Raw genomic sequence first — 72,089 nt, 5'->3', positions numbered from 1 at the left:
TAGTTGTAATGGTTTATTCTTTTGGTTTGTAATAAATACGACTTGCATGTCATTTTTTATTTGTATTTATTTTATCTCAAATGTAACTCGAGTTCTTTTGTAAGTTCATTAGTATAATTCTTAATGTAACATCCAAGAAGGACAAGGGAAAGAGGAGGAATCCAATGGAAGCCAAGGAGACAATGGAAGCAATAGAGAAGACATATGTAATAGTTATTTTTACACCATAGATTGACCTTGATCTTTTCATTAGCCTGAAAAGATCACATATGATTGGGCCATAACTATTGCACGTTTACTTTACGCACTTTTCATATGATGTATAAATAGTATGTGTAGAGTAGAAAATGCATGTTTTAATTAGATTAATGATGCATGTATGTATTAGATACATCACCCATGCCATGCCTTTAAACAAGATAAAATCTGCAACGACTCAAGATTTAAAATTAACAAACGATCATGAGATTCTCGTGTTTATGAAACACGGAATAAAATATGAATTTTCTTTATTTCTGACATGGGGCGATTTTGTCAACAACGGGTTCATAGAACTTGTAAGGCTGTGGGTTTTAAGCGAGATCGATGTGACTCCTCCACTACCTGGAAATCAAACCATTGACGAGTATTGATTTAAAGTATTTTATTCAAGGAAAAATTGGGAATCTCTTTATGATGGGATCATGATCGTTCTAAATTAAAAATCCCTAAGTAAAAATATTAAGTTTTAATCAGATGCTTTCCAATGAATGAACACTCATTAAATCCTAGATCGATAAGGGGAAGGGCTGTCAGTGGCAGGGGACTCCTATCTATCGTGGTGAAATGCGACGAATAAAAACGGTTATATTCGGACGTTGTATCATTGGGTCTAACTTAACTAAGTTATCATAATAAGGTGAATATAAACGGTTATATTCAACTATTATGAACTTAGAAGCATAGAGTTTGGTTAAAAATCTATTAGATAGATAAGATCAATTGTTGTTCACCAAATTATCCAAGAATTATATATGATATAATTGACAACTGTTGTCTACCTAAATAATCATGTTTTAAGGATACCAGTGGTTGACTTAGAACATGACGAAATATGGATCTTGGCTCACTAGAAAGATTTATGGGATATACTTTCCGAATTAATAGTTAGGGCTATTAATTTGATAAAAAAAATAGTGGGAGATATATTATGAATATATCATAATCATATGAACATAAAATTTTAACTCAGACAATCTAATGTTTATTTTGCGCTTTTATTATTGTAGATACTGAGTAATGGAAAATAACACAAACACACTATCCGTACGTTCAGTCCTTGAGAAGGACAAGCTGACAGGAGGAAACAACTTCCTAGACTGGCAGAGGAATTTGAGGATTGTCCTCAGGCAGGAGCGCAAGCTTCATGTCATTGATATTCCTCCTCCAGGCCCCCTTCCTGAGGGTGCTACTGCTGATGAACGAGCAGCACGCACAAGGGATAAGAATGATGCAAATGATGTTGCATGTCTTATGTTGGCAACTATGAGTGCTGAGTTTCAAAGACAACATGTGCATATGGATGCATATACTATCAATGAGCACTTGCAAAGCATGTTTGCAAGCCAAACTCGTCAAGAAAGGTTCAATACGAGTAAGTCACTTTTTAATTGCAAACAAGGGGCGAGTGAACCGGTTGGCCCACATGTTCTGAAGATGATTGGTTACATTGAGTACCTTGAAACTTTGGGTTTCCCGATTGGTCCGGAAACTAGTATTGACCTAATCATGAATTCTTTGAACAACAAATTCACTCAGTTTGTTGTTAACTATAATATGAATGAATTTGACAAAACACCTACTGAATTGTTGCATATGTTGAGAACATATGAGACCAACATGAAGACAGCTGAACCTGCTCCCATACTGATGGTGGGAAATAAAGGTAAGGCCAAAGGGAAGGGCAAATGGAAGGGTAAGAAGAAGATTGGATCTGATTCTACACCCAAGCCAAAGTCAGGTCCCAAACAGGCTTTAAAGCCTAAAGGTGGTGTGGCAAAGGGTGAATGTTACTACTGTAAGAAAGATGGTCACTGGAAGAGAAACTGTCCAATTTACTTGGAGGATCTGAAGAAAAAGAAAGCAGTTCAGATTTCTGGATCAGGTATTTATGTTATAGAAGTCAATTTGTCTATTTCTACATCTTGGGTATTTGATACTGGATGTGCTTCTCACATTTGTATAAATGTGCAGGGCCTGCAGAGAAGTAGAACTTTGGCTAAGGGAGAAGTGGACCTAAGAGTAGGCAATGGAGCAAAAGTTGCTGCTTTAGCTGTAGGGACTTATTATTTATCTATGCCCTCTGGGCTTGTTTTAGAACTAGAAGACTGTTTTTACGTGCCTGCGATTCGCAGAAACATTATTTCTGTTTCTTGTTTGGACAAGAAAGGTTTTTCGTTTACAATAAAGAACAACAGTTGCTCTTTTGCTTTGAATGATTTAACCTATGGTGTTGCGCGTTTATTTAATGGTTTATATGTTCTTGATTTAGATAACCCTGTCTGTAATATAGAAAATAAACGACTTAAAATGAATGACTCAAATCAAACATACCTCTGGCATTGTCGTCTAGGCCACATAAATGAGAAACGCATATCCAAATTATATAAGGATGGATACTTGGATAAGTTTGATTTTGAATCATACCAAGAATGCGAATCTTGTTTGCTTGGTAAGATGACTAAAGCCCCTTTCACTGGTAAGGGTCAAAGGGCCACTAAACGTCTGGAGCTAATACATAGTGATGTATGTGGCCCAATGCGTGTAATGGCTAGAGGAGGCTACTACTACTTCATAACATTTACTGATGATTTCAGTAGATATGGATATGTATATCTTATGAAGAACAAATCCGATTCTTTTGAAAAATTTAAAGAATACAAGGTTGAAGTAGAGAAGCAAATTGGCGGAGATGCAAGTATTAAGATCTTATGATCCGATCGTGGGGGTGAATAGTTAAGCACCAAATTTAGAGAGTATTTGAAAGAGTGTGGTATTGTATCACAACTCACTCCGCCAGGAACATCTCAATGGAATGGAGTTTCAGAGAGGAGAAATCGTACCTTTTTGGACATGGTGCGATCGTTGATGAGTCATGCAGATCTTCCAATTAGTTTCTGGGGTTACGCTCTAGAAACAGTGGTTTTCACACTTAACCGTGTTCCTACTAAGAAGGTTCAAAAGACTTCATATGAGATATGGAAGGAGAAACGGTCAGGCATGAACTTTATGAAAGTTTGGGGATGTAAGGCGTTTGTGAAACGTCAAGAATCTGACAAGCTTGGACCTAAATCCAAAGAGTGCATTTTTGTAGGATACCCTAATGAAACAAAGGCGTATTATTTTTATAGTCCTTCTGAGCAGAAAGTGTTTATTGCTCGAGATGATGTCTTCATGGAAAGAGATTTTGTTTCCAAAAGAAACAGTGTGAGAACTATAGATCTCGATGAAGATCGAGAACCGCAAAATAGCATTGAACCTGAAGTGGAACAAGAGCAGAATAATGATAATGCTCAAAAAACACAGGTTGTTCGTAGATCTGGTAGATTTCGCCATGAGCCAGAGAGATATGGATTTCTCATGACTCAGTGTGGTGATTTGATGCTCATAGATGAAGATGAGCCTCTCACATACCAAGATGCTATGAACAGTTCAGACTCTAAGAGATGGCTTGAAGCCATGAAATCTGAGATAGATTCCATGTACGAAAACCAAGTATGGACTTTGGTTGATCCACCTGAAAGGGTAAAACCCATAGGGTGCAAATGGGTTTTTAAGAAGAAAAAGGGCATGGATGGAAATGTTCAGACCTATAAAGCTAGGCTGGTTGCAAAAGGTTTCAAACAAATTCATGGTATTGACTATGATGAAACTTTCTCACCAGTGGCTATGGTCAAGTCTATAAGGATTTTACTTGCCATTGCAGCATTCCATGATTATGAAATATGGCAAATGGATATCAAAACAGCCTTCCTTAATGGAAGCCTTGAAGAGGATGTGTACATGACACAACCTGAGGGTTTTGTTGATCCAAGGAATGCTGGCAAGGTATGTAAATTGTGTCGATCCATTTATGGATTGAAGCAATCCTCTAGGAGATGGAATATCCGTTTTGATGAAATAGTCACAGAGTATGGTTTTGTTCAAAACGAAGATGAACCGTGTGTTTACAAGAAGGTTAGTGGGAGCTATGTGGCATTCATAGTACTATATGTTGATGATATACTACTAATGGGGAATGACATACCTTCTCTAAAGGCTGTTAAGACTTGGTTAGGGAGCAATTTCTCCATTAAAGACTTAGGAGAGGCATCCTACATTCTAGGAATGAGGATCTATAGAGAAAGATCTAGAAGAATGATCGGTCTAAGTCAGAGCACATACATTGATAAGGTTTTGCATCGTTTTGGAATGCAAAATGCAAAAAGGGGATATGTCCCCATGTCTCAAGGGATAACGATCTCTAAGGACCAATGTCCGAAATCATTGGATGAGAAGGACCACATGAATAAAGTTCCATATGCTTCAGCAGTTGGATCTATCATGTATGCAATGGTATGTACTCGCCCAGATGTCTCGTATGCTTTGAGCATGACGAGCAGATACCAGTCTAATCCGGGCGAAGGTCACTGGACGGCGGTTAAGAATATTCTTAAGTACCTGAAAAGAACTAAAGATTCATTCTTGGTGTATGGAGGAGAAGAGAAACTCGTTGTAAAAGGTTACACCGATGCAAGTTTCCAAACAGACAGAGATGATATTGTATCACAGTCTGGTTTTGTGTTTTGTCTAAACGGAGGTGTTGTAAGCTGGAAGAGTTCAAAGCAAGAAACAGTAGCTGATTCTACAATGAAGGCTGAGTACATTGCAGCTTGTGAAGCAGCTAAGGAGGCCGTTTGGATTCGAAAGTTCATTTCTGATTTGGGAGTGGTTCCATCGATCGCAGATCCCATTGATCTATACTGCGATAATAATGGAGCCATTGCACAGGCTAAAGAACCTAGATCACACTCCCGGGCTAAACATATACTCAGGAGATTTCACCTTATTCGAGAGATTAATGAAAGGGGTGATATACACATATGTAAAGTGCACACAAATGATAACATTGCAGATCCACTGACCAAAGGCTTGTCGCAGCAGAAGCACGATGGTCACACTAGTTCCATGGGTATTAGATATATGGGTGATTGGCTCTAGTGCAAGTAGGAGATTGTTAGTGTAGGTGCCCTAGAGGCAATACATTATTCTTTTAAATCTTTATGTCAGTTGATCATTCAATAAATGTATTTATTATGACCTTAATTACTGCGATATTTTGTTAGCATAATAAATGTCCTTAGAATCATGATACAAATTGTATAGTTTAAGTACATGACTTGAACTTGAGATTATATAATATATCATATTCTTAAAGGTCCCTAGTCGAGTATTATTATATAGGACAATAATAATACATAAATAGACTAGTATGTTGTTTGACAAGATAACCACATCTCATTGGTTATAAGTATGGGGATACTAAAGTCAATACATAGGTACATGTGAGAGTACATGGTACTGGACAGAACTACAGTGAGATTCTTCATGTTTAATAAAGTCATAAGAAAGACTCACAGTGATAATGGTGTAACGATCCTTTGACTTGAAATCATTATATTTCTATACGAGGATTAATATACTTTGACTACATTAAAAGTTACTTTTAATCGGGTGATGATAAAAGTGGACATCGGGTATATCATGAGTCGTATGAGAAATATGAATGATAGATAAAGGATTTAACCCTCCTATAATTAGGAGAGATATTATTGGCCTCTTGATTGAGTGAGATTATAAAAGTATGGCCATGCTCAAATAATGATTTGTCTTGATAATCTACTCATGGATCAAGTAAACCCGGATTAAATATTGAAGAGGATGACTAAATACATGCCTCGAGTTTAATCTATAATATGTATGGTTAAAGGGATTATATTACACGAAAAACATTAATCACGAATGGTTTTATCTAATCACGATTTAATTATTGTTTAATTGGGTAACAATGATGTATTACTAGATACCGCTTATTGTTTATAATTTTATTAGAGAATAAAATTATTGCCAATTAAATAATAGCCTATAGGGTCGCACAAACAGAGCACTTAATGGAATAGTTAATTTAAATTATGGATTTAAATTAATTGATGATTATTTGAATTTTATTATAATTAAGTAAGACTTAATTGAGATAATATAAATTCAAATTAAAAGGAATGTTTTTGCCCATAATAATTAAGTATGACTTAGTTATTAATTAAATAATAGAAATTCGTTTTTATTATTTAATCCAATACCTACTAGGGTTGGGCTTTGTTGTTATGGGCCTTTTTAATCAGCCATTATAAATACATAATGATAGGTTAAAGAGGCTTGTACGTTTTTGAGAAAACCCTAGCAGCAAAGAGAGGCAAAGGCAATTCAGATCGTCAAGAAGGAGGCTAGTACATCCATTCCGTAGTCAAGTTCGTGAGACATTCTTGAAGGTGCTCGTGTGGATACCATAGAGGTGTTTCTCCGAGAGGTAGACACAAAGCGTGATAGCTAGGATCTCCGTTGAGTTCGTGAAAGTTAAGCTCTTGAAAGGTATGATTCGTTATCTCCATAATTTGCCCATAATTATACATGGATCCTGTTTTTGGTTTCGAATTTTTTGTTTTATTTACGTTTATCCGCTGCGTTTTATACCTTCGGAACCCAACATTTCCCTCCATGCAAGTTTGTTCTATTTGAAAACTGACTGCCCATATCTTTCTCCTCTGATTTCGTGCTGTAACAGTAATCTCTCCATTATCCCCCGGATTTTTTGCACCAACCTTACCATCCTCCTTGATTCTCGCATCATTCTCTTCCCTGTCACTCCCAGCTACTGGAATTTTTGAGCTTCCACCGTACTCCTCCCATTTACCACCACCATTTGCATTTCTTAACCATCTCGAGCCAGTGTTAATCTTTGTACTTTTACTTGGTGCCCTTAACCACGTATTATATGTCCTCTCAATCTCTTTATCCGGATTGGTATATATTATATTACAGTCCCTTTCTGAATGTCCTAGTTTTCCACACACAAAACAGAAGGTACTAAGCCGCTCATTTTTAAAATTTATCCAACTCTAATCTCCACCCTCCCGTTTAATCTTCATTCTCCTTTTAAGTGGCTTACTAACATCCATCTACACTCTGATACGATAATAAGTTTTCCAGACTCCATTCAGATTTGTTGGATCAGACTGTATAAAGTTTCCCACGAAATTTTCAATACTCTGCAGTATGGTATCTGATACAAAACCTTTAGGAAGGTCATAAACTTGCACCCATATGACTACCTTATTCATCTCTATCTTCTTTGGATCTTCAATACTTGTTATTTGTTTATAAACAAGCATTCCTTGTTCAAAAGACCACGGACCACCATCAACAACTTTCTACACGTCCATTGGATGATAGAACACAAACGAATACCGCATATCCCCTATATCATGGATTTCCACCCCTCCTTTGGTCGCCATATTGATGATAAGACATTCTGCATAGCACTAAAGTTCATATTTTTCTCCGTAAGAAAACGCCCAATCAAAATGAAAGATTCTTTGCACTGTTGAACTTCAGAATTCCCTACAATCACACCTCCGTCCTCCTCATCTTTGAGTGTTAATTTTGCATATAACTCATTTAGATCTGATTTTTGATAATCCATATCTTAATATTTTGATAGGATACTAGACCGAATATCAAGAAAAGGCTAAAGCAAGTGGTTTAAAGATGGAGAAAACTTGTTACATAAACAAGAAAATAGCTCTCATTTTAGAGAGAAAAAGAGTCTACATGAAGATCCCTAATAAAGTTAATTGGCGGGAGTATGACCCTGTATGTTTGTTTTTTCTATAGAGAGTTTTGTGTTAAGCGAGTATCAAAATTTGATACATTGGTACTTCCACTTTTAGTATCCATAAATTATGGTTTTTCTTATTAATAAAGAGTATCTATAAATTTGTTAATATTAAAAAAGGTTTTTTAACTTAAAATTAAATACACGCTCTGATATCAGTATGATCATTTGCACTAAAGCATCGAGCAGTCTTTGCCCGTAAATATTTCATATTGCTCCTCTACATCTTCTCCAATGTCCACTCTCTCTTAGATAATACTCCATACGTCCCTACCGATTAATATTATATGTATAAAGTGGGTATAGTGGAGAGAAGTAGTGGATATAGTTATTTTAAAAATTATAAAAACTTTATTACTATTGAATTTTTTTTAAATATAAATAATTGGAAGCGCAAAAAGAAAGGCATAAACAAATGGAGAGACAGAAGGAGTAGCTTTCTTGTAAGGCCCAACTGTTTTAATTTAAATGATATACACTTTGCAAAATAGGCTAAGAAGCAACTCAAGAATATATAATCAGAAGTGTTGTTTCCTGACATATTAATACTGGATTCAGTTATATAAAAATGGAGCTGCAGTAGCCTCTTTCGTCAAAAATATGGTCAGTTTTCAACAGTATCATAAAACCAATTTGGTGGTTTCCGTAAAACAGTCCCTGGATTGTCCCATTGTTAACTTAAAGCATATCGATGTGCTTCGTAGACAATATTGGGGTTCAGTTTACTGTTGTTCTTTACAATTATAGAATTAACCTTCACCGGAGTTTAGTCAAGAGAGTACGATAAACCAGAGACAAGAATTAGCACATTAGGCATAGATCCTGGTAAATTCAGTTTACTATCTCCTCTCAACTCATGTTGCAGGCTCATTGCAACTACATGCCAATCGATTATTGTATTACTTTCGAGTCTGAATCACAAACAGATTTATTCACTGAGTTATGTACTAATAGCGTACCATAGGTTTGTATTTGTAGCGATGTGCAAACAATATGCAAGAATCTATCCAATCATCAGGATTGACTATCAAGATACATGTCACCCCAAAAACCATTGCCATGATCATCAGCACAACGCCAGATAGGAAAACTAACTTGATCATTGCCAACAGTCATAATGCCATTTAAACCAAGCTCATTTACGACAGCTAGCTTTCTGAGCTTGAGGAAGAGTCAGTCCCTTCACCATCAATTGCATCGAAAAGACTCAAATTACGTAGATAATGGAGCACAGTTACATCAGAAGAACGGGTGTACATCTAGATGTAGGTAGCATACGTGAGATGCACATAGTTGAAGCTCATTAGAGCAACGTGTTTTTAACTACATTATTCGAAAAATTATGCATATTTGAATACATATCAAGTATGTGATTGTTTCATTCATCCTAACTACGTCGCTGTGATTTTTATGTTTACATAGTGATCAATGACAAACTTCATTCCGTTAATATTTATAAATGATGAACAAACTGTGATCTTCCATATACATTTTGGAGGAAATAAATTATTTAGATATGGGAGGATACTAAAGACTAGGTAAATAAGTAAAACAATGTAAATAAGTAAAACAATGTACATCCCAAATCATGCACCTCCATTCCCTCTTTTGATCTCCATAATAAGGCCATAATATTCTGCATTACATTGAAATTAATATTATTTTCGGTAAGGAACCGCCCGACTAATGTGTAACTAGAGATGCACAAAAGGCCACCGGACCGGGATTTTCGGGCTTTGACTTTGACAGGCCGGGCCGGGCTTTCCGAAAATATCAAAGCCCATTTGGGCACTCGAGGCGGGCCTTACTGGATTTTTTTTCGGGCCAGGACGGGCTTTTTTTAATTTAAATCGGATTGAGTTTTATTAGAGATTCTGAAGACTATATATGTTAGCAACTAGATCATCGTAAAAATATATTAGTTTGCACGAAATATTTTATGAAAATATTATTTCATTAAAAATATTTGAGTTCGGCGAAATAGCATTTATACATTTTTCTATTATTTTGTTAGTTTGATTAAAGTAATTATTTTATAATGTTTTTCTAATACTAACATTTACATTATAAGAGAGAACTTAATAATATAATAACCAATAAGTTACTCCCTTTGTCCCGGCCAATTGTTATCGTTTCTGAGAGAGTGTCTGACACGCATTTTAAGATGAATATAAAGTATAGTTTTATAACTTTTTAAAAAAAAAAAAATCTTTTTATGAATAAAAATAGAATGTTTAAATTTTTATTCAAAAAAAGAAAACTTTAAAAAAAAATTATAGAACTATACTTTTTATTCATCTTAAAATGCGTGTCAGTCACTTTTTTTAAAAACGATAACAATTGGGAGGGACGAGGGAGTATATGTTAGATGATTAAAGAAGAGACTCTTGACTAAAACATTTTTTTTGTCCGGATTTCTGACTAGAATTGAGTTGTGAGTTATTCCATCGAAAATTCTTCAAAAAGTTTGTATATAATTAATAAGGAGTAAAATGCACACTGTGTACCTGTTGTTTCCACATTGTGCACTATGTGTACCTGTAGTTCAATATTTAGCAATGTGTGTATCTGTGGTTACTAGATTCTAGCAGTTAGTGTACTTCCGTTAGTTTGAGTTTAACAGAGTTAAAGTACAGCTGGAATGGAGGGGCATCTCTGTCTTTTGGTACCCCTAACGACTATATTGCTGTTTGGTGGTCTATAAACATAACAAAGGGGTGTTTTTGTTAAAGAGGTGGCTGCAAACTAAGATAAGTGTGAGCTGTGTTTATAGTAGAAGGGGTTGCAAAGGGGCTGGAATGGGGGAATATTGCAATTGTCAAATGGTGGTGGTTGAACGGACTGCTTGGACGGAGAGGAATGCTGGGAGAAGGTTTGTGAGCTGTGTTTATACTAGAAGGGGTTGCAAATATTTCCGATGGGTTGATGGTCCGATTTGCGATCGTGGGCGTGAAGTGATACGTGGCTTGCTCAGAAGAATAGAGAACGAAGAAGAAGAGAAAGAGAAGGTGAAGATAGTCCAGCATAATGGTGCCTCAATTGAAGCATATGTGCCCAGACAAATTAGTGTGTTTATGAAATTTGTTTTTGTCTTTGTTGTTATGTTAATAGTCTACAATTTATCCGGAAAGAATTATGTTTGTAATGTTTAATTCACAATGTAGCTCGTATGAGCATTGTTAAGTTAATGAATTGCATTGTGTTTGTTGCACTTTTGATTTTTAAGAAGAAAACAGTAGTAGATAGATCATTCAATAATCCAGCATTACAATAAGAAATGGTGCATAGAAATGATACATAGAATTGAAAGCAGCACCATTAGAGACATGCAAATGACACAGGGAAATGAAAATTAAACATAGCATAAGTAGCTAAATTAAGCAATATCAGCAGCAAGAACAGAGGCCATGAAACCAGGGGCATTGGCAAGCTCCTCCACTCCACCTTCACCATCAAGATGGCAGTTAGCAAGTACAGTAGCAGCCTCATTTGCAGCTTTGTACACATGCTCAATACGGCATGAGTCCCATGCCTCATTCTCCAGATTTTTGATGAACACAACCAAGTTAGCAAGCCAGAAATCTGGATCAGGATTCATAACTGCATTCACTGCCTCCGCAGAGTCACATTCCACCACAACATGTTTAGTGTCACCCTTCTCCCAAGCCAACTTTAGCCCATAGAAAATGGACCAAAGCTCTGCAGCAAGTGGCACCACCAAGCCTATCATACCAGCAGCCCCCCTGATCCACTTACCTCTCCTGTTTCTCATCACACAACCAACAGATGCCCTCATTCTAGACCTATCAAACACTCCCTTACAATTAACTTTGGCTACATGATAAGAAGGTTTACTCCACCCAGCCATGACTACAAATAAAGTGTGTGTGATATGTGTTATTTGGTGTGCAAAATTGTGGTAGCATATTGTGTTTTTATAGTACATAATGCATTAAAACATTGCTCAACCCCCTACTGCATTTAGTCAAAGCTGTAAGTTACAAAGCATTCAAACTTCATAACCCCAATACAGGTACACATATTTAGCCAATAAGAAAATAGCAAAAGTAAAACCTTCATTAAACCATGCAAAAGAAACTGACTACATCAATGTTTGAATAAAATTTGTACAACAAATTTTATCAAAAATATAGTTAGCATTACACTAGCTACAACAAAATGCATGATAAAGAATCAGTTTCTAGTGCATCATTCTCCAACTATTTTTACTACTTCCAAGGAGGTCTTTTACCCAATCTTGCTTTTCTTGCATTAGCCTCAACTTCAATTTGCTTCAAAGTAGTGACATGACTCCCCCTTACCATGAATCTTTGAGGTTGTATGCCTAATGGTGTATCATCCATCCTAGCAGGTTGAGTGTAAGAACCAAAAATTCCACCTTGACAACCACTTGACAATTCAGGGACTGATATTGTAGGTACTTGGTTGGATGCATCTGTTGTGCCCTGATTTGTGTTAAATTTTGATCCCACTGCACTCTTTTGTTTCTTTTTTTTAAATTAGTTTTGACAACACCATTTGCTTGATCAACTTTTTACAAAGCATAAATAATAGAGAATAAGAAATAATGATAACAAAAAAAATAGTGATAACAACAAAATTAATGAAACAATGTACCTTAGCAGGACAAGTTCTGGCATTGTGTCTTTTTTCTTTGCAATAGCTGCAGAACACATTTGTGTTTTGCCTTCTCAATTTGGTGGCATCAATTGGGACATCATTTTTTTTGTTTCTTTTTTTTTGGCCTTCCAGGTTGCACCTTGATCATTGGTGGTAAAGGGCCAGGTAGACCAGTTTTCTCCCAATATTCTGAGCTATTAATTGGTTCAATAGTGTGGTTGTAAGTTGCTAAATACACGTCCTTCCCATATGTAGGATGAATATAGTCTACCAACTTTAAATTTTTCCATTGTATACAAGCACATGCATGGTAGCAAGGGAGTCCAGTTAGGTCAAATTTTCTACAGGCACAAGTCCTAGCATCAAGATCAACTACTATTTCATGTCCCCCATCTGTCATTGTCACCAAATATTTGCTTTTTCCAGACCATTGCACTATGCAGCCAGTACTATAACCCATAGCCCTATAAATGCATGAACATTTTAAATTTTTTTTTTTTACAAGTAATAAGCCACAAAAATAGAAAAAAAATCACAGTAACTTACTTGTTAATTTTTCTCATGGCATTAGGACATATGGGATTTTCAGCATAACTTTTAGCCATTTTATCTCTTCTATTTTGAATCCTCCTCATTGCACTCTTTTGTAAGCCCATTAGCAGTCCAATAACAGGAAGATCCCTGTACTCTCTAATGCTGTTGTTGTACACCTCACAGTGGTTATTGACAAACATATCCGAGGAACATGTAGTCCTAAATGCTGCTCTTGACCACTGTGACATTGGTTTTTCTATCAACCAGTCATAACATTTTTTGGACAGCTAACAAAGGTAAAGATAAAATATACATGAAATAAGTATGAATGAAGCAACTGTCAGCTTAGCAATGTTAAAAAAATGAAACAATTCAAGTACCTTTTTCAGCTCTGACATGTGTTTGTTAAACATAAACTCTGTTGTGGATCTTGCAGCAAGCCACAATAAAGTTCTACTCCCAACTCCTTTGTGATCTTTGTACATGTTCCTGTACAAATGCATAACACAAAACCTATGTTCTGCATTAGGTACAACAGTAGTAAGAGCATTGATGAGTCCCTGCATTTTCAGTAGATTCATTTTAGTCCTAGTAGTGCACTCTTTTTTAATTTATAATTACAACAAATAATGTATAAGTACCTTTTGCCTATCTGATATAAAGGTCCAACCACCAGAATTGATGATGTTAACATCATAAGCCAACAAATTGAGAAACCAATTCCATATTTCTGAATTTTCTGCTTCAACTACAGCCCAAGCAATTGGGTACATTCCATCATTAGAATCACATCCAACTGCTGTTAAAAGTTGCCCACCAAATGGCCCTTTCAAATGACAACCATCTAAACCTATTATGGGCCTACAACCTTGAGTAAAACCTCTCCTTAAAGGACCTAAACATACATAAATTCTTTTAAATCTCCTTCCAACAGAATCAACTTCAGGTTCATCTAATACAAGTTCTATTGTGCTATCTGGCATGGCTTTTTTGACTGCATTTACATAATCCCATAATTGGCTATATTGTTTCACATGATGGCCCTTTATGACTTCTAAAGCTTTCCTCTTAGCCCTACCAACTGCAAAAATGCTTACTTCACAACCCCAATCATTTACAATCTTCTTATGGAATGCACCAAGTGGCCAAGTAGGGTTCATCCTTATCTCATTTTCATAGTGCTCTGCTATCCACTTTGAAGTCATATACTTCTGCTTAAATGTTGTTTGACATGTGTGAGTTTTTAAATATGTCTTCACTTGATAAGTTTTTGTATCCTGTAGTATAGAGGCAAATATACTCCACTTACAGCCTTCACCCTTGCATTTATATTTGATCCTTCTTCCAAAATTCCTGCATTGGAAAACTGGTTTTCTATTCATTATGGCAAATTTTTGCACTGCAACCCTAAATGATTGTGCACTGGAGAACAACATGCCTAGCTCAAACTTTGGATCTTTCATATCTGTTCTTTCATTGAACACAGGATAAGTGACACATTCTTCATCAGTGCTATTTGCAGCCATCCTTTCATCCTCACTATTATAATCATTGTCACTAATATCTGATACAATTTCATCAGTCAAAGATTGATATCCTCTGTTAGCATCATCTTTTGTGCCTTCTTTAACATTCTTTCTTCTCTCTCTAGCTTGACAGACCTCATCATCTTCACTATCTACATTAGAACTGTCATCATATTAACTACCTTCTTCACCATCACTAATCAGTTGTGGTTCAACAACTAAGTTATCATTCTCACTAAGCACATTTTCATCAACTTCATTCATTTCATTTTCCAAACCCTCTAACAACAACAATTGTTCTATTTCCTCCCTTTCAAGTGGATTCGTATTATCAAAATACTCATAATTCACATCTACTTGTGAGGGACAATATGTTTGGGTCGGTTCTAGGTCAATGGTGACACCATACACATACACCAATCTGCTCAAATCAACCTTACTACACATTTTCAGCACATCCTCATCACTATCAACCCTAGTAAATACATCTTCCGTATGAGGCACTTTATAAAATTTGTCAATATAACCTATTATGCCAAAAGCCTCTTCCAGCATACTATCAAGTTCTAACAGTGACATCTCGTCAATATCGCAATCATCCACATACCTGAAATTCCCACCAATGTAGGCACCAGAAACTCCATCAAAATGACCTCCACCATGTATTTTTATTGTGAACAAATCAGTGCCATCTACATAAGTTACAAAATTGATTAAAAACTAAGCAACATATTCACAAATTAAACACTAGTTCATCTGCAAAGGATATATATGAGTTGAAAACACACAAAACAGAGTCGTACAGAGTAAACCTAGTTTGTTTACCTTTGTAATTTTGGCCATCATCATCTTCTTTACCAACTTCTCTCAATTTCCAAGTCATTAGGACAAAGATTGTGTGTATTTAAGAGACTACCATTAATGAACATACAATTTATTAGAGTTATTTATGAGCTGTTTGTTTCTCTTGTTCTTCTTGTTTTTTGCCGCCTAAACCGAGGATTGATCTGAGAGTAGAAAATACTACTTTACCCCCTCCCATCCAGGCTGTTTTAACGGTGTTAGTGCATTACTAACGGAAGTACACAGTTTGCAAGAATCTTCTAACTACAGGTACACATACTGCTAAATAGCTAAACAGAGGTACACACTTGCACATTGTTGAAACTAGAGGTACACATAATGCATTTAACTCAATTAATAAGTGGATTATTTTATGAAAGTTGCTAAACCGTATATATATTTAGAGTAATATAATTAGAAAATTTCATTATTCAAAATAGTTCATTAGACTATTTTTATAATTTATTTGTCATCTTTAATTATATTTTATCTAAAAATATTTATTTTAAACATATTAAAGAAACATGTATATACAATAGAATTGTGAGACGTTGTTTTTCTATACATATATCTAAATTAGCTCGTAACAGAAAACATAAAATTGACCGTATATTATTTTGACATTTGAAACACATAATCTCAGTTTTCGATTGGTTTCTTAGAAATGAAAATTCAGAAAATTAAAAAAATAGAAAAGTGAAATAATTTTCTACAGGTAAACGGCCCAAGCTTTTCTAATCCCAGATATTAAAAAAGAGTCCGTAAAGTATTATAATTTCTTTCAACTATTTTTCCTTTGGCAAATGACTGGTGTACCAGATAATTAGTTGCCATTGGCTGCCATTCTTTTATCGAAGTTGAATCATATGCAACTAAAGATGGAAATATTTGCTTTGATATGTTATCTGACACTGCTGCTAGTGATCACTGCGGAGACACGTTCCTCGCCTGGATTGCTTATAGATACTGATGGGGATGGCGATAAGGGGACTACGATAATTCATTGTGAAGTTTTTTTTGATAATTCTGGTAGCATCCGATTAGGTCATTGTTCCCACAAACTTGATTCAGAAGGTATGTCACATATTGTCATGTTATGACAAGAATACCGAATCTTGATACATTTATTTAACATCGATAAATGAATAATCCCGCGATGAATGTATGTCACTAATTTATAACTTTTTACGGGCAACACTCTTTGTTGTTGCTCTAATGTTGTGTTACTATTATTACATTGTTTACTGACATGTGTTATGTATTCTTGTTCTGAATATTGGTTCAGTTAGAAGGCCAAATGATACGAAGGATACAGTTGTTTCTGGCAACGCATCATCTGTCAATTTTACAGGGGGATTTGGAACATTAGAAGTTCAGTACAACCTAGTGCAGCTAAATCTAAACCCCGAGTCCAATAAGTCTGTCATAACTGTAATGAATGTACAGATGTTGAAGTTCAATGGCAAGGCCGGGATCGACTACTGATCACACCCGTGCATGGAGGGATAGCAGGTGGTGAAGAATATGAGGTTAGGGTTCACACCGTGGAGGGACTAGAAGATAGAGTAATCATCTCACTTGCAGCCAATGGCCATACAGTAGAAGTTGATGTATAGTATGATCCTGAGAAAACGCATAGTTTTAATCCCCTGTATCCATATCTTTTACTGTTTACGGTGATTCCAATATATATTGCTGGACTAGCATATGAGCGAGCTCGATTCCTTCGCGAGGAAAAAAAGAAATTAAACAACCAAGATCAATCGAAATGCCTAGCGTCCCAACTGTGACACCACAATCACAGGCGAACAGGAATAAATTACTCGAGCTCGTTGAGTATCGAATCTTATTTGTTTTTTTTATTATTATGGATTTGATTCATTGTCAAGATTCCTCTGCTACTGGTTTTTTGCTCTGTTCCTATCACAACTCAATCCTGTTAAACCTATCCTCAAACTCCAACAAGCCTGTCATAACTGTAACTGATAATACAGACGTCGAAGTTCAATTGCGAGGTGGGATTGATAATCGATTACCGATCAAACCCATTTCATAAAAGCTACGGATAGAAGGTTATGCAGAATATGAGGTCAGGGTCGCAGTGTTGAGGGACTCCTCAATTTGTGTAAATGCAGCCACAAGTGTCTGTCATGAGTTCTGAAGTGACTCTGTAAATACATCTACAACTTTCCCTTTGAAAGCAACTTGAACGAGAATAGGAAGGAATTACGGCATGAAAATCATCTAGAAATGTTCATGCTCAAATTACTAAAGTTTAAGGTATAGAATCCTTCTCTGATGAAGCCTGAATAAAAAACAAGGAGAAACTATATTCTAATTTGGTAGGACTTTCAACAGATATGAATTCGACAGATGACAAATGTTATCAGTCGAATGATCAGAAGAATTATTCGTCGAAAGACCAGGAACCACATCCGTTGAGTGAAAGAAAGACAGTTAGCAAAGTCAAACTAGCTAAGCTAAATAAGAAATCTGGATCAGTTTCTAAGAACTTTGTTCTAGAAAAACAAGTCAAGTTTCCCTCTGAAACAAGAGGGGGAATCGGATTGGGAGAGATTAGTGAAACGTCCTAAATTTCGCTCAGGCTTGTAATCAGGTTGGGCGGAGCAAAAGAAAAAATCCCGGAAGTTGTCAATCCATAGTGTAAAGCCATAATGCAATCAAGATGACGGAGAGGAATTAAGTTAGTATTATCTTCCATTTTGTATATGAGAAGAGAGACATTAACTGAAAGCTAATCACAGCTTTGTAATAGCATGCCAATGGCGCTATAAAAAAACCAGGTATTGCGATAAGAGCAGACACAAAATGACAAAATGCTGTCACATTCGCCTTGTTTTACCTCGAATGATGTATCTATAAAAAGTAAGACAAAATAACGTCACATTCGCCTTGTTTTACTTCGAATGAAAATAAATAAAACAGATCTATATACAAGTTCTTAACCTACAACATCTATCCCTCCTCAACATCTCCACTATTCTAAAACTGGCAACTAAACCATTAAGCGACATTTTTGCACACTATTTTTTCCTCCGGAAGATTACCTGTACCTTTAGGTTTTTCATAATCATGCTGCACAATGCATATATACCCCCGTTTGTGTTATACAGTCTCAAGCAGTTACTATAACACTTTTAAGCTTTCAACGTGCTTCTTGAATATCTCCATAAACTAAGAGCTAAAATTGTCAGGCCAGCGATACCCGCTAAAACCTGCAAGAATAGAAACAGATTATTCAAGTATTATTAAATCTTGCAAACAACATGAATGTTGCCTAAAGGTAACATACTGGAATACACAGACAGTTCAATGTGATCGGATCCGGAAGCCAGATATTAGATGCAACACAGACATAAGCCAAGTTATACTGCCCTTTCATTTAACAAAAAAATAAAATACTGACCTGTGCGTTTCTAGCATACTCGAATTCTATAGAGGGGACAAGTGACTTCAGTATTTTGAAGCGAGAAGCTTGGGGCATTAAAATCACAACAGTGTACTGTTTTTTGCAAGGAAAAGGTAGCATTCTTTGTAATGCCAACTGCGCTGTTGATGGGGTCAATTTCTCCCGAACTGTAGAACGACATTTATATAGAACCTGTACCAGAAAATGAATGCACTTTCTCTTTAATTAGTAGACTAACTGAATGGTCAATTTTAATACTCCAAATTTAAAACTGTTGCCTGTTCTACCTAAGCTACCTGAAAGTGTTGACTTTTGAAGAATATTATACAGTATTTTAATCTTGCATTAGGCCACTTATGGTGTAGTGATTTATTTTAAGATGAAGCAATAAATATTTAATGTATATTACAGTGACTGTGAAAAATATTACAATCTGCTTTCACATTATCATTTACCAAGCATATACACCATCGCTAGTTCATATCAAATTCAAACACTAGGCACTAAATTACATATTGAATAATATGTACTATTTGATCAGTGAATAATTAGTTGCACAATCCAAGTCATAATTACAAGAAGGTATTAGACATTAATTTAAATATAATTTTGGTAACGAATAAAACAGCAGCAGTGAAGCATGTTGCAATCAAAGTCTAGTAAGGCTACGGACCTCATAAGAAGATCCAACATCACCGGAATATATTCTTGACTGGTAGCTGCTCAATATTTTATCTAGCCAATGGTAATTTTCCTGAAAGTGAATAACAAACCAGAACAGTATAAGGAAATTGATTTGGATGTGTTCAGTGAATACACAAAAGTAGCTCCTGTTTTGTATTCTCCGAAAGAACATACGGGGGCGGCCTTATGTCTGAGGAATTTGTGCAAGCCGATATGTACTCATGTCTAAGATTAACAGGCTTAAAGAAACAACTTGTAAAGTGTAAGGCTTATTTTAAAAAATTTTAAAAAAAAATCCGTACTAAAGTTTGACATTTTTTACCTGTTGTCCATTTTCATGTGTCCTTTGCTCAATTTCGAGGATAGCTAATATATCTTCATCTGAGGGTCCTTCTTCCTGAAGACGTAATATCTCATCTAAAGCAAGATCGACCTATAAGAGAAATTTATGAAATGTAAGCTAGTTCAAATCATAAACTGCGTGATAATAAGAAAGCCACACGAATAAATTACCAGGGTGGAAGAAATCTCAGGCTTGCAGGAAAAGTTTACGCTAATATCACCACGTACATTACCATGAATAGAAGGTTTATTTCCACCAAGGAATACGGAAACGCCAGTCGAGTATATCTTGGCACATAAATATGATCCCAGAAATACATTAGGCCAGAAACAAATTAGCGCAAGTAAAGCAACACAGCTAAACTTTTACACACCTGCCCATGTTTGAAGCGAAGGGTCTGCAATAGTTTTGTTTCAAGAAGCTTGCTCAAAAACCCAACAAAATGAGTTTCTTCCACCACCTACAGTTTTGGAAAAGGAAAACAGGCTTTCAATAAGATCATGGAAGTGTCAGTTCATTCATAAAATTCATCTTAGAGCTAGTTAAAGGATATACATGCCATGTTTTCAGTTTTCAACTCAACAGGAAAGCACAGTTGAACTAAACAATGGGCTTCCACCATGGGGCTCCTAACAATTTCTCTACAAAAGAACATAAAGAGTCATGTGTACAATATAATTGCTTGAAAAATATAATGATCCTCAGACTAGTCAATGTGGAAAAATGGTTGCATTATAAAATGAAATGAATGGCTGTCATTTAGATCCGTGTAACAAGGCTAGTGTGCCTCTGCACTCACTTCATTTCAGTTCAATTAACTCCAAACTTAACTGTTTGGTGAAAAGGAGAACATAAAATTTTAAAAGAAAAAATTCTAACTTGTTAAGATATTTATACAAAGCTACCTAATTACTGATGTTGGAAAAGTGAAAGGAAGGGCTTTCAAATCATCGCGATTAAAGTGCAAAATTGGTTCAAGAGGTCGAGGTATTCCACCCTGCAAGCAAATTGTGCACCATATTTCATGACATATTAATTGTTTTAACGTTTAAAGAACAATTTGACACAATGTATGCGACTTACCAAGTATTGCAAAATTAATGGCTGGGCAACTGCAGGATCAATATTCCCAACAATCACAAGAGTAAATGTCGAAGGGTCCTTAAAACAACTGTTATAATATTCACAGGCTTTGAATGGATTAACTTTATTAAGGTCCTTCATTCCAATTGGCTGCAGCCCAAAATTTATGAATTTAAATTCATGGGAACAATCCATTTTGTAAATACATAAACAAAAGATATTTTACTACACTTACCCTAAAGTAACAGGCATCTCCATAATTGAGCTCTCTCACACGGTTTGCAAATGCAGTGTAAGGATCTCTCTCTTGAGCATGCACTACTTCTTCTGCCATTTGCATCACCACTTTCACATCTTCCTCCCCTGGTTCTACATTTGTTGTAAACAGCTGATAGACCAGCTGACAAATACAAAAAATAATTATAAGTTTAGCTATATTTTTTAAATCAAAGCACTCCATTAATAGTCTTACAGTTCTGAATTATAGCATATACAATCAGGATTTATTTAATTGATCGACTCAATCTTGAATTAAAAGATAACAGTGGAGCACTAAATCGATGAGTTCAGTTTATGCTTATGTGTTAGGGCCCAAGAAATTCCTAACTGGAATTGGGGGATTGATCTAGAGCTGTGAAGCACGGGTGCGGGTGCGTGGGTGTGCAGTGCGGGGATACGAGAATTCGGAAAATTCTAAAAAATGGGGACTTGGGTGTGGGGGATATGGAAAATTTTAAAATATTAAAAATATATATTATATAATTAATTATAATTTAGCAAAATCAAGAAGAAATATTCTTCACATATAAATGTAGTAATATTTCAATAAAAAAATTAAAAAATCAGAAACACAAACATAAAAATTAAAAAGAAACAGTAAGCAGGTGATGTAGAAAAACATATGGGTGCTTTTAGTCAACAAGTACAAGTCAACAACATCTATACACGTACAATCACCACTATAACCATAAATTTCAGATGGCTCAGCAACGAGTAAACGAAGGAAAGAGACGATTACAATCACAAAAACTCAGAAAGAGATGCTAATTGCTGGATTTTGAACAACATTGCCAGCGTCTGAGATGAGTAGAAGAGTTGCTGCAAGATCGCCTCTTTTAAACTTGGTGTAAAATTACAATTTATACCCCTCCCGCACCCCCCCTTCCCGCACCCCGTGCATCGGATCGATGAAATGCGCGGATACGCCAGGTGGCTAACCCCTTACGCACCGCGGCGCACCCCCGCACGCGTCGCGTATTGAGTGCGCGACTCACCACCAAAGTGGAGTATCCCTGCTTTCCAGATCTAGAGGCTTGATAAGAGTACTCAGAGGATGTAAAAATAATTTACGCACTTGAAGGGGCCACATTCGAGATATCATAGCATTAAATACGATAATTTGATCACAAACTCACCACTTCTGTTAAGTTCCTTGGTTTCTTTTCTCTAAGATTGAATATAGGTAATCAAACGTGGATAAGAACCCATGCAAATAACCATGGCTCCCATAAAAAGTGCTTTACTTGATAGGACCCGGTCTGAAGAGGTTTATTAAGTGGAATGACTTCTCCCGTGATGCTTAAAAATCTAAACTTGAGGATTGGGAGATGGTCCTATTTTTAAAAATCTTAGAATTATGAGTCGTCCAAATGATGACGCCAGTTGGAGTAAAGAAAGAGAAGTTGTTAATCAGAATCAAGGGTAGACATCGATTACTTACATATTTGTATAGTTTTTACACATGTTATATTTTAAGAAATCACTCTTCATGTTGCATGCGTTTTTATGATACAAAAAACCTGAACTAACCAAGGATCAACATTAATTCAAGGAAACAGATGTTACAGGTATATAGAAACAAACATAACACAAGGAACGGTATAACACATCTACATTTTATACCAAGAAATTCAATGTCTTGTTATATAAAACAAAGAATTTGTTGTATTTTTATATGACATGAAGGGTTGGAGGTCTGTATTGATTAATGGATACGTAGTACCATCAAAGATAATATAAAGCCCCAAACTCATGTTAATCCATAGTGTTACATTCCCTCTCATAACTAGGGAGTGCTGCTTATAATAATTCATTAATCCCCGTCATCTTAATAAAAGCACTCATTACTTCAATCCCAGGATAAAAAATTCTTGCCAACTTATCCAAGACAAACAAGGGATTGGATTATTTATAGAAATGTTAGTTCTATGCTAAAGATGATCCTTACAAACACGGCCTAATAATATCCTACATCATACGTGCAAAACACAAATCAAGCTCAAGTGACTGACTGCATGAACTTGTGAAGAACGATTTAAGAACAGTGGTTCACTATGTTACTCGGACTCTTCATTTTACCTTCGAGTACCCGTGTCAGACATTCGACACTCGGACATGGACACTCGGACTTGAAAACCTATTTTAGGCCAAAAACATGCATATTTTTCAAAATGTCGCCGCGTCCATGTCGGACACTTCTAGCCGAGTCCGAGTAACATAGGGTTCGGTGTCCTAATTTGACGGTCAAACTGATGGTGACTACAGAAACTACAAGAATCTGTAGGGCTAGAATTGGGGGAGAGGAGTGGAAGAGAATAACGTTGAGTTCGATTATTGTAGATATACTGCTCTTAAATGTAACATACTGTCAAAATGAAGCATGTGGAACTACCACTTAGTGCTAACTACCCTTAGAAACTACTCCATCCACTCTTTTGTCTTAAATTACAGTTTTGATACAAATTTGAGGAGATTAAAAGAGTATACAACAGTCCGATAATATACAACATTTATTGCGGAATTTTATGTCACAGCCGAAATTCAGAATATAACAGATTTCCTGGATTCCTAAACCCAACCTTCTGATCAGACCGAACGTGTCATATACTAGTAAAACCAAACATCATCTGCATACATAGTAACATGCTGAAATTAATGTTTTCGGGTTTGTATAAGGTCATAGACATACATGAATATTGTGCGCATATTAAACATATGAAGGCAGAATAGCATATTAATTAATTACTCAAGAAAACCTGGAAGGCGGTCTCTAAATCTGCAGGCGAACAATCACCGGAGAAGGTTCTCAAATATGGTCCAAGTTTTGTACCAACTTCAGCTCTCTTACCAGCAAGCATGTCCATTATCACTGATGGTCTATAACCAAACACACCAATCTCTCCAGCAATTGTTGAACCCATGGAGCATGAGTAGCACTCACTCTCCGGTAGTTCAGATAAACCCCCATATGAGAACCCCGTGAATATTACCTGTTCCAGAAAATATAAATAGCTAAATATTTTTTCTAAGCATTAAGCAGCATATTACCCACTCCCATTTGATCAGATTATGTGATTGTCATATAGTACATACAGGAATGTCCAATCTACACTCTACAGAATGACTAACAGCAACTTCCAGCATAAAATCAACTAAGTTTCTTACACGTAATAGGGGGACTATAGATCCAAATAGATCTATAGCTCAGATAAAACAATGCAGGCAGGGATGGATAGCGTCACAAAATAATATATGGTGACAGGAAAGGATAACTTAGACTAAAGTATGAATTGGAGGAAATCACAAACAAGAAAGAGCACCTTCTAGTATAAAAGACATGAATTGCTAAATATAGGGGGCGAATTGCTGCCAGAACATGTTTGAATGTGTTGTTTTGAAGGCATAATCATACCTGGTCATCTAAGAAGTCGGTACACTTATAGCAAACCCGCATACCATTTGACAAAATCAACTCGGTAGCTCCAAAGTTTGAGATTTCCAACTGTTTCATTATAGTACTGCAGAAAAAAATATGAAATAGTAACGTACTAAACCACAAGTTCTCCATCAAATTATGTTACGGAGGAGTGAAAGCAACATTAATTTTAATAATTACAAGCAGACTCGTGACAATGATAAAGAAGACATGTATGATATATCACTTTTACCTAAAAGGTACCCATGAACACACACTTGCATAAACAAATAGCCAACCAAGAAAGTGTAGCAACAGATTTGCATAAACATGTCTCCAACCAATATAGTGTAGCACCAGATTGGCAGATTGTTCATCTTATTATAAGAAAATCATTTAATCACAAAATCTGCAAGGCATTACATTACATGCATCTCTCGAACAGCACGAGCAATCAAAATCTGCAAGGCTTAGCCCAGCAGATAAACCTCTTCTCTTGGTACTAGGGGCTCAAGGGTTCTAGCCTCAGTAGAGGCAGGTAGGCACTAGGCATGCATATTTAAATTACTATATTTGAACTACTAGTTATATGCAGATTATCCAAAGGAAAAAAAACTAATGTTCAGAAGCTATATATGCAAGAGTAAACTCAAATTTGGAAGAATGATCGTAAGAGTTATGACTGTCCTCGTATTCTGTCATTTAAAGTTTCTAGAAAACTAAGCCTTGAATTACATGTATATATCAAGTGAAGTAAGCACTGATTAGAATGGAATAGGAGTCCTTGAGAGTGTCAAGAATCTAGATTTTAAAATTGAAATTCAAAATTTGGTGATCTGTGCATATCCAATAGAAGGTCTTTCAAATTTACCGGTCTACTGGAGATTAAGTGTAAGGGCAGAAAGACTAAAAAAATTATTCTGATCATCAGGACCACAACTCGTATTTATCAACTTTAGTTGCTGCACCATCAAGCTCGGGTATTTCTTAGACAATTTTAAGGAAATGGAATCTTTCAATACTTACACATGCAAGCTAACTCTATACATTATATCTTCGTTCTTTACAGTTGCGCTCAATAATAACGCTACACCAGCCAATCAGGTACAAGTAAGGATTTCATGGATTAAAAAGAAGATTTGACATCCATATTAAACTGAAACAGAGTTTTTCTTAGGATATTATAATATTTTGCACATAAAATATCTGTTAGCTTACCCAGGATTTGGCTTTACACTAACAACTTCTTCGGGGATGTGTTCGTCATCCCAAGGAGTTATACTTCTATCTTCCTCCAGAGAATTGATCTTCAGTACAGCAGTTCTCATATCATCTACTGTTGAAGTAGCTCGAGGTTCGATAATCTTAATAACACAGCTGCATGATGTCCGAAATTTCTCCGCATATTTAGATACTTCAGATGCTGATACATCTATTTTCAAGAAAAATGTAGGAGTTACTACATAGTACCAGAATAAAAGTCTCTTAAGTTGCAGTAACAAAAATTGAAGCAGAATGGCAAATTATAAACAATAAATGATCTATTATTACCAATACTAAGTACTCACTTACTATCATTATTCTTGTTGTGAAAACCTTTCGCAAAATTGTAACCTCTCTCAAAGACCATACTCATACTCACTTTCACTTATTCTTTCTCATTCATCCCAATTATTCATATATTTTTTTAGTCCAGTTCATTAAGGCTCTTTATGTTGCGTATGCTTCCTCCTCAAAGTTCCAAGTTAAGAATTTACCTTTCTCACAGAGAGAAGCAACTATTAAGCACTGCATATCTATTGAACTCCGTTCATTTACATCCCATCCATTTTTTATAATTTGGAGAGAGTAGATATATGACATTAAATTGCAAGGATAATATAGGAGAGCTGGGCAGCAATTTAATAATTTGAAGTTTGCAACTGGTAAAATATTATCACATCAGTGGTGCGGTGCATAGGACTACTTCATGAGCTGATATATTTATCCATGTCGAATTGGCCAAAACGTGTAGAATTAGTTTTTCACACTGAACTAAAGTGAAATTATAGGGAATAATTGTGGATATATAGAAGAAAACACTAGACATCAATATGTACTCACGGGGTAATATAGTTTTGTGCAACTGCGCTTCATACTCGACAGCAATGACAGGTTCATCATGAAGAAAATGCTGGAAAAGAAAAGGTTGAGTAGGAAGGTCAAACATGACAACAACAAAGAAAACATTAGACAAAGGCAGAGAAGTAATATACTTGCAAATACTCATCTCGCAAGCTGGTTGACTGCATCTGATCCCGCTCCAAATAGGCAGATTCGATTTCTGACAATAACAACGACCGAGCAATAGCTATTTCACGCTCAGAAAACCCATGTAGCCGAACCCTTGCAACCTAAAAGATAAGAAATCAGTAGAAGAAATATAAGAAAGACTTAACAATTTTATAAAAATGCACACCTCAGTAAGCATTGATTCCAAGGCCTCTATAGTTCCTTTCTCTTTGCAAGACGAAGTCATTATATAGGCCTTACTTGGTCGAACAAGGACATCAGCGGAAGCCGAGCATGAAAAATACGGTAGATCCTTCTTGCGAGATATCTTAAAGAATCTTTGGTTCAAAGCATGAAAGAACATGCACTCTACAAGTAATTCCCTGTAATCCCTTACAGTCCTCAGCTCCACCACAGGCATCTTACAGCTTACCATCACTGCAGACTATTCAAGGCCAATTAAAGATAGGAACTATCTGACTTATTGCATGGAAAGGATCATCCAACATGAAAATACATGGTTAAAAAGAAGTGTAGTTAAAAAAAATGCACAACAAACTAACCCCGGCAGCTTCAGATTCTAACAAACATGAATATCGTGGCTCTTCGTGTGATGGAACCAGAAAGTGTGGTATAGGAGGAGGATTAGATGCTGAAATTTTATTCCCGAAATACATCTTTATAAGCTCAACAACAATCTGTTATATCAATTATGAAGAGCGAGGGAAGAGAGAATTAGATATTAAAAAAATAAAACTCAGCATTATTAGTCGCCGTGTTTCAAAGGAATATATTGTATTATTAAGCTAGCTGACATGATTGGATTTGACACAATTCATTCCAAATACACACACAGATTCTTTCCAGGTATAATTTGAACAACTGGAGATTTTTTTCACTCTGGTGAGAACATATATATTAAATACACGTCTGTTATGAAATATCAAAGTATGCGATAAATAGCCAGATTTGAAATCTAGACCTGTGTATCAGCGAAATCTCCAACTGCTACAACAGCCATATTTTTCAGATGATACCATTTCCTGTAGAATTGTTTCACAGTCCCAGGAGACACAGTTCGGATCACCTTTTCCGGTCCAATGGGTAAACGCTCGGCATACTGCAACCATTGATGAGCATATATGATGTATTCATATAGATATAGATGTATTGTTCCCAAAATCATGCTCACAATAAATTACAACTGTACCCTAATTCAAACAGGAAACACCAAACTCATATTAAAAGTACTACGATATAAAGAATTGATCACCTTACTTTCAATTCTTAGGCTAATAGTGAGCATGCCAATGCAAGGTTCGTTCACAGATAAAGAGGAGCACAAAACGAACTTGTACAATACAATGAGGATCACATACATATAAGCGTAAACTGACATACTAAAAAAATCAGGATTACTGAGCACGTCGATCAGGATCTGTTTTCTAATTAAGCTAAGAGAATGTTCGACAAGTGCTAGATAATAGCTAAAAATATTTGGAATTACAAGTGCCAACAACTAGACCTTTGAACCTTCCATCATGAGCTCCCAATGTGCCTCCTGCATCCTTCCATTAGCATTTCTAGTACCTCTATACTCTTCCAGAACTGCTCCTCTTTCTTTCTCCAAATCATCTGATGACACCCGAATCTGTACTAGGCATAAGGTTGAACCTATAAAGATATATGATAAAATCTCAAATTATATAAAAAACCAAAACGTCACTATTACCTCTGAACTGAATTCAGCCAGTATAGATATAGCCTGAGGTAAAACTTCAGGCTTGTCAACCGGAACAAACAGATCATAAACAGTTTCATCAGAAGATGTCACTGCATTTTGACAAGCCCCAAATTCTGCACCAACACTTTCAAGAAACTTTATAATATCATGATTCGTGTACTTGTTAGTCGCACTGAAAGCAAGATGTTCAACAATGTGCGCAACTCCGCGCTCTCCCTCCTCTTCCAATACCGAGCTGCCATATAAACTTGTCCAATTATAAAAACAACCCAAATAAACTGTGTATGCAGGAACTATAACAAACAAGTAAACACTTTTCACTGCAACTCCCTTGATTATACCCAAGATTTCATCTACATACATTAATCTTGTCTCATGCGGAGAAATCTTGCCTAAATTAATTTATTGTAGAATCATCGAAAACCACAAGCTAAAACAATGAAGTGTAACAACAAACACGTATAAATGCTGCGAATCCTCAAGACTCCGTTTTCTTTATCAAACAAGAAAAAAAGTTATCTAAGATCTAACAACTCATCAACCCTCCTTTTGGTATCTCACATCTTTCAACTACCAAAATGTTCTTTGAATTCAACCTATTTCTAGCTAAAACCTTTCAATTCCTAAATCAATGTTTCTTTGCACAAAGCTCACTAAAATTTAACTTCATCTATACACAACACACATCTTTCCTATCCAAAACCGCACACATTATACATCGTTAGACACAACACTAACAAAAATATCACAAAAATCAAGACCCCACCTAATAACCAAGTACTTCAATCTATTTCAACCTCGAAATACTTGAACTTCAGTCTTTCAATCAATGTTGCTAACGAAACCTTCAATTTCAAATTCAATTACACACAAACATTATAAACCTTAAATTCAATGTAAAACTGAACTTTATCTATCGAAATCCTCATTGATCAAGCAAACACCATAAACCCAATTACAGACAACACAATCATCCTTCCTATCCAAAACCGTGTACCACATCGTAAAACGAGAAAGCAACAACATTCATCAAGAAAACTAAAACCCCGCCAAAAACCAAGTACTTTGCAAGAATCACATATAACAAAAAGCCTGTACACAATAACATATAAATAATCCACATTGATCAAACAAACATTACAAACCCGAATACGCACAACAAAAACATCCTCCGTATCCATAACCAGACACATTACGCTTCATAAACCTCAACATCAATCAAAAAACAAGAGAGCAACAACCATTACCAAGAAAATCAAAACCCCGCCTAAAAATTAAAAAATCATACTAAAACCAAGAACTTTGCAAAAATTAAATACAATAATAAAAAAAAAATCTTCACACATATAACCATTATAAACTTTCAATTTAATGTAAAATTAAACTTCATCTATCAAAATCATCCACATTGATCAAACAAACACCATAAACCCAATTACACACAACACAATCATCCATCCTCTCCAAAACAACACACATTACGCATAGTAAAACAGAAAACACCAACCTCTATCAAGAAAATCAAAACCCCACCAAAATCCAAGTACATAACAAGTATCACACATCATAAAAACACTCTACACATATAAACAAACATGTAAGCATTAAAAGTACCCAGCTTTAACAGCTTCATTCAATTATGCGCAACCCATATAAAAACCTTCAATTTCAAATTCAATCATTATAAGCCTTAAATTCAATGTAAAACACACAATCATCCATCCTATCAACCACACACATTACGCAGCAACAACCTTTACCAAGAAAATCAAAACCCCGCCTAAAAATTCAAAAATCATACTAAAACCAAGGACTCTGCAAGAATTAAAAACAAGAAAAGAACTATCTTGACATATATAAACATTAAGCATAAAAAGTACCCAGCTAACAGCTTCATTCAATTACGCGCAACCCATATCAAAACCTTCAATTTTAAACAATTACTCACAAACATTATAAACCTTAAATTCAATGTAAGACTAAACTTTATCCACAGTGATCAAACAAACACCATAAACCCAATTACACATGACACAATCATCCATCCTCTCCAAAACCACACACATTACCCACCGAAAAACAATAAAGCAACAACCTTTACCAACAAAACCAAAACCCCGCCTAAAAAAATCAAAAATCAAACTAAAACCAAGAACTTTGCAAGAAATAAAAACAAGAATTAAACTTTCTTGACATAAACAAACATGTAAGTATAAAAAGTACCCAGCTTTAACAGCAAGAGCAAGAGCAGCACGCATTCTGGGATTAGAATTGGATCTAACATAATAAGTGAGCCCATTATCTAATTCACCATACTCATCAACTCCATATGGCTTTTTAGCTAAAGGGTCATCCATGTTTATGTTTACAAGCTTTAGTGACCTGAAACGGTGCTTTATTAGCTTCTTTTTCACCATCTCCGGCGAGGATGATGATGTTTCCGGCAACATATCCATCTGGTATTGGGTGGTGGTTTCTTGATTGGCCCAGAAAATAACTGTCAATTGGAGGGTGTTTAAACTTTAAAGTAAGTATATACCATGTACTTGTGTAGTTGTGAGTTGTGACTTGTTTGTGTACACTGAAACCGATAAATTAAAAATCACATTAAATTAATAATTTCTTATAAGCCGGAGCTGGGATATTTTTGTATTAATGAATATAAATCTCGTATAATATATAAATTAATAATTTCATATTACATCAAAATTATAAAATTCTAGGATGTACTTTTATAATAAGTCTCATTTGTAACCTGCTAATTTTTAAAATTGATATCGCCTTTTACTTAATCTTGAATCTTTGCGTACTATGTTCATATTATAAGAGAAAATTATGTAATGTAATTATTGTTTTAAATACATCTTTTAGTGAGACCCTTAAAATAAGGTCCTTGGTAAATAGGATTAAGACTAGTCAGATAGGGTCGTGACTAAAACCATTTTGAGAATTTCAGCACATTATAATCTAATTAAATAAATAAATTCTTTCAATTTAATTAAATTCATAAATATTTCTTAATGTTATTTTAAATATTCAATAGATTAAAATAAATTATTATTCTGAGAATTGTATATGTTATAAAATATTAAATAATATATCTCGATATATTAATATTTCGATTAGCTAATAATTTTTCATGGTCCCAAAAGAATTAATTTATTGAGCTTTCAGTGTATATGCTTTTTCCAAAGTTTGTTTAAATATTTTCTTAAATCTTAAGTATTTGTAGTTATAAAAATAGGTCTAATTTTTGAAAATGATGCTTAAAATTGGTTAAAAATATTTATTTAATATGATTAATTTTTGATAAATAATCGATAAATCATTCAAATTTTTAAAAAATTGTTTAATAAATCATAAATTAGTACCTCGGGCGAATTATTCCGATTTTCGAAATATGTAATCATGTATATCGGTAAAAGTTAATTTTATTTATCGAAATAAATTTTTTCTTCTTTTGATTAATTTCTCGTTTCTAAAATGGTAATATTATGAATACACTACTTTCTTATTTTATTTTACATTTACAATTGTAAACATAAAATAAATACATTTCTGGAGATGACATAATTGCGGGAAAAAAAGGTTTTAAAATTAATTTTAACTCTTCTTGAAATTTATTTAAAAACTAATATTACTGATTAGCAAATAATCTATTCAACTTACAAATTTAACCATAATATATAACACAGAATATTAGGTTATACTTGAAATCAATCTCCCTACAATTCTTTTATCAATTTATAGAAACTACTTAAACTTTAGCCAGGAAAAAAGAATCCATTTTTACTTTTTTTGGAGGAAAAAAAAGCAATTTGAAAAATCAATTATTACTAAATCCGTTTTTTTTTTCAAACTAAATCCAAATATTATTTAATTTAGAATTATCAAAAACCCCAAAGCCTACACAAGTGTAAGTGTTCAACTTACAAGTACAAATGCTCTAAACCCCCAAAGACTCAATTTTTATGAAACAAGAAAGATGTTTATGCTACAAATTAACACCCCTTCTCTTCAAATCTCAAATCTTTTAGTTTCTAACAAGTTCACCAAATTTAAACAAGTTTTAGTTAGACCCCACCATTTTAAAGCCAAGAAAAGTGTGTTGATTGTTAAGTCACTGAGTGGAAATGAGAGAATAGAGGCTAGTGAATTGTTGTCAAAGATTGAAGTAGTTGTTGATGACCCAAATGTTGAAGAAGAAGTGGATGAGTTTTCACCAGAGGGGAGGTTTAGATTAGGTGGTGAAGAAGAGATGGATTATGATAGGAACCCTGAGTTTGCTGAGATTATTGGTAGTTGTCTTGATGACCCTCAAAAAGCTCGCTCCAAAGTAAGGCTTGTGTTTATGTGATTATATGTATCTGTGATTGTGTATGATGTTTATTAGATTAATTTGTTTGCACTTGAGTGTACTTAAATATTAGTGTGTCTGTGTTTGTTTGAAGTCAGTTTGGCAGAACTCATTTGTGTTGTGTGTCTGGACTCTGGAGAGAGAGAGAGAGAGAGAGAGAGAGAGAGAGAGAGTGGGAGGCAATCATATTCGGGTTAATTGACAAAGCGTTTTAGAGAGAGAGAGATTGTTTATAGTTAATGTTGTGCGGTTGTTAATCTTACTAGACTTTGATAAAAATGAATTTATAAGATTCGAAACTTAGGAGTATGTGATCATATTCGGGTAAATTGACAAAGCGTGTTAGATTAGAGTATTTGGTGGTTAGGCATGTTCTTCATATTGCAGGGCTCTTTTTTTTCACATGTATATCTGACTAATGGTTTTCTCTTGTTGCTTGATGGGGATAACTAAACATTTAGATGGAGGAGAGACTGAGGAGGAAAAGGGACAAGATATTGCATACTAAAACTGGCTCGCCAATTCCTATGAAAGTCGTCATGAACAAGTAAGTTTACATTTGCACAACATTCTATTTAATAAGTTAGCTCGGATGTACAGAACAATGGTGGAATGTCTAAGAATGACAACTCAATTTTTTGGAGGACATTATAACCATTACTCTCCCAGCATGACCTACAAAATCTCTCCCTGCAAATCTCTAGTTTCCCTTAGATATATAATGGTATTGTAGCTAGGAATTGAAGGCAATATTTGTGTAATTTGAACTTGTTCAGTTAGTTGTTATATCAGATTGAATTCTCCAAGTTCAAGTTCTAACTTGTTCGGTTGGTTTTTTTATCAGATTTGAATTCTCCAACTCGTATATTTGGTTTGAGTTCTACAATACTCTTTTGGAGAAAGACGTGTCCTTGATTTGTGATGTAATTTACTAAAACTTGAGTACATATATCTTTTATTTTGAAAATTTAAATTATTGATACACTTAATCTACCTTGTGCAGGCGATACGATCATGGCACATTGTGGGACGTCTTGGAGGTTGTAATTCTTTAAATATGCAAGTAAGTTTATGATATATTACGTTTAAAATACAGTATGACCTTCACTTTCACTATACGTAAGCTTGTTGAGACCTTTTGGAGGACTGATTAGTAAGCTGCAGCCTGTAGCTGAGAAATGCACATTTTAAGAAACTGACCTAGCAGTAAAATTCGAACATGTTGATACCTTTTGCATACTGCATTTCAGGTTTTTCATTACTCATATTTGCATAATCTTACATTGTATTTAATTTCAGTTATCACAATCTCCTATGGATAAAAGACCAGTTTACGATCCTATTCAGGGAGCAAATGTTACACCAACTACATTTTATAATATCGGGGATTTAGAGATTCAAGATAACATTGCACGAATATGGTATGCAGCCTTAAATGATTCATTCTGTGATATAACCATGTGGTAATGAATTTCAAACTTGACAAAGCCATTTGGGTGTTGCAGGGTGGATATTGGAACTGGTGAAGGATTGTTGTTGGATGTTTTGGTTAATGCGCTGACCCAAATAAGCTCAGAGTAAGCTTCACCCTCTGTTTAAAGAATGTTATAGCCTATATCACTGCAGATCTAGGCTTTAGAGAGAATTGCCGCAACCCAAATTGAACTTATGCTACTTGGTAGTTGCTACTTGCATAGCATGATCTCTGGCTATTTCTTAGTATTCTTGCTGGCCCAGTTTTTGGTCTATTATCCTTCCCTCCTGTTGATATCCATAAGTTGATTGAATGAATTGATTAACTGACGAGCGCTTAAAATTTCTATTTTTGTGGTAAATTTTACAGCATGACTACAGTTTTGAATTTTGTTAACAGCTTTGTTGGAATTAAGCAAGTAGTTTTTGGCGGAACCGAGTTTGAGAACTGGAGGGAGAACTTGACAACTGAAGATGCAGGGTACAGCATACACAAGATTTAGGCCGAAAAAACTGCACACACCATCTGCAGCGCCTTTTATATGCCCGAGTGAATATGATAAAGTAGACCCAACGGTGTTATAAAGGATTTTCCCCGTATAGTACTGAAACGTTTGCAAATTCAAAGCCAGTTTATACTATAAACAGCTATTATCTGGGCTTGGTAAAATTTTGATGAAATATTTTGAGGAATTGGCACATGATGCAGGGAGCAGATATCTTAGAGGTCTTAGATGGCGCAACTGAGATGCTTTTGGCATAGGGGTGCTTTATATAATTTAGGTATTGATACTGTAATAGAGAAACTGTTTCTCCAAGTAATATATTGACATGTTCTTTTTTTCTTTATGCTGATTTGTCCTCTTAATCAGTTTAATCCTTTTTTTTTGGTTTCGACAAGTTCATTATAACTTCAACTTGAGTTCATTCAGGATAGGAAATCTTGTATTGAGAAAAAACATCATTTCAAGATCAACTCGAGTTCTGGTTGCATTCAGATCACTGTAGGGAGAATATGGAAATCTGATTACAAAGCATTCGATACAAACCAAGTGGATATCATGAAAGGAAAAAGCAAATGAACTACGAACAAAATTAAGGGTGTCTTTGGTATTGCTGTTACAACAGTAACAACTTTTCGCTGAAAAATAGTTAAAAATTGTTTGGTTAAAATCATAAGCTGATTTAACCATCAAACCTTTTTATTATTTTTAATTTTTTACATCAAAACATATATATATCAAAAAAATCATCAAACAATCATCTGATTTTAACAACACTTTTTTCAGCAACACTTTTTTTAAGTGTACACTAATTTTTAACAGCGATCCCATCCCAAATAAGCCTAAATCGATAAGAAACTGAATTAGCAAATTAACAAACTAGCTCAACTTGATGACAGTATGCTACTGTGCTAAACTACATTCAAGAACTCCATCATCTGTGACTGCAAAGACTTTGAAATTAAACTGGTTAAAGACTGGAGTTTCTGCAGATTGGTCTTCTTTTGCCATCTTTAAAGGGGGACTAGAATTAAGCACACACACTAAAGAAGAATAACGGACGCTGCAAACACACCATGACCATGTACATGCAATATGAAGAATACAGATGGCCATCATAAATTTGTTATACAACTATAAAAACACATCCAAGGGAAAAGCACGCTGATTCAAAGAAGACCATGAAAAGCATACTGGACCTTTTCAGAGAAATAATTCCCCGGAAATCCTTTTTGACAGGCTGATGACAAGTTTGGGCAGCTGACTGGTTGTTAGTAACTTCTTCTGAATACAACAAATGCTTAGTTATCTAATGAAGGAAACATCTTGATTCGTCAAAATCACCAAAGGTCTGCGGTACAATGACTATTAACACTATGAATGTAAAGCATCCATCAATTCGTTTTACACATCTCAGTAAAATCATATGCTATCTGAGATCCAGCAGTCTTTAGTTCCTTCTTTCCAAGTTCCCCACCTCCATCTCACTCTTGAGCACTGAGTCACACATGACGAGATAAGGCTACTTGCAACACTAGAATCAACATCACGGTGAATCAATAATGCCATATCTGACAAATTTGAGCACTTCCCCAAGACATAGGAAATACAGGAGAGAGTTATGTCAGTATCACCTAGCACCAAGTAAGCAATGATTTGCTTTAAGCCTTTCATTATACTTCTAGCTCTCAAACTTTCTGCCACAGGAGCAGATGGTGTCGAAGGGCACATCATTAGGTCTGACCAGACTCCCGAACCCAATGTTAGACTGCTCACATTTGGGAAAACACTAAACACCTTGAGAAGGCTAAACTTGGTTATTTCATCTGGCCCACAATCTGGAGAGTCCAGTACAAGATTCTGAACTGTTGTTTTATATGAAAATGTGCAGAGTAGGTAACATAGGTCCGAGGATTTTAGGTGTAGTGTTTTTAGAGTCTTAAGCTCTTCTACTACAAACTGGCCTGCCCTCTCTATACTAAGATGGAAATGAGACAACAATGGAGTATTGATATAAACTATTACTGGCTTAAAACATTTAAGTTCTAGAATGGCAAGACTGGGAGCACATATCATCAGGGTCTTTTGAGCACTAGACATCGTCCACCGAAATTCTTTTACATTTTTGAGATGAATTTTAGGGTCAAGTTTAGAATTTGAAGACCAGGGAAACACTCGTTCAGCCTATTCAGGTACTCATCATCGAGTCTGATATATTCTAGTGTCAACTTTGTGAGCATTGGCATTGGATTTAAACCATCTACAGACAACCAAGCGTCTTCACCTCTAGTTCAGTAAGACTATGACCTGCACACCAGATAACAAACTTCATTCCTATGTGTACAATAATATTTAACAATAACACTACGAAACAAATAAAATTCTTAATAAAATACATTCGGTCTATTTTAGCATGAAGATAATTACCTTATTCTCCTATTACATTTCCCAAATTTTACCTATATGTTTTTCTTTTTCCTATTTAAATAAACTATAATGAGGCGCTAAAAGCTGTTATCTTTGCATTGGTGCAAGTCGACCCTACTGGGCCCATCAAACAGTACCTACTTTAAAATCTCAATTTCATTTTAATTTGTGATTTGCTACAACACTTTTTCAGAAAAAGATATCTGCAAGATATCCTAGCAACATTGTAAGACTGAAAAGAAACTTAACCAAAAAAACTGTACGACTGAAAAGTCAATAATTAAATAGCAAATAAATACACTAGGTTCTAAATTTTAACTACAACTAATTTATCCACCAACCATGAAAGTCATTTAGGTCTAACATATTAACAGAGTTATAGAGCTGGAATCTGTAATAAACGCTCGACACAATTCAATTCAATCTAGTTTTTCCTAATTCAGCTCAAGCTCCACAAGGTATTTTTTTTGTTTGATAAGGATAATTCGAGGTCTAGACTAGCTCAAAGAAAACAAGCTAGATGTCTAGGCTAGTCTTCGTCAGCTTGACCACACATGAAATGGATTCATATCAATAACATTTGGTTAGGTTTTAATCAAGCTCGATAGAAGAAAAATTTAAAAGAAACCTTACAAACAATTTAAACGCAAATCGCTATAAAAAAAGTTGACACTGATATAAAAAAGCTCGGACCCATTAACTGAAAATTGAACTGAGTTTAATAAATAAAAGTCCGGCTTTACTCGGTTCAAATCACAATTGCATCTTTAAAGTCTAAGATAAAGTAGAAATTAATAAATATCACAAATTGATTATGTACCATCTCATGCACATTGCAACTTATCAAGGCCCTACCTTTTCGTAACCAGAAGCCAATTCCGATATCTACTTGCATACATCGCAAGTTAACAACTCACAAACCTTAAAACATTACAAACCAAACAAACAGATAGCATAAATTTCATAAATTGATCGTATCATGTAATCCATATAGAAACTTAACAAGACCCTATCCAATTCCAATCCGCATACTCCGTGAATCACAAGCTACTCAAAAACCTTAAAACTTTACAACACACACATAGCATACATGTCAAAATTAAAGTCAAAACTAGTCCCTGATATAATTGCAATCACAGCCTTTTAAGTTCACAAAACAAAAATGATCATATCATAGGGTTAAGTATCAAATTAACCACTACATAACTAGCAATATATCAAATTTACCTCCGATCAATTTGGGGTCTCAAATTGGCCATTTTTCACACAAAATTGCTAATTTTCGGTGATAAATTTGAGATGTCATAGATGACCGACTTGAAAAGTGGCCAATTTGAGACCCCAAATTTGAAACTTTGCTAGTTATAATATAGTGGCAAACTTGATAATTAACCCTCATATCATATATCATGCCTATCGAAACTTAACAAGGCCTATAATTTCAGCTCTGATTCACAAACAAAAAAATAGCATACATTTCAATCAACAAAAGCAAAAATGTGCACTCACAATAACTCGAAACAATAGCAAGAACAAAAGACCTTCTCCAGCAAGCCTGCACCCAAAAATCGCAAATCGAAAGCACTCTCAACCCCTCTCCAATCCTCCTAATCCAATCCTCAACAAACCCACTCTCTGTCAAAAACAAGTCATCACCACCATCCTCCACATCATCATACACCAACCCACGAAGCTCATTGTCCACACCAATACACACAGACTCAATTCGAACATCATTGCTTTCGACAAGTTTGCGAAAAATGGTCTTGAAAGGAGTGGTTTGAGACATGGTTTGAGGTGATCTTGATTTGAGGTAAATAAGAACAGGAGCAGTAGAGATGGATTGATGGGGTTTGAGTGGAGAGTGAGTTGAGGGTTTTGCAAGTGAGTTTGCAGCGAGTTAGCTGAGTTGAGTCGTGGAGACGAGTTAGGATTTCGAGGAGGAGGGGGTGAGGGAGATGATCCATTGCAGGGTTTGGTTTGGACGAGGAGGGTGAACTTGTTGATGTTTTATAGGTTTGAAATGTTTGTGTAAGAATTTCAGAGGTCTGGTAAAATAGAAATTATCGAAATGACCAAAAAAAATTAAAAAAAAAAAGGTTTTAATTATCAAATTTACCACTATATAACTAATAAAATATCAAATTTACCATCGATTAATTCGCGATCTCAAATTGATCATTTTTCATGCAAAATTACTAATTTGTGGTGATAAATTTGAGATATAATTAGCTTATTACCGACTTGAAAAGTGAATAACTTGAGACCCACTTACTTGAAAGTGACCAATCTGAGACCCCAAATTTGTTTATAATAAATATGAAACTTTATTAATTATATAGTGGTCAGCTTGATATTTAACCCTTAAAAATTATATTTTTTTTAATATTGTGACATGAGTAATTATTTTTTATATTTATTATTACTAACTTAAACCCCGTGCATAAATTTATAATAAAAATAATAAAATAATTCAGAAGAAATTGTGTATTTAGTTTTGCATTAAAGATGTGTTCGTAGTTTAGGAGAATAGGTAGATTATGTATAATAATTTATCAAAAGTTTAGGAGAATAGGTAGATTATGTATAATAATTTATCAAATCAGTAGTTTAACAAAAATAAATTCTATTTTATAAAAATAGTGTACAACACTATTTTTATTTTATTTTTAAAAACTAAAATAGCTGATAATTATTGAACCAAATTATCACACATTTTGGTTATTATAGTTTAATATAGATATAGATTATTATTATCGACAAGATATGCATTTTTCATTCGGGTATCTCAAATTATTATTTGTATCTTTTTGGGGAAAAATACCAAGTCTTGTAAACCAACAAATCAAATATGAAACTTTACAACAAGTCTTGAAAGCCAAGTATGTAATATTTACTAAGCTATACACTCCGATTATGGTTTTGAAATGCAGCACTCAGACTATCATACAATTTTGTGTGTGTATCTTCATTTCTTATCAGTCCTCAATGCTTGTAAACGGGAAGCTATGGAGTCGTAGTCTGGGAGTTTTGGATGAACATGACTAGCTCTCTTCGTAGAATCTTCCCTGGTTGGTGGCTCCCCTGCTAGTTTCGATGTCTTTGGATTCTGCGGGTTGCTTGAAGGCCCTATTTTTCTAGAAGCACTTGAAGATTGTTCTACTGTTGATGACTTGGAAGCTACCTTTTTTGCAGAGTTTGGCTGTTCTTCGCTATTCAAGTAACCTGTACTTTCCATCTCTAACTTTAGCTTGGTTGGATTTACATTGTCAGGGGGAATCCTATTAGCTGAGCTCTCTATGCTGGATTTTGGGCTTGCCGATTCCTGATGCTCAGTTTGATTCTTGGAATATGATTTGGATCCGGTGCCTGAAGAAGAAGGTTTTGTCCTACGAGATATTGCACTGCTTAACTGGACTTTGTTGGGAACATTTGGTTTCGGGACATCGTCACTGTAATCATCATTATCAAGGTCAAAGTATGTTGCAACAGGAGGTCTGAAGCTGGATTTATATTTTACTTCTTTGCTGGGTTTCTTAGCAAGCGAAGCTTGCCTTCCACTTGTGATATTCTGTTGGGCTTCATCCCCTGAATCTTCAGTTTGTGAATCCGAATCTGAATGAAGAGTTGATAAGCTAAAGCTTGACTTTTTGTTTCCATCATTTCTCAGTGTAGTATTTACAGAGCTCTCTAAAGAGGGGGCAGCAGTTTTATGTTCACTCATTGCTGAACTCTCATCGGTAGTTCTTCGTGTCACAGAAGATGAATTACCTGATACTTTCCCGATGGAGGGTGGATGCCAATTGCCCTTATTACGAAGGCCACCTGTCAAGGTTCCAAAATTCAACTTACTTTCTTCTTGTGAATTAGACAGAAGTTGCAAGTCCTCATCTTTCAATATCACATTTGACTCCGTTACTTGAAAACTGCCCTCATCCGTATGGGCCAAGGAAAGATCTGAAGATTGGCGTATGTTTTGTTTATACTCGGAATAAAATTTTGGAGATTCTGAATTTACAACTACCATAGGGTTACTCTGTTGGTGAGCTTCCACAGTATCCATATCATCATCAGACGAGGATCCTACACTTGGCTTTCTATCATAACCGGAAACCTTCCTGTTTACCGATAAGGATTCAGTGGAACCATGATTGTCAGTTTGTGCCGACTCAGGCTCCAAGAAAAATGCATCTTTACTCTGTTCATGAATAGGCATCTCCACCTCATCTTCACTGTCAAATTTTGGGCCATCAAAATCATAAGGAGCAACAGGCACATCGTCTGGTCCTAAAGGATCCATCGTTTTTTCTGTGCTTTCTGAGAACAGTGTAGAGGGGTGGTCTTCTCTAAAATGATGTGGTTGAAATGTTGATTTTTCCGGGGACTTGATTGTGTCCTTTCTAGGGTTCCAGATATCTACAGATGTTGAGGAAAAGGATGAATTACTACCTAAAGGTGGAACATAGGAAGTGGACTCTCCATCATATCGAGGGCCTTTAACTGAATTATGGACTCCTTCATCACTGGAGTCATATTCGTCAAAAGCCACGGACTTGTCATCAAAAGAGTTCATCCTGGCAGTGTCTCTGTAAAAATTATCTTGATCATTACCAATATAACGATCCATGGCAGCATTATTTTCTGATTCCTCATCACTTTCACTATCAGTTATGGAATGAGAGCGAGATGAACGGAGTTGAACTTGCTTTTCGATTCTCGCTTCCCCATACTGATCAAAATGTTCAGCTGTGGAATCATCTTGCCACCTAGAAACACTTTCATCCCTAGACTCTGCATATTGTTGCTTCATACCCTTTCTAGAATCTAAAGGATCCTTGACTTGTTTAGCGATCTCTTCAAATGAGGTTTTTCCGGAGTACTCATGTGGCTTTTGCATGCTATTTACATATTTGATATCATCAAGCGTAGATTCTCCAGACCTCAGAGATGTTGGATGACTAGTTTTCCTCGTGTTAGCATCATCATACGTGCGAAATCGGTCATCAGCTTCCACCCGACTTTGATATTCAGGTCTCAATATTTGCTCATTCCGCACATTGGAATTTCCCCTGTGAAAGGAGGAGTTCTTTACTGGGACACTTGCAAAATGTTCACCTTTCAAGTCTGGTGAAGCGTATGTTCCAGGTCTTTCTTGTCTTGTACTGTTATTTGTTAAGTTCTGGGATTCATAGGAAAACTGTCTGGCATCATCTTCCCTTCTTGAAAATTCCGCAGCAGCCCTTGCAGCCATACTTGCTATTTCAGCAGATTCTGCTGCTGCCTGTGCTGCCGACCTAGCATCCTTAAATTCCATATTCCAATCCTGCCGACTTGAATAATTTTCATCTCCAGCGTAAGAGTGGCTGCCTACCTTTGTCTCATTTCCTGAAGAAGATAAAAAAATCAATCAGCCAAATGAGTAAAGATATAACAATAGTTTAATTTATATCCACAGAGTATAACTGGAACTAGAGTACCTGAATGTCTCAGATCAGAATGGGTAGTAGCAGTTGTATTCCTACCACCACGATTTACAGGCAAACTATTGTGCGAATCATTTGAGGATACCGTGTTTGATTCAGTGAAATTCGAAGGTTTGGTGTGCCTATCATGACTAGGCGCAGCTTGAACATTTGAAACACCAATTTCTGGGGCTTCCACTGCCATCTCACTGGCCTTCTTAAAAGTACTTGGTCCATTCTGCTCGGTAACAAATATTACTTCATCACTATTTAAGGATTGCCACATGTACTTGAGGTTTAATGGGTTCTCAATATTATTTAAACTTAGCTTGATAGAGGAAATATGACAATCATAAAATGCAACACCATTTTAAATAATGATACTTACCAACAAATCATCAACTGGTTTTGTTTCGTTTTCTTCAAATGATTTCGAATCCCACTGGATGTTGTGTTCCACTGCTATGGCATTTAATACTTTAAATTTAGTCTGCCCATCTGGTGCAACTGCAGATAATTTTTCTACTAACTGAAAACAAGAAAGCATATCATTAATGACAAAAAATTACGTTTTATTATGCTATGTTTGACTTGATGATAATTAAGGACATATGCAAGATGTAGATGCTTACCATGCGGCCAACACCACAATTGGGACGCAGCTCGAGTGCTGTCGTAACAAATTCTTTTCCATATTTTGCTGTGAAATGCTTTTTAACATCTAAAAGTTCTGGTACATCTGCACACCTTGGTGCTGCAAATATTACACTTGCAACTGCTTCTTTCAAATCGATTGGGCAATTCCTTCAAAAAATTATTTGTAACAAATTATTACAACAGAACATTTGCGATCCACCAAAAAATCATAGAATTTTTGCAACTTAAAGAGAAAATTGATACTAAAGCAGTCATGGAGCTACTTATATTATTTTAAAAAAAATACAGTAAACAGATAACATGGTTTGCATTCCTTTTAATAACAGGATGAAGTTTATGCATCCATGGGGTAGTCATAAAAGTAATTCATTTGTTTAACCTTCCGGTATACATATTCAAAAGCTAATCTACCCAGGCAACCTTTAAAACATATATATGTTTATATACTTAAACAAAATGATGAAGACATTAATCAAAAGAAACAATATCTTTTTATTCCAATACAAACGTTGAGAAGCTCAAGGTCAAGAACTACTGTAGTTCTTAAGAATCAACAAATTATAGACGGAGACCCCTGCAAAACTTCCACATACTTTTTTAGGGGAAATTTTCATCCGATCTTTTAAAAAGAAATATTGTTAACCTTATAGGGAAAGTACATCTAAAAAACATGTGTTCCTGAAATACTCCGCTACTACAGAAAATGTTAAAAGGAGGTATAACATCATTTAAGATTTTCAAACTTTACATACTTTTGAGACTCAATAATTGGCAAGCGTGCAGCAATGAGCTCACAATATAGCTCAATGAGATCATATGCTGCCACCATCTTCTCTTCCCTGATGAAATGTTCAACCTGGATTTAGAAGGCACGCAAGAAAGAAATTTCAAGAGACTGTAAAGAAACAATATCAAAAGAATACCATAGCGGACGTTGCCATCAATATTAAGGAGGACTTTAATGTCAAAAAATGTGAAAAAACCGTATATTGTCACGTAATCAGAAAATTAGCCTCATCTAAACTTGATGGTAACTGACTAAAAAAGTTGGGGGGATATGGAAGGAGACCCGAAGACTGTTGGTTTGGTCGATCAAATTGCACATAGTAAATGAACAGAAAAGTAGTACGTTCCTACCTGCTTCCAAAAATATCCTCACCGCTAAATTGTGATAACAATTTGAATATAAATTTCACGATTATCGTACAGAACAGCTAAAAAGGGCTATCAGTGTTTCAGTATAAAACTCTATGGTAATGTATCAAGTACTAAGGTCCAGGGCTTCTCTCTGGTCATAGTAGCCTGATACCTGGAAGTGCAACAGAACACCTTAATTTCAGGGTTCTACATAAAGGATGTCTGATGTAGAAGAAAGAGAACATACAAGTTGCACATGAGCAAATGATGAATCATCCAACCATCGACTCAATAACAAACTCCTTATCAAGATTTCGAGCACCAGTGATAAGAGCAATAACTCAGAAACACTAAAAGGAATACAAACTACCCATAAAAAGGTACATTGAAGCTCCTACATGGGAATAACACAATAATTGCAAATGCAACGAACAACCTCTTTAAACACAAAACCACTTGTTTTTATTTACTTCATTCTGAACGACACTTGAAAACAAATGTATTCCCAATTTGTCAGTAATGTCAACACTTGGTAGTTGGTGCGATAGCCGATAACAACTTTCAAATCATCATTAACCTCATCACTAGAAACGAGATCCTCAATCAAAGTTTCAAAATATTTTCAAGAACGTATTGCATTTACATGTACTTTAAACTTCCTAATAGCAAACACAAACACTTATATCCATTATAACTCTATCCGGCTAAAAATTCCATAATTCCTAAACAAAACATGGAGACTACAACATAATAAAATATAACAACTCTCTGTCACTACAAAAAGAAGTAAAACAACCTATACAACAAGAGTTGACTTCACTTAACACAAAAATTAAAAAAAACAAACAAAAATTCAGTTTCTGCATCTACCTTGGCTCTCGAGAATTGACTAAATACAGAAAAACTAAAACTCAGTTTCCGCAACTACCTCAACTCTGCAGAACTAACTAAACACAAAAATACAAAAAAATCAGTTTCACATCTACCTCACTCTCGATAACTAACTTAAATTAGAATTCAGTTTCCGCATCTACCTCAACTCTCGATAATTAACTTAAATCAGCTATTATTAATACAACACATAGATCCACAACAAGATATAATCATATAAACATCAATTAACAACTCTAATCACAAAATTCACAACAAAAACACACACGATCACACAAAAATACACAAATCGGAGAATCGTACACGAATACGAGCAGTTCGATCCTGTCCAGACTGAAGCAACTGAGCCAAATCATTCTTAATCTGATTCATTTGACCTCCTTTCTTGTTCTTCATCAGCTTTATTCTCGCTGTCGCTAATTTCAACGACGTTTTGCTACAATTAAACATCAAAACTCAATTTAATCAATTAAAAAACCTAATTAAATTAAAATTAATCAATAAATATACATATATTAGATATATAATTGTTGAATTAATGAATTGTTTACCATTTAGCAGATTTGAAGCTCTTGTGAAGCATGTTTACAGCGTCTCTGAATCGTCAATTTGATGCTTTTGTATGTATAGGTGTGTGTATTGTGTGTGTAATTGTGGTGTGTTTTCGTGGAATTTGTAAGTGAATTTACAGAGGCGATTTAGAAATGGAATTTATGTTGATAATTTTGAAGGCTTTGTACAAAGAAGCTTCTGTTCTTCTTCTTGTGTACTTGTCAATTGTCATTGTAAAAAATGATTTTATCATAATTAAATATAATATTAAAATAATATTCCCAACTATTTCTCTAAGCTTTCTTTTTTGATGTCCTATTCAATTATTTACATTTCAAAACTTACCCAAAATAGTTAATGGATCCCACTACTCTCCCACTTTTTCTCCCTTTTCACACTACTTTTACTCCTCTATCTCCCTTTTATATATTAAAAAAATCCATGGGTCCCCCACTTCACTCACTTTTCTTTCTCTTTTTCACTAATTTATACATATTTCTTAGCTCCGTGCTCAAATCAAACGTAAAGAATTGACTGGGACGAAAGAGTATTATTTAACAAAAAATTAGGCTCGTATACGTATATTCATTCTAACCGTTCTCCCGGCGAGTGAATAATAATACTCAAACTATGAATGTTTAATGATAATCTGGGTTAAGTTCTATGGAGATCACTTATGTTCTGCAAGATAAATATTGCATAAAAACATTATAAAACATATTATTTTGCAAATTATGCTCTACAAAGTTTCTTATTTTATTCAAAATCTTGAATATCATATATGTACTGCATGTAAAACATCACAAAATATTTTATTCTGTAAAACATGTTAAGTTTGCAGAACATTTGTTCAACTTGCAGAACATACACATTATACTTATTAAACTTAAATGATCTTTAATCATTTTAATGATTGTAATGAATTAGTGATACTGGTAAAACGTACTTCACAAAATAATATATTTTATAGTGTTTTAGTTGCAGAACATATATTGTTTCCAAGGTCTCCGATGAAAAAGTGGTCTCCATATAACTTTTCTCTAATATTTAATGATTTGTTAGTTAGTTTATATAGTTATCAATTATTATGGAAGGATGATCTCAGTTACTCCATGAGTTTATAATATTTTTTTATATAAAAATAAAAGGGTAAATTTATAATTTTAGGATAAGTTATCACCATTTATAAAATGTCATTAAATTTGTGCGGGAAAAATTTACTGAAGTAATCCTCAGATCCATTTTTTTTGAATAATATTATATTAAATTTCGTTTGTAGGAAATTAAGAAGTCCGACTTGAGGAAAGTAGTACTGTATCGAGTCTATTGACCGCGTAAACAAGGCGGGGGCGAATTCATGTCATGCAATTACACGCTTTTTTAGACACATATACACAATTTAACATATTTTAATCCTACTGTAATTCGACTCCCCGCAGTGATTTTAATTCTTTTTTACACGCTTTCGTGGAAGATAAATTACTTTCGAAACATATTTGCTGCTTGCTTGTATTTTACAGATAATTTATGAATGGTTTGGTTCAAGATGTGATATCGGATTATAATCAGAAATCACGTTATATTGATATGGGGATTAGATATTATATGTGATATCATAAATTTGGTTTTGAGTGTTGGAAACAATATTTTTAATTTAAAATATTTTAGTCAATAAGTTTAATTTAATTATAAATATTACTTTTATTATTATTTTACTATATTTTTTATTATAGATTTATTTTAATATTAAACAAATACATTTTATTACTTTAATATAAATTACAATAATAATAAAATTAAAGTTGATAGTCAAATCACTCTCTCGTCCTCATCTCCCCACCCACTTTATAAAAACTCAAATTCTCGGGATTTTAAAGAATGGGTATCAAATTCATTTTTTCTGAACCAAACGCCACATATCCTCGGAATTTTAACGCCACATATCCTCGGAATTTTAAAGAATGGGTACCAAATTCATTTTTTCTAAACCAAACGCCAGGAATGGGGATTGTAATGGTTGAAATCCGTACCTGAATCCAGAATTCGACGAATCAAACGACTCTTTATAGATATATGGGGAAAACATAATTTGCTAAGAGGATAGAATTGCCATTTAACAAAAAAATATAATGAATTTTTATTGAAATATTCTTCAAGCAACTGCTGTGTTCTGACTTCTGACCCAGGCAGATAGTCAACTTCCTGTACAAAAGAGCTTATTGCAGCCTCTCTCACATTCTGATTCAGACATGGACAGTCAACTATTAATATAAGAAGCATATTTGCAGTTTGTATCATCTTGTCAATATACAAGCGTGCTACTGCAAAAACCCTGATGCCAGTATATGACTGACCTCTGACCTCAAGCTTTTAAACGGCATTTTCGCACTTTAAAAAAGCATATCAAACTTTTAGCCGATCCATCACATACTGATTCAAAGATTCAGTTCAAAGCCGGAAACTATACTAATACTAGGTAGGATTGATCTACAATTTATCAACAAAAGATGAATATCACAAACATAACCTGGTTAACAGAGGCACATACAATTCAAAAGTCAAAACTACTTCTTTGGCTATAAGCCCATAAATAAACAAGTTCAGGGGTACAATATCAAGGGAACAAAAGATCAGGGTCATTAGACAAATGCAAATGTAATCACCATATATGGATTATTATGAAGGCAACCAAATCTTACCACTGTTTTTCAGATTCGAAAACTGCCGTAGTACAAAAACATGTATCTATTAGAAGTGCCAGTGACTATGAATCACTAATTATAAAAGAAAGCTTTCAAATAGTAATGCCCACAAAGACTTTCAACCATACTCATAGAGCTCATGGATAATATCCGGTGAATGTGAACCCTCTTCCAGCAATCTCACCAGCACAATACCATGCATAGCACTCTAGTCCAAACAAAGCAGCAATGCCAAGATTCTCGACTTTCATATCCTGCCTATTCTTCCACAACTGCTTTACATAATCAATTTCCTTCTTCATTGCCTCGTAACGACCAGGAACACTGTAACACAAAATGGTAGAAACTCGTGAGATTCAAAAACATGAGTAAGGGCCAAATAATAACTTTACACCAAATCTACAAAGGTTGCATGAGATGCTATTTCTGCTTCTGACATTGTTCTCAGACAACTTTAAAATATAAAACTCAATCTGTATGCAGCTTTTAATTGAATTTATATGAACTAAAGGAGTACAGCCCACCAGCCAATCACTAAGATCGCTGATAATTTAACAACTTCACTTGGCAAATCTACAATTTACGGATCTCATAAGGTTCAGGTGAGTCTATGAACTGGATGACAATTATGGTGCTACCCATCCGAACCATTAAATATAATTTTACAATGTACATGCATAGATTCCATATTCACCCGATCTATGTTTACCCTATCATTTATTATTAAACAATCTCAAACGCAAAGTAATAAGAGTTTCTTATGAAACCGAAAAAAAAATTAGACAAATTCTCCTTCGAAAAATAAAGGTGTTGGCTGAAAACTTTCAAGCACTTTAAGCACAATGAAAACATTAACCAATCATCATAAAAAATCATGGACTATATACAAAATTAGTCAAGTTTCATCCGTCACAGGCTCACAGCTGTCTCAAATTTATTAGGAAGCCCAACTATTGCTCAATTTGCAACTACTATGCTAAGGAAGATTAACAGATTTTTGAAGTGTTGAAAAAAGGAAACTGAAAATGAACAAAATATTGCTTCTCAAGTTTTTGCATTCACATCATCACATGTTTGTAAAACATACTAGTATAGACCGTTGTGAATGTGATAAATGTGAGGAATGCATTTCAAGCTCTAGGACACTAAAAGATAAAGGAAATTATATTTCTCAAGTAAAATTATACTGAGCTAAAAATTAATTAGACAGCTCAAAGACATATCCACAACTACAATGGAAATTCTCAAATAAGATAACATAATCTATAGCTTCAGCCCTCAGCACATAAGATATGTTTAGCTAAATATAGTTCAGGCCTCAGCACATAAGATACGTTTAGCTAAATATAGTTCCATTAGTATAGCTAACTCTAAAGAATCAAGAACCCAACACATTTTTGAAGTAAACCAACCTTGCAAGACGAGTGTAGAACAACTGTTTGGACAATTCATTGCATTTCTCAATAGTGGCAGGCTCCTGAATGTACTGCTTATTTTGTTCCATCAGCTGCTTGTAGTACGATGTACCATGCTTTGCCACAAGCTGTGATGCTTGAGTAGCCTTGGACTGCAACTGAACCAACTTTGATGCCATTTTCTCTCCAAATTATTCCTGCAAAAAAAAAAATCATCCAAAACTCAAATACCAACAAACTCACTTCAATTCCCATCAAAACAAGAAACAATCGACACACAAGGGTTGTCTAATTCACATCCTGCGCTTCATTCACCACTAAAACTAACGGACACACATTTAGTTCGAATATAACTAATACGCGCCCACCACACCACTCTAAATAAACACCAAACAAAATTCTTCAAATCTCATTACTAAATAATCACACGAAAACAAACATCGAAGCATATCAATGCTTAATAGCGACAACTTAAGCATCTAATCTCACGTCTTACGATTCCGATTACAACTAAACCTACCAGCACACATTCAGCTCAAATACATTTAACATGAACCCATCAAACCACTCTAAACACAAAATGCACACAAATCTTCAAATCTTTAATTCTCCATAATTCACGAAAACAAACATCGAAACACATTGATACTAACTACCATCACCCAAAACACTTCAATACTACATCTCTGAGTCAAATTATCAAACACTTTAAACGCATTATAACAAATCAACTAAAACCCTAAATCTTTACATCTCAAAATCGGGTCACAAAATTACAACAACATATAAACATTAAACATTAACAACACATACAAAACCAAAGATAAAAAATAGATCTAAAACAGGAGAGAATATAAATGAACCCAAGTCAAAACCCTAGTTATTACAACACACACAGAGAGAGAGAGAGAGTTAAGTGAACCTTAATTGATGAATAGCGGAGATGGGTTGAAGCCCTTTTGGTTTTGTCGCCCTTTTGAACGACCTGACCCAGAAAATTTTTAGAGTGAGAGAAATTGAGACAGGGGAAAAACAATTTCAACTCGTTTTAACCCGGGTGAGGCAATACCCGGGTGAGGATGACTCGGGGACCCAAAGCTACTGAGTTGGCCCGGTGGGTTAAAAACTTGAAATCGACATTCGGAAAATTAAATGAAAAATTGCATTTTATAAAAGAAAATGTTATTTTTAGAGTTTTTTTTCCTTTCCGATCAAAAAGATGGTGAAATGATAGAACTGTCCCTCATGATGCACATTGTTACGGGAAGAATTTGGTATAACACATTGTGGAGGTTGTTGAAATCACGAAACAAAATATGGATACTTTACTAAGCATATGAAAAACACGGAATAAATCTTGTTGATTGATTGCTTGAATACCAGGGAAAATATGTATATTCTCTCTAATGCAAACTTTCTCGACCTAAAACAGGATGTCTACGTATCTTATTTATAGGAATTCAAGTCACATGTAGTTCTCGAAGAACAAGTCACCTCTAGATAGGCTAAATGAAATTAGAAGGTTAGGTCTTAAAAAGAAATGGAGCTATCTGTGTGATGTGGTAACTAAACTATTTTCTGGTAAAATTAGCAACTTTGACTCTGTTAACATCTCCATGCTTAACATGCTTTACATGCTAGTTACTGATAAATACTTTAATTTCAGTGATTTGGTCTTGTTTGAGTTGAGTTATAAGTTAGGAGAACTTAATAAGAGAGGTAAAAGTGTCTATTATGCTAGATTCTTTATGATGCTTGCTAACCATCTTATTGAGAATATTGATGTTGAGAACCCAACCAAGAAGCTAAATTGTTGGGTTCAAGAAAGGAGAGTCATTGTTGATCTCAACAGGGCAAGTCACCAGAAAGAGGTGCCCCTCCTTTACTTTCCAATCATGGAAGGACCTCATGTAAGTGAGGTAAGCACCACTGTCTCCACTCTTCCAACCTCACACATTTATTTGCCTTCAAGTATAGCAATGGCATATGTGTCAATGACCCAACAGATGCCTACCCAAACTACCAAAACAATAATTTCTAAATCCAAAGCTAAGAAAGCCCCCTCTGGTTTCTCTCAAAAAAAATCAGTTGCAAAATCTACTAAACACAAAGAGGGGATTGTGAAGAAGAGTAAGCAAGGTGAGGGACAGGGTGAAAATCAAAGAAACTCTAAGGATAAGGCTGGTGAGATGAGTGTACCTAAGCCTAGCCACACCACAGTTTCCCAACAAATTGTGGTTGTTAATAAGGAAATAAGCTCACTTCTAGTTTCATCCTCCCAAAAGGGTGTTACTATTGAAACAAGCTCCCAACCAGGAGCACAGGCCAAGAAGGTTAGGGACACAAGTTCATCACAGACTTATGCTAGAAAGAAAAGATCAAAAACCCTTGGGGATGCACAGGGAACACACACAGTGCAAACTGATGCTAAAGACCCAGTCACTGCACCATCTCAAAGTCAGATTGATGTGGCTCTAATAAATGTGGAGTCACAACCAAAATCATTAATAATTGAAGCACATGAAACACCAAATTCACCCACACACTCACTGGATGTTGACATGATCAATACATCACTTCCAAATTCTTCATCTTTAACTCTATTGGAGAAGCCAAAAATCCAAGCAAGTGAGCATCTTCTTTTAGATGATTTGTTGACTCACTTGCCATTTCTTTCTGAGTCTGTTGAGACATCTGTGCCTAAATTTTCATCAATCTGCACAGAGTCTACAATAGTCTTCACTCCAAACTCATTCATTTCTTCTATCCCGGTGGATATTCTTCATCCGTCGAGTAGTGATTGTATCCCGACGGATGTGCCTAACAGCAGTCATCCGTTAGATGGCCAAACTACTATCCCGATGGATATTCATCATCGTCGGGAGTCTTTGCACAAATTCAAATTTCTTTAAATATCAAAAGTGCAGATGACTTAGTAGTAGTACAATCACTCTTAGGACTGAGAGAAGGGAGTGAACTGAGTGAAAGGCTGGGTTGCTCCCAGGCAAAAGGAGAGAAAATGAGTGAACCTATGCAGTCCATTTCTTCAGGACTGGAAAATGTGAGTGAGGGGAGTCCCACCTTAGATGGTGAATGTGAGGGTGTGAGGGTGGGAAGCCAAGGTGAGCCCTTGATGCAAAAATAGAGAGATCATAAGAGAAATGCAGGTACTGGAGAGATAAGGATGGACACCATTGCTAGTGAATCAATGAATGTCAGTGATGCAGAAAGGAAGAGACTATTTCAGCAAGAATATCAAGCTGTCATAGATTCTATTTCCCTAGATGCTGAGACATTTACTCATCCTGCTACAACTTATCAAACTCTAGTTGTACATGGCAATGAGGAGGCTGAAAAGATGCTTAACTTAGTGCACACTACTCAATCTCTATAAAGAGCAAAGGATGCAATCACTGTTATGCCTTCAACTACTGGCAGTAATTTTGAACTGGCTGAAGACTCATTTGGGGATGCTGATGGAGATGATGAGGAAGTCAGCATGAGCATAGGGGGAGATGCAGATGTTCCTGCCTAGATGCTAACAAAAGAATGTTCCTACTCACATCTCCAATCAACACTATTCAAGCTGATTCATGACACCCAAACAGCCATTCAAGCATCTACAAATGCCAACACAAAGAGGCTACTTACAACACATCTTGAAGCTCTTAAGCTGCATAAGATTCAAGCTCTCCAATACAGTCAAAGTGTGGATGAAATTAAGCAAGAAGTTTCTGAAGTAAAACAGGATTTTATAGCAAGGTTGGATGCTAGACTTCCTGGAACCACCATGACTGAGATAGCTCAGGAGCTAAGGAAGGAATCTGATCTCAATAGAAAGGTTGAGGTCATGAACTCTAGACTATCTGATGTGGAGAAGTCAATGGCCAAGATAATTGTTAATCAGGAAACTCAGACTGCTCTACTCTAACAGTTGGTGGCTGCTCAACTCCCTTCCACTCTCCAACTTGATGCTAACAAAAAGGGGGAGAAAGGCTCATCAAGTGAGGGGGAGAAACAGCTCAACATCCAAGTTAACAAAGTAATTGTTCCAACAATTGCTTTCATAAAGCCACCAGCCATGGACTGTTGGGAACCATGGACTTGGGGTGTTACTACGTTTTACGATAAAGATTACGAAAAGAAGATTACCTTGTTAATGGTTGATTCCACGCTCTTCTATTGTATTCCCAAATTCCCTTGAGCGAAGTGTGGCCTCCGTCTTCTCAAGTTATCCTCTCTTCTTGCTCCTTGGTGGCTACAATATGTTTTCACACAATTGCCAAGCAAGAAGAGAATAAGAATATATATAGGCTACAATAGGGACCATGGATAATTAGGTTGGGCCTTCTAATTACATCTTGAGCCTAGCCCAATGTAATTAAATATTAATTCAATCCACTAAAGAATTAATATTTGCACTACCTTTCCTAATACCGTAATTTAATTAATTCGGTTCCAATATTATTTGCTTATTAATTCCCCATGTTTAAAATATCATATGTCCATTAATTAAATAAATTACTGATAATTTATTTAATTAATATCTTTTATCCTTGATCATCCACTCAACCTTTATTTAATTATGCCAGAATAAATTCCACCTGCAGGGTTTCAAATAATTAAATCTTTTTGAGCTTTCAAGGGGACATCATTAACCCGAATATTATCAGGACATGGATTCCTTCAATAAATAATATCCACCATGTATATAATTCCATCACCCAAAATATAATGATATAATTCAAAAGAATTATTTCATATATAAATCAAAGCATGTAAATAATATACACGTGTCAATTACTATTTCCGGATTAAGAACCTAAGCATTAATAATAACATAGAATCTTAGTTCTCCTTCTTAATCAGTATTAAGGGAACAATTCTAAATTTGATCATGTTCAATATACACAAAGTATACTAGCATTATTTATTAGTCAATATAAACTAATCTAAATAATACTACAGCCATACCAGTGGATTGTCCAACACCACCTGTGCTGTGAACCTTATTATATTATATAACCGTATATAACAATCTAATATTCTGTATCCCATTTGATACTAGATTGTTCACAATATATAATATTAGACAACATGTAAACATTCAAATGATTCTCAATTAAACTGGCCAGAAATAAATGTATATACTTCAAATAAATATTTCCAGTATACACTAACAATCTCCCACTTATACTCAAAATATTCTATGTGTATATCAGTGTTTATTTAATCCACTATTACATAAAAAACTATGTGTCCAACCATACAGCCTCCTTGGCAGCCTAAGAGGCCGCCACGTACTCGGCCTCCATGGTGGAGTCTGCAATGCATTTCTGCTTTACACTCCTCCATATAACGGCTCCACCTCCCAAAGTAAAAACATATCCCGAGGTTGATTTCCTCTTATCCCTATCTGATTGGAAATCTGAATCAGTATATCCCAAAGGAAATAGATCTGAGGCCTTGTAAATTAACATATACTCCTTAGTCCTTCTCAGGTACTTGAGTATAGTTTTTACTGCACTCCAATGTTCCTGACCTGGGTTCGACTGATATCTACTAACCATGCCTACAACAAAGCAGATGTCAGGCCTCGTACATAACATATCATACATTAAGCTTCCACATGCTGAAGCATAAGGAACTGCTTTCATGCTCTCTATATCCTTAGGTGTCGAAGGACACTGCTTCTTAGATAGAACAACTCCATGCTTAAAAGGTAGAAAACCTTTCTTGGAGTTCTGCATGTTAAAACGAGCTAATACTTCATCAATGTAGGGCTCTTGAGATAAAGCCAACATCCTTTTCTTGCGATCCCTTATAACTTTGATCCCAAGGATGTATGCCGCTTCACCTAAGTCCTTCCTGTCAAATTATTTGAACAACCATGCCTTTACTGATGACAACATCTCAACATTGTTTCCAATGAGTAAAATGTCATCTACATATAGTACTAGAAAAACCACTGCATTACCTTAACTTCTCTTATACACACATGATTCGCTTGGACTTTGATCAAATCCATATGACTGGATTGCCTGATCAAAACGAATATTCCAGTCTCTAGAAGCTTGTTTAAGTCCATAAATAGACCCCTTTAGCTTACATACCAGATGCTCTTGGCCTTCCTTAATGAATCCTTTTGGTTTCTGCATATAGATGGTTTCTTCAAGACTTCCATTAAGAAAAGCTGTCTTGACATCCATTTGCCAAATCTCATAATCGAGATGAGCTGCTATAGATAAAAGAATACGGATTGACTTAAGCATGACTACCGATGAAAAGGTTTCCTCATAATCGATACCTTCTTTCTGAGTATACCCTTTCGCAACAAGTCTTGCTTTCCAGGCTTTCACCTTTTTATCTAATCCCCTCTTTTTCTTGTAGATCCACTTACATCCAATAGGTTTTATACCTTTGGGTGGTTCCACGAGCTCCCAGACCTGATTAGAATACATCGATTCTATCTCAGATTCCATCGCCTTTTGCCAAAGATCTGCATCTTTGTCTTGTACTGCCTCTTCGTATGTACGGGGATCATCATCATGTTCACCAGAGACCAAGTCTGAAGACTCTCCCAAAAATATGAATCTATCAGGCTGTTGAACAACCCTCCCACTACGACGAGGCACTGGTGCGGTATTAGTGACAGGTTGTATATTATGTTGTGGTTGTTCTACTTGTACTACAGCTTCATGGGTATTATTTGTCCCTTCCACTAGTTCCTCTAAAACGACACTACTTATGGGTTTGTGATTCATTATATATTCCTCCTCTAAGAATCTTGCATTGGTGCTAACAATGACATCCCGATTCTTCGGACTATAAAATAAATATCCTTTCGTTCCCATGGGGTAGCCTACAAACAACCTTACTTCTGTACGAGATTCTAACTTAGTCGCGTTCTTGTTCAGCACATATGCTGGACAACCCCATATTCGAATATGTCTTAGACTCGGTTTACCCCCGGTCCACAATTCTAAGGGGGTTTTAGGAACCGACTTAGAAGGTACTAAGTTCAGAAGATAAGCTGCTGTCTCTAAGGCATGTCCCCAAAATGACTTGGGTAAATTCGAATAACTCATCATCGATCTAACACTCTCCAAAAGAGTCTGGTTCCTTCTCTCTGCTACACCGTTCTGCTGGGGTGTGCCTGGTGTAGTTAACTGGGATTCCATCCTATTTTCTGATAAATATTCCCTAAATTCTCCAAGCAAGTATTCGCCATCACGATCTGATCGTAGTGACTTGATACTTTTATTAAGTCGCTTCTCCGTTTTAGCTTTGTACTCTTTGAACTTATCAAAGCACTCAGACTTACGGTGCAATAAATAAACGTACCCATATCTAGAATAATCATCAATGAAAGTGATGAAATATTTATAACCACCTCTTGCTTGGATATTTAATGGTCCACATAAATCAGAGTGAACCAATTCTAACAGTTGTTTGGCTCTATTCCCTTTTGCCTTGAAAGGCCTATTAGTCATTTTACCTTCCAAGCAGGATTCACAAACTGGAAATGGCTCCACTGCCAATGAGCTTAAAGGCCCGTCTATTACCAGTCTTTGAATCCTCCTCAAGTTAATATGACCTAATCTCAAGTGCCAAAGATATGTTTGGTTCAAACTAGAAGGTTCCTTTCTTTTAGTAGAGTTAGAAGATGTGTTGTTCAATTCCCTAAATTGCAGTTGCAGTGCAGGTTGACTAAGATTAATTATATACAAATTGTCTTGCAATGTACCAGAACATATAATTCGTTTATTCATCATAATAGAAACATTACGATCCAAACAAACATTATAACCATCCAAAGCAAGTTTAGAAACCGAAATTAAATTCCTTCTAAAAGTAGGTACATAAAGACAATTGTTCAAAACCAAAATCCTATCAGAACCAAAAGATAAATGAATAACTCCTACTGCAACTACTGCTACTTTCGTAGCATCTCCCATGAACACGTATATCTCACCATCTCTAAGCATTCTGGATAGTTGGAACCCCTGCATAGAATTACAAACATGATCAGTGGCTCCTGTATCTACACACCAAGTGCTCGTAGATATAGCCGCTATAAATGTTTCTGTAACTAGAGAAAGAGACATACCAGTATTGTTTATCTTCTTAGGAAGAGGACAATCCTGTTTCCAGTGACCTGACTGTTTGCATCTGAAGCACTTTCCCTTAGGCTTTTTCACACCACCCTGAACTCCCACTGCCTTCACATCTTTCTGTGTCTGAGCCTTTTTCTTCTTCTTAATACCTTTCGGCTTAGAGGAAGAACCTTTCTCAGCCACATTCACTTGAACACTCTGCTGAAATAATCCTTCAGCTGCCTGAAGTTCTGTCAGCAGTTCCGCGAGACTATACTGCCTCTTGTTCATGTTGTAATTCAAGCAGAACTGCTCAAAACTCTTGGACAAGCTCATAAGGATAATGTCAATCTGGATTTCCCCGTCAAGTTCAGCACCAAGGATCTCTATCTCATTCAGATGCGACATCATCTTGAGAACATGATCCCTTACAGGTGTGCCTTCAGCCATTTGAGTGTTCATTAAAGCCTTCATGGCTACTTGCCTAGCAGCCCTATTCTGATCTCCAAAAAGTTCCTTGAGATTAAAGAGCATATCCGAAGCAGTGGCCATAGACTGATGCTGATGCTGCAAAACACCCGACATTTGCTTCCAGAATGTAACATCGCGACATCTCATCAGCCTTAATCCACCGTTTATAATACTCTTTCTCATCTTCAGGAGCATCAGCAGCAGGCTGTTCAGGCTTGGGTTCATAAGTGCAAAACTTGTATTCCTCAGCGAGCAGCAGGCTGTTCAGGCTTGGGTGCATTAATTATTAAGAGCTATTGATTCCTCTAACAATTATTTAAAATTAAATGCACTAACATCTAAACACCATAAGTTTCTGGTACGCCATGATGTGTGACATGTATACCACCTAATTTTGTTTAAATGTTACTTCGGTCCTATTACTAAACAATATGCCACGTTGGGGTGGACTATATTATTTTTCATAGCTAAGTGTATACCATCATCAAATCTTAAATTATTCGAAATCTATGGAACTTGGTACGCCACGATGGGTGGCGTGTATACCTTCCAATATTCGTAATTTTACCTTGAATAGAATACTTCAATTCAATATTCATCAATGGTTTGATTTCCAGGTAGTGGAGGAGTAACATCGGTCTCGCTTAAAACCCACAGCCTTACAAGTTCGATGAACCCGTTTTTGACAAAATCGCCCCAAATCAGAAATAAAGAAAATCCGTATTTATTCCTTTTAAAATTTATTAATTTAAGAAGTTTGTTCTAGTAATTTCTATAACATTCTAGACACCATAAATTACATGCCACGATGGGTGACATATATATAATTTATATTCGTCTTTATGTTAAATTACCTACAACCAATAATGGAGACCATGAGATTTAATTTCATATTAATTCCCTCTCCCACTTAGAATTTTTTTTATTAAAATTGAGGAATTTTAAAATTAAATGGGGCCCTATGTTGTTATAATTATGTCTAAACATGCATTCAAAATACACACATAATTTTAGCAACATATAACATTTAATTAAAGCAATAAATAAAATTTATGTCCATGTCGTCCTAATTAAGTTAAACATGCAGTTTTAAAAGAATTACACACATAATTAACGATACACATAATCAATAAATTAAAGCAATAATTAAAATTTAATGGAAAAAATTAAAATAATTTTTTCACTATTATGGCCCTTGAAAAAAAAACCAGCTTTAAAAAAAAATCTGCCCCAAGCCCGCCCCGACGCCCTCAGCAGCCCCAGCAGCCCCGGCAGCCCCAGCAGCCCCGGCAGCCCCAGCAGCCCCGGCAGCCCCAGCAGCCCCAGCACCCCAGCAGCCCCAGCAGCCCCAGCAGCCCCAGCAGCCCCAGCAGCCCCAGCAGCCCCAGCAGCCCCAACAGCCCCAGCAGTCCCAGCAGTCCCAGCAGCCCTAGCAGCCCCAACAGCCCCAGCAGCCTCATGTAATCGCACAGCGGAACAAAAAACTATCGGAATTGATTTCCGATCGCACATAACTATTACAAAATACCCGGAACAATTACAAAAAATAGATCTAATACAAAACTAATTTTGTAAAATCTATTCTAACACGATCAACCCTCGTGTAAATTACAACCACGATTAAACCACGTGGAAACCAAAACAAAAATTAACCAAGATTAAACCACGTGGGATCCAAACACATAATTAAAATATACATTGCCATAATAGTGGATTAACAACCTGCATCAAAACCAATACAAGCAAAACACTATATACACGCATATATAATTACGACATGGACATTATATCATAAAACGTAGAACCCATTACCAGGCTCTTGATACCAATTGTTGGGAACCACGGACTTGGGGTGTTACTACGTTTTACGATAAAGATTACGAAAAGAAGATTACCTTGTTAATGGTTGATTCCACGCTCTTCTATTATATTCCCAAATTCCCTAGAGCGAAGTGTGGTCTCCGTCTTCTCAAGTTATCCTCTCTTCTTGCTCTTTGGTGGCTACAATATGTTTTCACACAATTGCCAAGCAAGAAGAGAATAAGAATATATATAGGCTACAATAGGGACCATAGATAATTAGGTTGGGCCTTCTAATTACATCTTGAGCCTAGCCCAATGTAATTAAATATTAATTCAATCCACTAAAAAATTAATATTTGCACTACCTTTCCTAATACCATAATTTAATTAATTCGGTTCCAATATTATTTGCTTATTAAATTCCCCATGTTTAAAATATCATATGTCCATTAATTAAATAAATTACTGATAATTTATTTAATTAATATCTTTTATCCTTGATCATCCACTCAACCTTTATTTAATTATGCCAGAATAAATTCCACCTGCAGGGTTTCACATAATTAAATCTTTTTGAGCTTTCAAGGGGACATCATTAACCCGAATATTATCAGGGCATGGATTCCTTCAATAAATAATATCCACCATGTATATAATTCCATCATCCAAAATATAATGATATAATTCAAAAGAATCATTTCATATATAAATCAAAGCATGTAAATAATATACACGTGTCAATTACTATTTCCGGATTAAGAACCTAAGCATTAATAATAACATAGAATCTTAGTTCTCCTTCTTAATCAGTATTAAGGGAACAATTCTAAATTTGATCCTGTTCAATATACACAAAGTATACAAGCATTATTTATTAGTCAATATAAACTAATCTAAATAATACTACAGCCATACCAGTGGATTGTCCAACACCACCTGTGCTGTGAACCTTATTATATTATATAACCGTATTTAACAATCTAATATTCTGTATCCCATTTGATACTAGATTGTTCACAATATATAATATTAGACAACATGTAAACATTCAAATGATTCTCAATTAAACTGGCCAGAAATAAATGTATATACTTCTGTAAGGCATATGTCATAGCCTATTTGTATATTCGAGGATTCAACTCAACTCAAATAAGAATGTAATAAGTAAATAGTGGATCGACCGTTAGAGAGATCTCGCAAAGTAACATCTGTCAGAGGATTCAGAAACAAGGTTCATCTACAGACTTGAGGAGTTAATTCACTGGAAGAAGCTCAAGGAATTGATCAAGCCTCAGTGATACAAATCAAGATTGTGGATTTAATCAAATGACAGAGATCTCGTCAGAGTATCAATTAATTACAAGGATTTAATCTGAAGAAAATCAAAGTGTCAAAGTCAAGACATGAAGAAACGTCACGGAAGTTAGTCACTCATGAACCAGACAGTACATCGAGTGTCAATATTGAAGTGGTGGAATTGATTCATAATTGACAGTGATTTTCAGAAGATTTTCAGAAGAATGGTTGCTGCTCAAGATTAGTATTAATTCTCTATTAATTAATTAAGTCATATAATTTAATTAAGAAAATAAATTATATCTGCAAAGATTAATTTATTTATTAATCGAATTAATTGATTAATTAATTCTGAATTAATATTAAGATTTTTCAGAATTGTTTTTGGATTAAAATCAGTTTAAATCAGCAAGACAATTGAAAATGAACTAGCATGACAATCTGGATTGTCATACCGATTGTCATGCCAAGTCATTTCAATTGTCATACCGAAAGTTACACTGGGAGGAGGATTGTCTTGCCAGTTCATTCTGATTGTCTTGCTAGTTCAATCAATAGTCTCACCGAAAGTCTTGCTAGCTCAATGGATTGTCTTGCTAGCTCAATGGATTGTCTTGCTGAGCTAAAAGGATTGGCTTGCCAACAAATCAGGTGGTTGTTTAATTATTTAAAACAACAGAAGCAACAGAAGTCAATCATCCATCCGAAAAACAATTCAAGAACAAAGAAAAGCAGAAGCTGAAAAATATATCATCTCTTCTCTGCTAAAATCAAGATCACAATTTCTAGCTAGTAAAGTTGAATCCAATCAACTAGAAATCTTTATCTTGTTCTTGTGTAACAATCTAGCGGATCAAAATCCCTAGAACTTAATCTCAAATTGCGTTTAGCATTTGAATCTTTTTATTACAAAAATAGAAAAAGTTCATGTCGAATTTATTCTAAATTTGTGATAATTAATTTGAGATTAATTCCTTGTAATCGATACAGTTGTTGTAACACCTTTCAAGTTTAATAATATTTGTATTTAACTTGAATTTTGTTTCACATTTTTTATTCCGCATTTATTCGATTATTTGGTACTGTTTGTATTTAACCCCCCCTTCTACAAACACATTGGGACCTAACAATTGGTATCAGAGCCTTCTGATTAACGAACAAATCAAGATCCTAGACTTTTGTGATTTTTCAACTCCTTGAATTTTTATTCATTCAAAAATTCATAATGACTTCACAAAAAGTTGGAACCGTTAAAATTTTACAATTTGATAAAGAGAATTATATTATGTGGAAGAAGAAGATGCTCTTATTTTTACAAGTGGCAAATCCCAAATATTCAAACTTGTTAAAGAAGGGGATAAGAACTCCGATGGTTATTGAACCGGAGGTGATAGTAGATGATGTTGTGATCACCAAAGCCAGAACCTATCCTAAAGATCCTGAGGATTTTTCTCCTGCTGAAAAAGATGAAGCCTCCTTGGATGCCGGCCTTCAGTTAATTTTAATTGATTCCCCTGATCCCTTGATGAACAGACATGTGATGAACTGTAAAAATTCCAAACACATGTGGGAAACTATTGAGGTGATCAATGAAGGCACAGAGGAAGTTAGGGAGAACAAGTTGGAGATCCTAACCTCTGAGTATGAATATTTTAAATCAAATCCAGGAGAAGGAATTACTGAAGTATTTGAGAGGTACAATGCGTTGATCAACAACCTGAACATAAATGGGAAATATTATTCAATCAGGGAGGTCAACAAAAAGTTCCTTTTAACACTGCCAACTCATCTTGAACATAGAATCACTGCCATTAGAAAAGCTAGAGATCTGAGTGAGATTTCTTTGGACATGCTCTATGGAGTGTTAAAAACCTATGAGTTGGAGCAGATTCAACAGAAGGAAGTCTACGGGAAGGATAGAATGGTCAGCATATCTACTGCACTTATAGCTGAAGGTCAACAATAACAGCAATCTCAACAATTGGAGAGAATGGTACAGTGTTCCAAGGCTGAGGAAAATATGTTAGTAGCAGAATATGATCCTCCTACTACAAATCAATCAAGTGATGATTTTTATTCCTTGGAAGAGCTGGAGCAATTGGAAGATGAGTCAATGGCCCAAATTGTCAAGAGATTCTCCCATGTCAGCTTCAAGAGGAATCCCAAGCTTAAGTACAAGTCCAACTACAACAAATTCCAGAAAGGTGGATCTTCATCCTCTAACACCAGCAGTGGTGGATACAAAACAGGGATGGTTGATCGGAGCACCATTAGATGCTATAACTGCAATGAGTTGGGACACTTTGCCACAGAATGTAGGAAGCCAAAGCAAGTAAGAAAGAACTCTGAAAGGGCTTATCTGGCAAAGGGAAGAAGCTGGGATGATACTGACAGTGAAGATGAAGATGAAGGAAATCTTGCTCTTATGGCTATTGATGGAAAAGTTTCATCGTCAAGAATAGAGGTAAAACTTTCTGATGCTGAAATTGTTTATCATCTAAGAGGTAACTTAGATTGTGCACGTCGTGATAATGAACTATTAAGTTTACAAATCACAGACCTTGAGAAAGAGGTCAATGAATTAAGACTTGTGCACATTAATCAAGACAAATTAAAAGAACAAGTATCTTTTCTAGAGAATAGAGTTGACTGTTATAGAAAACTCGAAACTATTCTCAAAGACAAGATCACCGGTCTTGAGACTAAGGTTAGAGCCTACTTCAATTCTTGTTCGAAGGCTAAAGAGTTCTACAGTAAGCAATCTGTTAATCAAACATCTGGAATAGGTTATGATTACAATGTTGCTATTGGAGAATTAGGCAGAAACTCCCCTCCTCGTGTCTGTGCTAAAGGGAGGGAAGTACCACATGTGCTTAAGGGTGTTGATGAACCCCTCTATAAACCATCAATTGCTGAACCATTTGATGCGACCTCTTCTGTTATTCAGGAAGAAATACGTGCTGAAGATCATGCTAATGAGAAGGTTGTTTCCAAGTCAAGTGTGTCGAAAGTTCCAGTCAAAGTTGTGAAAGCAACTGAGACTAACTCAGACACACATGAGTTGGATAACAAAAATGCCATGTCTGCCATGCATAAATTGCCTACTATTAATCACTCTCATAAAGCATGTGGTGTTTCTAATTGTATGTCTTGTGCTTTTAATATGATGTATGCTTATTTTAATGGTAAGCATGTTTCTAATGATAAGACTACTCCTCGTCAGCATGTGAATAACAAGAAGTATGATAGGTCTAAGACTGCTAGTCCTTCTAAGGCTAGAAAGGAGACATTTGTGCCTAAGCTTAAACAGAAATTTGTTAAGGCTGTTTACAAGGTCAAATGTTCAGTCATTGAGAAAGTTGAGACAATTAAAATTAAAAATGTTGTTTTGCCTGACAAAGTACAATTCTACAAGTATGCCGGGCCCAACCAAGTTTGGGTTCCGAAGAAGGTCTAATCCATTTGTAGTGCAGGGCATTAAACATGTGTAACCGGTAGTGTGGATTCTTGATAGTGGATCATCAAGACATATGACCGGAGATAGAGCCCTGCTATCAAATGTGGTTGAGAAAGCTGGCCCCATGGTTACCTTTGGAGATAACAGCAAAGGTTTATCTGAGGGATATGGCTGTTTGCAAGCTGGATATTTTATCAGTGAAATTTTTGTATATTGTGCTAGGTTATTATCAGGAAGCAGTATCTAACATATAGCACCAGTGACGAGACTTGAGAATATTACGACATATCAAGCACCTGCTGCACATTACACTTGGAATTGAACTCTAGTAAGATGTGTACAAGTGTACTCCTGTTTGGTGAGTCAAAAGAGGAAGTCAGTGCATCACAGTTCATGGACTTTGCAGTTGCAGTTGCATATTGGACTATGCAATCTCTTCTTCACAATCTCACTTCAGGTTGGTATGAACTAGTATACTGCTCAAGCAATCGTCAAGGACATGTTATGGCACTCTAACTGCAGTTACAGCTTTATATGAATAAGTAGAGTCGTCATATTAATAACTATCTTATCACTAGGCACAAAGATATTATTTTATATGTGCAGTGATATATTGATAATGCTATCATTGAACTCAAACTTCTTTCTACATTAGTGATTTCTTATTTCATGTAAAATCTTTTGAAATCACTGTTGTAAATCATTTTCTCTTTATTACCATATATTCTGTGTTACAGGTTCAGTCTCCAATGACTTTCTTTCATTGACAGTCATGAGGTTGAAAACCCACAACATCTATCCCAGACTGTAAAGACAAACACAAAAACAGAACCAACCAACACTCTCTTACCACTAAATGTAGTATGAATGAGCATGAGGGAGATAGTGCCTTAGTGCACCACATAAGGAAGGTTCTGTAGTCAACCCAGTAGCTCTGTCTCCTACATAGATGAGTAGTATTTAAACCGAGACAACTGCTAGCCCCCATACATCTTCTCAAAAAGATGTAATGGCTGAAAAGGCACAAAAACAGTTACTAGATTCATTCTCTCAACAGGGTGCGTCTATTGAATTTTGCCTGTCGGCCAAGGTATCCGATGTAGTATCACCACTTCAAACATAAAAAATTCTTGATGCATAAGGAGAGGTTACACACACAAAGGATGAGTTGACGGAAACAAGAGTTTCGACCATTTTAAGGTCAGATTCGATTGTTTAAGGTTCGTTAATGGACCAATTGCCTTTACAGGTGTTAGGAGAGGATACTGATCCAAAAGCCATATGTCAGTGGTCAGTGTCTACCTCCCCAGGCTTAAATCCCCTGGATGCATCTGCGGATAGTGGATCTGACATAGGCGCAGATCGGCAACTTGTTGACAATGATTCAGATATAACCTGATGAGTCACAAGGAAATGTCTTCACAGACATTAGAAGGGAACTTTGATCTTTATGCTAAATTCTTTGGATCATTGTTTACCTTCCCAGAATTCAAATCTGGAATTCTAAAAGGGAAACTAGCAACTTGTAGATTATGACTCAGATTCATCTGACGAGTTTAACAAGGATGGGGATTTGCGAACTCCCATTGCACCAACTGTGACCTCCTTAAGGATGACTAAGGTGATTTTCCTTGCAGGTACAGCTGGATTATGGAGCTATGAGAGAAGAGTGATACACTTGTGAGAATGAGTGTAAACACGAGTGGAGAGAAGAGTGAAACACATGTGAGGTACACTAAACAGGATCACACACTCACAGTGAGGAAGAAAGAGAAACTACTTGTTATTTCTTTTCCAACCAAGTGAATATGAGAACTCCTTCAGACGACGACATACATTCCTTCTTTAAGGGGGAGATAAAAGCTTAAGTAATAGTTTGGAGGATTCCTCAACTAAGGGGGAGAAATAGCAGGGAGGAAGAAAAAGATCCTACATGTACACTACACCACACCATTGTTGTTTATAACTACGGATCCTATTGTACGGGAGAGGTGGTAAACACAAGGTGATTCTCTAGTAAGGAAAGAAGCTGTTTTCAAAAGGGGAGTACCATTAGTTTTTATCTGCGGATCCTATTGTATGGGAGAGGTGGTAAACGAAGGTGATCTTCTTTAATCAGTTGATTCTCATAGGGGGAGAAGCAAGAGAGATATGGGCTTCTCAACAGGAAATGTGGTTGTACAGAAGAAAATGGAACTACTTGAAGATATGTTCAGTCTAGAGGAACATCTTATTTGGAAGCTGGAAAATGTTATATTTATTCCAGAAACTTTTCTACTATTTACTTTGCATTTCTTTTTATATCTTTTTCTTATTTGTTAGTTGAGTTATCCTCTAGGTATTTGTGTGTTATTGTCTAACAAACAAATAGGGGGAGATTGTAAGACATATGTCATAACCTATTTGTATATTCGAGGATTCAACTCAACTCAAATAAGAATGTAATAAGTAAATAGTGGATCGACCATCAGAGAGATCTCGCAAAGTAACATCTGTCAGAGGATTCAGAAACAAGGTTCATCTACAGACTTGAGGAGTTAATTCACTGGAAGAAGCTCAAGGAATTGATCAAGCCTCAGTGATACAAATCAAGATTGTGGATTTAATCAAATGACAGAGATCTCGTCAGAGTATCAATTAATTACAAGGATTTAATCTGAAGAAAATCAAAGTGTCAAAGTCAAGACATGAAGAAACGTCACGGAAGTTAGTCACTCATGAACTAGACAGTACATCGAGTGTCAACATTGAAGTGGTGGAATTGATTCATAATTGACAGTGATTTTCAGAAGATTTTCAGAAGAATGGTTGCTGCTCAAGATTAGTATTAATTCTCTATTAATTAATTAAGTCATATAATTTAATTAAGAAAATAAATTATATCTGTAAAGATTAATTTATTTATTAATCGAATTAATTGATTAATTAATTCTGAATTAATATTAAGATTTTTCAGAATTGTTTTTGGATTAAAATCAGTTTAAATCAGCAAGACAATTGAAAATGAACTAGCATGACAATCTGGATTGTCATACCGATTGTCATGCCAAGTCATTTCAATTGTCATACCGAAAATTACACTGGGAGGAGGATTGTCTTGCCAGTTCATTCTGATTGTCTTGCTAGTTCAATCAATAGTCTCACCGAAAGTCTTGCTAGCTCAATGGATTGTCTTGCTAGCTCAATGGATTGTCTTGCTGAGCTAAAAAGATTGTCTTGCCAACAAATCAGGTGGTTGTTTAATTATTTAAAACAACAGAAGCAACAGAAGTCAATCATCCATCCGAAAAACAATTCAAGAACAAAAAAAAGCAGAAGCTGAAAAATATATCATCTCTTCTCTGCTAAAATCAAGATCACAATTTCTAGCTAGTAAAGTTAAATCCAATCCACTAGAAATCTTTATCTTGTTCTTGTGTAACAATCTAACGGATCAAAATCCCTAGAACTTAATCTCAAATTGCGTTTAGCATTTGAATCTTTTTATTACAAAAATAGAAAAAGTTCATGTCGAATTTATTCTAAATTTGTGATAATTAATTTGAGATTAATTCCTTGTAATCGATACAGTTGTTGTAACACCTTTCAAGTTTAATAATATTTTTATTTAACTTGAATTTTGTTTCACATTTTTTATTCCGCATTTATTCGATTATTTGGTACTGTTTGTATTCAACCCCCCCCCCCCCTTCTACAAACACATTGGGACCTAACAACTTCAAAAAATATTTTCAGTATACACTAACATGGACAACATTGACATCATCAATCTGGCAGCAGCAAAACTGGAATCAAATGACAAACTGCTAAAGATTGATGTAGTAACAGCTGAGAAGGAATTAAAAGAAAAATGGAGGAAAATAGATGCAGAAATTCAATAGAAATTTGGACCAATTCAGAAACCAGACAAATTTTTTGATCATCACTCTCAATTCAAGCACATTTCTGTGAATAAATTGAGTTTGAATTATCTGGAAAAGGGTCAAACATCTTGCATCAAATCTCCAAAAGCAAATATGGTCATGAAGCCTAAAAGAAACACTCAAGGTTTTCAGACAAAAATCTTATGGATATTATGTATGAGACACCTAGGCCAGATGTGAAGAAGCTATTGGCTAGGTCAATTGCATTTTTCAAGGATCCTACTAATTCATCACTTAAAAGAAGAATTACCAAAATCTACAGAAATGGTAAAGAAATTTTTGTGGTGGCTGGACACCCTTTGTTTGTAGAAGCTAAGAAGGAAGAGAAGGAAATAATCAGGAAAGAAAAGAAGCAGGCTGTCTTAGATGCTAAGAAGCTCAAACAAAAGAAGGTGCAAGCTGCTATCTTGGCCAAACTTAAAGCTATAAAGAATACAACTGAGATTTCTGCACAACCATCTGTAATTGCTGAACCTCGAGATCAGAAAGTGCAAGATAAACCACAACAGAAAAGAAGATTCAGATACAAGCTCCACTCCAAAAGAAAATTGGACTTCAGTGATGAGGAAATGGAAGACTACATTCCCAAAAAGTCTACAACTTCAACTCAGACATCAAAACCCTCAATGGTATTTGAAGAATTCAAGGTGGTGGATCCAACAAGAAATATTCATGGTGAACCCATAATTCCAAAGGATGAGCCAGTAGATTGGGATAGTTTGCCAAATCCTGAACTAAACTTTCCAATCTTCAACAAGCTAAAGAAAACAAAGACTAGAGCAATCAAGAAAGTGAAGCCTGTGCCTTTTACATCTAAGACCCTAACAAAATCTCAACCCACAGTCAATAAGGAGGATCTCTATACATCTGTGACATCAAGGAGTTCTCTGAAATAAACCTCTACTTGGAAGAATTGGAAGAAGTAAGAGGGATTGATGCCTACAGACATCTTCCTGAAAGGCTAGTGTTCAAGTATAAGGGAGGGAAAGAGATCACATGGCCACTTCACAGGATTCTTCAAGAAAGCCAATCTGTACTGATAAAGGTCTATTCATCCTTCAAGAAGAACTTTGGATTTAATGACTGCAAGGAGAATAGTTCTAAAGAAAATAGAGGAGTTAAGGAGTAATAGAGCCAAAGATGCACTTCCAAAAACTCTGTCTATTCCCTTCACAGGAAAGAGAGTGCATTTGAGGCCTTATTGGCTGATGGAATTCATGGATGATAAGGGAGTTAGGAGATTCTTCAGACTGGATGACCAACTGAGTATCTCTAGCAATGAGACTCTTTTGGAAATGCAAGAAATGTTGGATTTATCTGAAGCCGATGAACTTGAATTCCACAGACAACTCCAAAATCAGATATAAGAGAACAACAGGAGGCTTGGGAAAAAATCCAGACAATCAAGGAAATAAATTTACCTGCTCAGACTAGAGGAGCACCTTGATAATGATTGTGAGCAACTTCTTTGTACACTTTACTTTGTTCAAATTTTAGTAAATATTGTAGTACTTATCAGTTTTATCTACTACTTTTCGATCTATATTTTTAGGATGTTTTGTTATCATCAAGTTTCTCTTAATTTATGGCTATAATTCCAGTGGAAATAAATTGGGGGAGATTGTTAGGAATATGTTGTGAACTTGATGATAAATTAAACAAAACACCTTAGTAGATTTAACTTAGTGAATTTTGTAGCACTCGACGGATGATCAAATATAGTCCCGACGGATGATTTAATATAGTCTTGACGGATGACAATTTGACATCCACCAGGTGTGTAGCTTATCTAACAAATAAGTATTGTAGCACATTTCTGCAAACAACTTTGTGTAGATTCTGTAGGAGTATATGAGTCATGTTGACTACTAGTGAATATGCAGAATAGGTTGATTAATTGTAAATATGAGATGTCTTGTAATTCCGTATAAGTTAAATGGAGTCAAGTGTCAAATAGCTACCGACGGATGATCAATAAAGCTACCCGACGGATGATCAACAAAGCTACCCGACGGATGACAAACATGTACCCGACGGATGATCAAATTCAAATATTTGTTGACAGTGACAACACAGTCACATGCGTTGGGTGTTTGCAAAAGGAATGTGGCAGCCTGTTAAGCAGGGATTTGAGAACAAAGAAGCATTACCATTTCCATGAAATTGTGAAGATATTCAAAGATGCTTAAATAGAGTAGTGAAGCAGCATGGAGTTAGACTATATATATTTTGTTTTATTATCCTGTCTTATTGTCATATAAACTTGGTGATATATAAAACAAGTATAGCTAGTAGAACATTCAACTAAGCAAACACATTTTAAAGAGAGATAGAAAATGCTGTACTTGTCAAGAATTTCTCTGTAGTTTATTTGTTCTACTTGTAAGCAGCTGTGAGCTATTCAAGCTTCACAAGGTTCTCATTCGATATATATATATATATATATATATATATATATATATATATATATATATATATATATATATCTGGTGGATACTTTCAAATCCACCAGAAAGTTTTAAAAACTTGTGTTTTTATTACTTTGTGTTTTGATTTACATAATTCTTTCATTCCGCACTCTGCAAATCAAACACTTATATATATATATATATCCAGTTAAAACAATTTTAAAATCTTGAAAAAGTAGCCAGAATTACATTCAACCCCCCTTCTGTAATTCTTGTTGTATTTCTAGGGAATAACAA

At 35.4% G+C, this 72,089-nt stretch overlaps 5 protein-coding genes across 6 annotated transcripts; 1 reads left to right on the top strand and 4 right to left on the bottom strand.

Annotated features, from left to right (window-relative positions):
- Positions 1 to 18,320: 18,320 nt before the first annotated feature.
- On the bottom strand, positions 18,321 to 31,288 carry LOC141678242 (zinc protease PQQL-like). Of its 2 annotated transcripts, XM_074484507.1 has the most exons (21): positions 30,986 to 31,288; positions 28,751 to 28,997; positions 28,544 to 28,669; positions 28,001 to 28,138; positions 27,582 to 27,716; positions 27,206 to 27,463; positions 27,003 to 27,140; positions 26,851 to 26,920; positions 25,966 to 26,179; positions 24,745 to 24,850; positions 24,089 to 24,322; positions 21,289 to 21,453; positions 21,054 to 21,203; positions 20,876 to 20,967; positions 20,530 to 20,611; positions 20,344 to 20,430; positions 20,141 to 20,257; positions 19,950 to 20,060; positions 19,617 to 19,697; positions 18,941 to 19,135; positions 18,321 to 18,749 (listed from the first exon to the last, which is right to left on the bottom strand). In XM_074484507.1, exons 1-21 carry the CDS (start codon positions 31,216 to 31,218, stop codon positions 18,672 to 18,674), a joined length of 3,057 nt encoding a protein of 1,018 aa, XP_074340608.1. In that variant the 5' UTR covers positions 31,219 to 31,288; the 3' UTR covers positions 18,321 to 18,671. The 2 variants fall into 2 exon arrangements, with proteins under 2 accessions (XP_074340608.1, XP_074340609.1); XM_074484508.1 differs by lacking the exons at positions 20,530 to 20,611; positions 20,876 to 20,967.
- Positions 31,289 to 32,667: 1,379 nt separating this feature from the next.
- On the top strand, positions 32,668 to 35,441 carry LOC141676496 (uncharacterized). The gene is made up of 7 exons (XM_074482150.1): positions 32,668 to 33,098; positions 33,581 to 33,666; positions 33,964 to 34,042; positions 34,123 to 34,182; positions 34,419 to 34,540; positions 34,625 to 34,696; positions 34,993 to 35,441. Exons 1-7 carry the CDS (start codon positions 32,748 to 32,750, stop codon positions 35,093 to 35,095), a joined length of 873 nt encoding a protein of 290 aa, XP_074338251.1. The 5' UTR covers positions 32,668 to 32,747; the 3' UTR covers positions 35,096 to 35,441.
- A 698-nt stretch (positions 35,442 to 36,139) lies between these two features.
- On the bottom strand, positions 36,140 to 39,537 carry LOC141676667 (F-box/LRR-repeat protein At4g29420). Its single transcript, XM_074482366.1, is given in 5 exon segments — positions 36,140 to 37,239; positions 37,242 to 37,373; positions 37,376 to 37,402; positions 39,032 to 39,347; positions 39,349 to 39,537. Coding segments are annotated over 5 exon segments (1,338 nt in total). The 5' UTR covers positions 39,490 to 39,537; the 3' UTR covers positions 36,140 to 36,517.
- An 815-nt stretch (positions 39,538 to 40,352) lies between these two features.
- On the bottom strand, positions 40,353 to 46,442 carry LOC141679132 (uncharacterized). The gene is made up of 7 exons (XM_074485620.1): positions 46,221 to 46,442; positions 45,973 to 46,105; positions 44,394 to 44,497; positions 43,617 to 43,788; positions 43,373 to 43,513; positions 43,000 to 43,222; positions 40,353 to 42,907 (listed from the first exon to the last, which is right to left on the bottom strand). The coding sequence occupies exons 1-7, from the start codon at positions 46,250 to 46,252 to the stop codon at positions 40,491 to 40,493; spliced, it is 3,222 nt and encodes a 1,073-aa protein (XP_074341721.1). The 5' UTR covers positions 46,253 to 46,442; the 3' UTR covers positions 40,353 to 40,490.
- Positions 46,443 to 48,766: 2,324 nt separating this feature from the next.
- Positions 48,767 to 51,419, bottom strand: LOC141678742 (uncharacterized). The gene is made up of 3 exons (XM_074485116.1): positions 51,261 to 51,419; positions 50,336 to 50,535; positions 48,767 to 49,247 (listed from the first exon to the last, which is right to left on the bottom strand). The coding sequence occupies exons 2-3, from the start codon at positions 50,515 to 50,517 to the stop codon at positions 49,061 to 49,063; spliced, it is 369 nt and encodes a 122-aa protein (XP_074341217.1). The 5' UTR covers positions 50,518 to 50,535; positions 51,261 to 51,419; the 3' UTR covers positions 48,767 to 49,060.
- Between the last annotated feature and the right edge of the window lie 20,670 nt (positions 51,420 to 72,089).

This window comes from Apium graveolens, chromosome 8 (genome assembly GCF_009905375.1).
Source record: "Apium graveolens cultivar Ventura chromosome 8, ASM990537v1, whole genome shotgun sequence".
NCBI lineage: Eukaryota > Viridiplantae > Streptophyta > Magnoliopsida > Apiales > Apiaceae > Apium > Apium graveolens.
Note: the sequence above shows the minus strand (reverse complement) of the source record. Positions and strands in the feature narration are given on the sequence as shown.

Excerpts from the sequence above, each read along its gene's own strand:
- LOC141678242 (XM_074484507.1), bottom strand. The coding sequence starts at position 31,218 with ATGGATATGTTGCCGGAAACATCATCATCCTCGCCGGAGATGGTGAAA. Across the intron at positions 27,141-27,205 it reads TGGAATCAATGCTTACTGAG|GTTGCAAGGGTTCGGCTACA; the intron begins GTGTGCATTTTT and ends CTTATCTTTTAG. Across the intron at positions 20,061-20,140 it reads CTGAGATTTCTTCCACCCTG|GTCGATCTTGCTTTAGATGA; the intron begins GTAATTTATTCG and ends TTTCTCTTATAG.
- LOC141678742 (XM_074485116.1), bottom strand. The coding sequence starts at position 50,517 with ATGGCATCAAAGTTGGTTCAGTTGCAGTCCAAGGCTACTCAAGCATCA. Across the intron at positions 49,248-50,335 it reads TTCTACACTCGTCTTGCAAG|TGTTCCTGGTCGTTACGAGG; the intron begins GTTGGTTTACTT and ends TTTGTGTTACAG.
- LOC141676496 (XM_074482150.1), top strand. The coding sequence starts at position 32,748 with ATGTTTATGCTACAAATTAACACCCCTTCTCTTCAAATCTCAAATCTT. Across the intron at positions 33,667-33,963 it reads ATGAAAGTCGTCATGAACAA|ATTTGAATTCTCCAACTCGT; the intron begins GTAAGTTTACAT and ends TTTTTTTATCAG. Across the intron at positions 34,541-34,624 it reads GATAACATTGCACGAATATG|GGTGGATATTGGAACTGGTG; the intron begins GTATGCAGCCTT and ends TGGGTGTTGCAG.
- LOC141679132 (XM_074485620.1), bottom strand. The coding sequence starts at position 46,252 with ATGCTTCACAAGAGCTTCAAATCTGCTAAATG. Across the intron at positions 43,789-44,393 it reads CCAATTATTGAGTCTCAAAA|GAATTGCCCAATCGATTTGA; the intron begins GTATGTAAAGTT and ends AATTTTTTGAAG. Across the intron at positions 43,223-43,372 it reads AACCAGTTGATGATTTGTTG|AATGGACCAAGTACTTTTAA; the intron begins GTAAGTATCATT and ends GTTACCGAGCAG.